Source organism: Benincasa hispida, chromosome 12 (assembly GCF_027475165.1).
Source record: "Benincasa hispida cultivar pf3 chromosome 12, pf3_genome.v1.1, whole genome shotgun sequence".
NCBI classification, from domain to species: Eukaryota; Viridiplantae; Streptophyta; class Magnoliopsida; order Cucurbitales; family Cucurbitaceae; genus Benincasa; species Benincasa hispida.
The window spans coordinates 61,503,739-61,575,827 of NC_143489.1; the positions used below are offsets into that span (position 1 = coordinate 61,503,739).

At 32.7% G+C, this 72,089-nt stretch overlaps 4 protein-coding genes and 1 non-coding gene across 5 annotated transcripts; 2 read left to right on the forward strand and 3 right to left on the reverse strand.

Moving 5' to 3' along the window:
• Positions 1 to 14,585: 14,585 nt before the first annotated feature.
• Positions 14,586 to 14,659, forward strand: TRNAV-AAC (transfer RNA valine (anticodon AAC)). Its single transcript has one exon. It is a non-coding gene; the product is annotated as a tRNA-Val (tRNA).
• Positions 14,660 to 17,221: 2,562 nt separating this feature from the next.
• On the forward strand, positions 17,222 to 18,688 carry LOC120068347 (uncharacterized). The gene has a single exon (XM_039020085.2). The coding sequence runs from the start codon at positions 17,654 to 17,656 to the stop codon at positions 18,431 to 18,433; it is 780 nt and encodes a 259-aa protein (XP_038876013.1). The 5' UTR covers positions 17,222 to 17,653; the 3' UTR covers positions 18,434 to 18,688.
• An 853-nt stretch (positions 18,689 to 19,541) lies between these two features.
• On the reverse strand, positions 19,542 to 23,750 carry LOC120068346 (Leucine-rich repeat (LRR) family protein). The gene is made up of 9 exons (XM_039020084.2): positions 23,519 to 23,750; positions 22,899 to 23,442; positions 22,226 to 22,692; positions 21,577 to 21,712; positions 21,419 to 21,490; positions 21,271 to 21,339; positions 20,807 to 20,878; positions 19,922 to 19,993; positions 19,542 to 19,841 (listed from the first exon to the last, which is right to left on the reverse strand). The coding sequence occupies exons 1-9, from the start codon at positions 23,586 to 23,588 to the stop codon at positions 19,796 to 19,798; spliced, it is 1,548 nt and encodes a 515-aa protein (XP_038876012.1). The 5' UTR covers positions 23,589 to 23,750; the 3' UTR covers positions 19,542 to 19,795.
• A 5,568-nt stretch (positions 23,751 to 29,318) lies between these two features.
• Positions 29,319 to 36,550, reverse strand: ATCHR12 (SNF2/Brahma-type chromatin-remodeling protein CHR12). Its single transcript, XM_039018734.2, has 12 exons — positions 36,132 to 36,550; positions 35,656 to 35,812; positions 35,305 to 35,369; positions 34,874 to 35,062; positions 34,166 to 34,315; positions 33,607 to 34,002; positions 32,831 to 33,090; positions 32,422 to 32,637; positions 31,888 to 32,095; positions 31,653 to 31,800; positions 30,810 to 31,415; positions 29,319 to 30,373 (listed from the first exon to the last, which is right to left on the reverse strand). The coding sequence occupies exons 1-12, from the start codon at positions 36,312 to 36,314 to the stop codon at positions 29,667 to 29,669; spliced, it is 3,285 nt and encodes a 1,094-aa protein (XP_038874662.1). The 5' UTR covers positions 36,315 to 36,550; the 3' UTR covers positions 29,319 to 29,666.
• A 2,338-nt stretch (positions 36,551 to 38,888) lies between these two features.
• Positions 38,889 to 45,191, reverse strand: KAPP (kinase associated protein phosphatase). The gene is made up of 13 exons (XM_039020334.2): positions 44,934 to 45,191; positions 43,506 to 43,692; positions 43,232 to 43,405; positions 42,955 to 43,130; positions 42,635 to 42,793; positions 42,135 to 42,278; positions 41,977 to 42,038; positions 41,229 to 41,364; positions 40,713 to 40,807; positions 40,200 to 40,315; positions 39,985 to 40,114; positions 39,217 to 39,271; positions 38,889 to 39,122 (listed from the first exon to the last, which is right to left on the reverse strand). The coding sequence occupies exons 1-13, from the start codon at positions 45,171 to 45,173 to the stop codon at positions 38,961 to 38,963; spliced, it is 1,836 nt and encodes a 611-aa protein (XP_038876262.2). The 5' UTR covers positions 45,174 to 45,191; the 3' UTR covers positions 38,889 to 38,960.
• Positions 45,192 to 72,089: the final 26,898 nt, after the last annotated feature.

The following is a 72,089-nucleotide window of genomic DNA, read 5'->3' on the forward strand; positions in this document are numbered from 1 at the left end:
AATTTAGGTAGATTTGAGTGGAATGCAAGGTGTTTTTAAAGTGGAAAAATTCCACTTTTAGTGGGTTTCACTAAAATCCATTTTCCTATTTTATTTTTGAAAGTCATTTCAAAATTAAAACCAATTTCAGTTTTAATCCGTTTTAATTAAACTGAAATTCTATTAATTTTACAAAATCAATTCAATAATTAATTTTCTAATAAAATTAATAATTAATTAATCAATTTTATTAATTTTATTAATTTAATATCAAATATTAAATTAATTAAACACCAATTCCACTACCATGAATCCCTATTCATGTAATTTGATATTTAAATCGAATTTAAATATCAACCAATTCTCCAATTTCGTTTAGTTCGATAATTAAATAAGTAATTATATCGCATATAATTATTAATTCCCTTAATTCAAATTTGAACGTTTCAAATTCACTCATCACGTTATTCTAAGGTTTATTTCGTTTGTAAGCTAGTAGGGGACCTGATGGACCTACAGATCATAGGCTCAAACGATCCGAAATCAACCGGTTAAACTCTTTAACCTAATTAACCACCATTCATTAACTATCGGGCCACTCCACTAAATCCTAGTAATTGTACTCCCCTCATTGTAGATCTATTGTGTTCGCTCGATATAACCATCATTAGTAAGTTAACCATTCACAGGTTGTTCGTAATAACGGTTGGGTCAATCATTATTTTACTCTTAAAATTACCTCTTGTTCCTTAAGTCCCATGGATCCTCTAATGAACAATTGGTTTGAGATCCAATCATCAAACCGAGTCTCTCTCAGACCAATGAGATGGTGGGGCCCCTTATTCAAGACCCGGAGTCAGCACTTAAAGGAACAATCTCTCTATTATCCCTAAAAGCAGGTAGGAGTGCATTCCATCTTGCACCTTATGTCTCCAGCTATCGCTCTTACCCCTGAAATGGGAGGCTGGTTGAGTTGGCGCAGTTAAGCCAACTCTTACCTATGCAAATATAAGGATAATCTCGAATAAACAGGAGTTCATATTTAGCTTAGGATTAAGGTTAAGTTGCCTAGGTCATCTCTTTGAAATCATCAGTCTTAAACAATAAACAACGTTATAAAATAAGAGTAACCTATCTTCTTGATCCAATCTTATGCAAACTCTTTATATAGGATGCACCCACTCCTCATGTCTCCACATGAACGAATCAAAATCCCTTCGTTTGTAGCACTTTACAACATTTGTAACTCTACAAAGTGGGCCACATTCGATAGTGTCCCTAGAATAGGTATTTAATCTTATCTGTATACTATAGACCATTTTGGCTACCTACTCGAACTTGATCCACTCTTATGTCTCCACATAAAATTCAAGTATTCATGTGTTAGTCATGGATCTTTAGTTTATTGAATTCATCTTTAAAACAAAATGACCAATTCATATATTCAATAACTACTTTATTGAATCAAACTTCAATAACATCTTTATTGAATAACAGAATAAGTTTATTGTTTACAGATCACGAGTTTTAGGATATAAAACGCAACATTAAGTTCCACTGATCCTCTAATGAACAATTTGTTTATGGTTCTATCATAAACAAATCTCTCTCAAACTAATGAAAGGAATGGGTCCCATTGTTCAAAACCCAGAGTTAACACTTAAGGGAGTAATTCATCTACTTACCCTAAAGACGAGAATGAGTGAATTCCATCTTGTATAGCTATGTTGCTAGCTCCCTAGTCGGATAAATCCCCAAAGTGGTAGGTTTATTGAGTCGGCGACTCGAGCCACTCTCATCCATACAAATCAAAGGAATATCTTATAGACAGGAGTTCATAACTCGATCAGGATTAAGGTCGAGTTATCTATGGTCATCCTACAAAATGTTAATTTCTTCAGACAATGATGTTATAAAGAGAAATTAATCATTTGCGTCCTGTTTTATACGAACTTTTTGTATAGGATACCTCAGCTCGCATGTCTCCACATGAATGATTTGGATCAAATCATTTGTAACATTTACAACTCTTGTAATACGTAGTGTCACTAGGATAAGGCACCCAACCTTATTCATATAATACAGAACGTTTAGGTTGTTATTTGTACATAATCCACTTGTACGTCTACTACATACTGTTCAAGTTACATAAAATAATATTGGATCTTAGTTTATTGGATTGAGTTATACAAGTCTATGGTCAAATACAATAACTCTTTATTTCATTAAATAAACGAATTTTGTTTATACATTACAAACCATGAGATTTAGGGCATAATCCCCAACATCACTAGTTCTTATGGTTGGACCATAAACAAATTGTTCATTAAGAGAATTAGTGGTAGTTAAAGATATAAAGTTAATTACATGGGTAAAACAGATATTTGACCTTGCTATAATTATGAACAACTCGTGAAGAATCGATTTATGTGTAATGGTTATATCCATAAACGCAACATTTTCTACAGTGCATAAGAGTATAACTACAGGTTTATAGTGGTTTGTCTCATAGTTAATGAATGCTAATTAAAGAGTTTAATTAAATAATCTCGAATCATTGGAGCTTAAATCTGTAGGTTCATCAGGTCCTTCCACTAACTCACAACGGATAAACAAGGGCCATAGTTTCTAAAAAAATAATTTGAAATGTCCAAATTAATTTAAAGAATATATGTTAATTGTATATGATACAATTAATATAATGTATATAGATAACCAAGTAAGAAATTTAGAGGTAGAATGAATATATAGACTCAATTTTTAAAAACTATAAACAGAAAATCAAATGATTATCAAATAAGGTTTAAAAATATGTTCAAAAACTTGTTTTTGATTTGACAAAATAGCTAATAACTAAAATCTTTATATATAGGAAATATGAAAATCATAGTTCTCGTAGTTTTCTAAAACTCAGAGACACATTAGCAAAGGAAAAATGACATCCAAACTACACCAAATTTAAAAAACTTAAGAAATTAAATTCTGAAGTGTTAGAAGTGAATCAATTTAGACAATTTATTTATATTACACATTTGAAAATTATTAATGCATTCAATTATTACATATGTGTGTAGACCTTTCTTTGGATTATGGATTTATAAAATAGACAATTAGAATTGATGAATGGAAAATTTTCAAATAAATTCTAAACTAAAAGTCTAAATTTATTTATTTATGAAAGTTCAGGTGTTTAATTGATAAAATTACAGGTATCATATGATGCTTATCCAAACAGAATGTAATCGGGAGTGTAAATTGATATACTTACGAAATTTTAGAAACCAACTGATATAATTAATAGTCAATTATTTTATTGGTACATACAATCAAATTTAGAGGTGTAAATTTATATATATATATTTTTTTTTTTTTTTTGTTAGATTGAGTTTAACGATTAATAATAATTGATGTACACTTTCTGTTTTGGAGTTGGAATTTTAATATTCTATCTCAGAATTTGCTGTTCTGAAATAACAAAATGTCATAATAAAAAAACAACCGCTTCTATTATACAGAAAAAAAAAATATTGTTTTAGTAACCAAGTTGACTTGGTAAGAGAAGAAAAATATCACTTTGTACGAGGGAAGAGGGTTATTATTATTATTATTATTTATTGGAGCCATGGATGTAAAAATTTGAGCTTTATTATAAGTATTATAGAAAATAGATGCTCATACTTAGTATCCATTGACTATGTATCTGATAAATATTCATTCTTATTGTCTATGTAATTCACCTCCTACTTATCAAATTGTCTATAAATAGTGACATTTTGTGGGTTTCGAAAGATACACATCGAGCAAATTCCAAAAAGTTTGGAGAAAGTGGAGAAATCCATAATATGTTATTTTATTTACTTTTGTTATTTATTTTATTTTATATATTATATATATTAGGTTTAATTTATATATTTATTTATTCCATATATTTATATATAGAAAAGATTGGCTTCAATGGAAAGAAGTAATCGAGACAAAATTAAACTCACTATCAAAATCTTAAGTTTTTGGACCAGTAGTCTAAACACCTGTCAAACCTATGGGATATAATGGAAATTTATGAGAAAAAGAAATGAAAATATTGTGGTCACAAGATATAAAGTACGACTAGTTGCACAAGGTTTTTCACAAAGACCTGGTATTGATTATGATGAGACATATTCTCCGGTGGTGGATGTTTACATTAATATATTTAATTGGTCTGACTGTGTGTGAAAAACTGGACATGCATATGGATTTAATCACAATATATTTATGTGAATCCCTTGATGATGATATTTATATGAGAATCTCAAAAAGATCTAAGGTACCTAAAACATATAAATCAAATTCCCGGAAATTGTATTCAACAAAGTTATAGAGATCATTATATGGATCGAAATAATTAGGACGAATGTGGTACAATCGTCTGGGTGGATATTTGTTGAAAGATGGACATCAAAATAATCCTATGTCCATGTGTTTTTATAAAGAAATCGCAGTCATAATTTACTATTATAATTGTATATGTTGATTACCTAAATAATTGGAATTCATGAAGAGCTTTCAAATGCAATAAAATATCTTAAGAAATAATTTGAGATAAAAGATCTCGGAAAAACAAATTTTTGCCTTGGTTCACAAATTGAATATTTAGCAAATGGAATATTTGTTCATCAGTCAACTTATACAGGAAAAGTTTTGAAAATGTTCTATATGGACAAAGCACATCCATTGAACATTCAATGGAAGTTCGTTCATTAGATGTGAAGAAAGATGTATTTCGACCTCGACATGATAATGAAGAACTTCTTGGTCCTGAAGTACCATATTTTAATACATTTGGTGCACTTATGTATCTTGCTAATAATACAAGACCAAATATTGCATTTTTAGTAAATTTATTAGTAAGATATAGTTCTTCTCCAACTAAAAGACATTGGGACAGAATTAAGCATATACTTCTTTATCTCCGAGAAACGATTAATATGAGTTTGTTTTATTCAAATAAGTCAAATTTTGATCTGGTTGGTTATGCAGATTATGGATATTTATCTTATACACGTAAAGCTATATCTCAAATGGTTATCTATTCACATGTGGAGGAACTGCTATGTCATGGTGATCGATGAAACAGACCATAACAACCACTTCCTCAAATAATGTTGAAATTCTTGCAATTCACAAGGTTAATCGAAAATGTGTATGGTTAAGATCAATGACTCAGCACATTCGTGAAACATGTGGGTTATCTTCTAGTAAAAATATTCCAACAATATCATATGAATACAACACAGCATACATATCCCAAATCAAATGATGATATATTAAAGGAGATAAAACAAAGCATATTTCACCAAAGTTTTTCTACACTCATGATCTTGAAGAAAATGGTGACATCGCTATACAATAGATTTGTTCAAAAGATAACCTGGCGGACTTATTTACAAAGTCATTGCCTACAACAACCTTTGAAAAATTGGTGCACAACATTGGAATGCGACGACTGAAATCTCAAGTGATGTTTCCATGAGGAGGAGTAAATATATTGTATTCTTTTCTAGAGTATTAGATTATATGAAATATGTACTCTTTTTCTTTCACTAGGATGTTTTCCTAATAGTTTTTTCCTAGTAAGGTTTTAATGAAACATATTTCATATATATATAAAACGGGCATCTAAGGGGAAGTATTATAAATACGAGATTTCTACATAAAAGGCCTAAATAATAGGCTCATATTACGTTAATGTCTTGAACATTTTATATTCTACAAAGAAAATACCTATTGGCTTCTCTATTTTCACTAATATCAATGGCTATTTACAATTTAGCCATCACCTACGTTATATATATATATATTTCTCTCTCCTCCATGCATACTCTCTCTCCCCTATGCATATATTCTCTCCCCAATAATATATTTCATATATTCTCTCCCTCATAATTCACATTCATTTCTTCCTCTTCCATCTATTTTCTCTTTCCGGCGATGTGCAAGTGGTAGACGACGGCGTGGGATGAATTAATGGTTCGGCACAAGATGACACAAACGACTTGGGACGAATCGATGGCGTGGGGCGAATCAACGATGACGGGTTGTGAAGATTTGATTGACGGCACGGCGAGGCGAGCAAATCAGTTCGACAACAACAGAGAGAGATCTGTGATGACCATGGCTGAAAAAGAAGAGATGAAGATGGAGGGTTATGCAATATAAACCCTCATATGAAGATGGACTTTAATTTTTCCTATTTTTTATATATATTGTGATATATATGTACTTTTTTTTAGCTTTTGTACGAAATTTGATATATACTATAATATATGTATTCGTTTATTTGATATAGATGAGTGTTTTTTTTTATTTAAACTTATTGTATTATGATATATATACTTTGATGTAAATCAAATTTATGAAGATTTATATACTGCGGTATATTTCATATATTGGTTTATACTGTGATTTATGTCAAGCATTGAGTCAATCTCTAATTTATAAATTGTAGTATATTTCATATATTTGTTAGAATATTTTCAAATACCTAACAAAATATTCTACGGTATATTTAAAATAATCATGAATCCATCAAAATTTTCCAAGGTATATTTAAAATAACCATTAATACGTAAAAAAAACTAATAAATTGATATGTGAAAACCAACGTAAATAGAAAATAAAATTTCATTAAATATATATTTTTCCAAATAGAAAAATAGAAAAATAAATTAAAATAAATGCATTTCTCTTTCCAATTGACAAATAAGAAAAACTATATTAAATGCATTTTCTCTCTTTACCATTAAAGTAGCTTCGAAAATATGAAATATATATAACAAATATTAAAAAATATAAAATTGTCTAAAAATAACACTAAAAGACCTTTTTGAAAAAAAAATCAAATTTAAAAACATTTATGAAAATATATGGCCAAAGATAGGTTCTTATGTAAAAATCCTTATAAATATTATAGAAAATGGATCTCATTAGATGCTCATGCTTTGTGTCCATTAACCACGTGTCATACCCCCATTTTCAAAGTGTTGTCCATGTGTCTTGTAAATACTCATTCTTAGTGTTCATATAATCCAACTCATTGCCAAATTGTCTATAAATAGTGACATTTTCTGGGTTTTGAAAGCCACACATTGGACAAATTCAAAAAAATTTGGAGAAAGTGGAGAAATCCATAATTTGTTATTTTATTTACTTTTGTTATTTATTTTATTTTATATGTTTATAGATATTATGTTTAATTTATTTTTAATATATATTTATTTATTTCATATATTTATATTATATTAAATTTATTTTAATATTATATTTTATTGGCATTCGTATTTCTGTTGTGCTCCTCAAATTTACAACAAGCCTCTAATTTTTAAGAGTGAAATAATATTGAATTTTTAGGAAAATAGGTGGAACCTACTTATTTATTTCGTTTGAACTGTAATTAATAAATATCTTTTGTACAAACATTAAGCTATACTTCAACTGCCAATAATCATCTATATATCTACATATTGTCTAAAAGGAACCTAGGCTAAAGAGTGTTAATATGTGTAAATTGAATGATGAGCGGCTTCATAATATCCCATTGTACATTGTAAAACAAGCTGTTCAGATTTAGCCCCAGTAGCTTTTTAATAATATAAGCAACTTTTATTATTTTAAAAAAATGAACTTGGACAGAGAAATCTTTTATTTTCCTTTTTGGTCTTTTAGTTGGTCATCAATAGGATATTACGTCAGGGTATGATTAATTAATAATAATAATAAGAAAGAGAAGATTTTCACAAAATAAAAAACAATATCTTAGTTTAAATTAAAGCTTAATGGTAAGAGAATCATAAAATCATCAAATTCAAAATAAATAAAAAGAGATTAAAAGAAACTAAGGAATGGTTATCGCATATGTTTCCAAAATATTTTGATTTAATTAAAAGTAAAGGGTATCATCCAATAATTTTTTTTTTAAGAAAAAATAGAATTATCATGGTTTTTTTTAATGTATGTTTAAATAAAAGTTTGAAGTTAAAAAGATTATGAAATCATCCAAATCAATTTAAAAAAATAATAACTAAGAGACAATTATTACAAATTTTTATTTTTAAAAATGGATTATCACAATTTTTTAAATATTTTTTGGTTTAGATAAAAGTTTGAAATTGAGAGACAATCGAATCATCTAATTAAAATTAAGAATAAAAAAAATAAAAATAACTATTTTTTAGCTCATACAGGATTTAACACAATATTTTATAATTTTAAATTAGAGATAGTAAGTCATATTCATTAGATTTAAGTAATTTGTAATATCATTCTCAATTCTCTCGTAATTGAATTTCTTCCGGTGGCACATCTAGAACTTCAGGTTAGGGAGCACAATTTCATACAAAATTAGAATTTTAGCCAATAAAACTCTAAATATGTATAGACATTTTTATTTTGTATTTGATAGATTCATATAGTTTCAAGTTTATATCTATTAGAGGTCTCTCACATATATATATGTTTGTGTGTTAATAATTGTTAGATCATATGAAAATATTAACGATGTCTAATAGCCAAATAGTATTACTGGACATTTTTTGAGGAAAAAATAAATACACTATTTACTATTAAATAAATTAAATTTTCAATGTTCAATTAGATACAAAATTAATTTTTTTCCAATAAAATAATTCTCTTTTTTTAAAAAAATAGAGTATATGTGAAATCTATTGAATACAAAATTGAAAGTTTAGATATGTGTAAGACATTTGTAGAAGACTTTTAGACACAAAATTAAAAATTTAGAAATTTGTTAGACACCCATTTAAAAATTTAGACACAAAATTAACATTCATATAAATATAAAATACATTGATAGGGACCCTCTTTAAATATAAAAATATTTAAAAATACTTACATTTTATAGCAAAAACAAATTTCAAAAAGTAGAAAAATGAAATAAAATTCATACAGTTGGGGGCACACTTACTATCGATTGAGCAAGGATCCGCCCTTGATTTATTTCATAGTTTTGAATAATCTTAAAATTTAATCCATTAATTCATCTCCCTGATTCAATCAATTAGCTTGAGTTTTTATAAACATCACTTGAAACAATAGCCTATAGTTTATTATCAAAAACAAAAATTTTAAATTAAATGCTGAATAAGTACAGAAGACTTTTTTATAGGGTTACAAATAAAAATTACCCCAGGTTTCAATATCAATGAATTTTGACTTTTTACTTATGTTATCTTCAGGTAAAATTATCACTTTGAATGTATCCTTCTATTTTCTTCATTTTGCAGCAATTTTTTAACTTTTCCATTTTTTATGCATTTTCTTCTCTTTTTTTTTTTGGTCTTTTTCATTGTTGCGTTTCTTCATTTGTTTCTTTTCTTTTCTTCCCTCTTTTTTGTCAACATTGTGTAGCGAGCATATAGTATAGAACATAGAGTATCTGAATTTTTAAATCAAGTATAGAATGTAGAGCATAAAGCATCAGATAGCAAGAATCAAGCATCGAGTATCGAGGATCGATTAGCAAGTGCATAGCATAGAGCATAGAATGTAGAGTACTGAACATCAAATATTGAGGATCGAGAAAACTTCTAATCATAACGTACTAGTACTAGTGATTCTCAGGGTCAAATAGATAAATTAATTAACAAGATGTTGATGCAAACAAAAAACCATTTTCATTCTATTTCAACCAGGTGATTATTTTTCACGTGAATCTTAAAAAGGGGCCATTTATACCAAAAAATAAAAATAAAAATAAACCCTTAAACACCGTGGTCGTAGAAATTAGAAGGAAGATGCAGGAAGGAGAAAACGGTGTCGTTTGACATACAAATAATCGGGTTCGGATCCGGGCAGACGGATAAGGTACGGCAATACGGCGGAGAAGACGGTGGAGTTGACGGAAGAAATGATAACCACACATCTGAAAACTGTCGGAATCCGGAAACAAAAATGGAAAAAAGAAAAAGAAAGTTGAAAAGACGGATCGAAGAGAAAAACAGATAATGTTTGTGAGAAAAATAAAAAAATAAAAAAATAAAAAAAGGAAAGTAATTTGGACGGGACAATTATTCATTGTGTATTTATTTGAGAAGAAAGCAATTCTTTCTGCATTTTATTTTTGGCTACACTCCTTTTTCTTTAAATATTATTATCACCTTAATATTATCATCATTAAGTTACGAGTTACGACAGCATCCTTTAAAAAGCAAGCAGAGTCCGCGACCAAATTTTTAGTATTTTGATAAAAAAAAAATTCATATTATCTCAATTCATTTTTTTCCATAACAAAAAAAAATTATTTACGTATTATTTGATGAATATTTGATTTTTTATTTTTAATTTGTAAAAATTCAGTCTATAAACATTCATCCTTTATCTAAATATCTTACGTTGTTATCTATTTTCTACCAAAATTTTTAAAAATAAGTCAAATTTTTTTTTTAAAAAAAAAATCTACCTCTTTTACTTAATAAAAAAGAGGTAAATTATTGCAATAAATAGACTTAACTTTAAAAAAATTAAAAAATAAAAAATAAATAGTCACCAAATGATTTTTTTTTTAAAATCACCAAACCATGTCTTAATAATTATGTGACTCTTATAATAATATAATAATATATCATCTAATAACATGTTGAAGGAGTATGCGCTACTGTAATACCAAAAAAATTCAGACCCTCTATAGTCAAGAGAAGGTTTATGAAAGCAAAATTTTGTGTCAACAATAATGAAGTATCATACTCCCATTGTAATAGAAAAAATTGCTATCATTTTATAATTCACTTCAATTGCACTATTATGAGAGAAACAAATGTCAAATAAAAAATAAGAATAATAAGAAATCGACACTTATATTTATGTGGTTAACTAATAGTGTGTTAGCCGTTTATAAATAGACTTATAAAAAAGTTATTCACATTAGTACTAAATAATCAAATGGTTACCAAACATGTTGTTGAAATGCCTTGAATTTGTTTGTTGGCACTTCAAACAACCAAAGAGACACTGTTTAATATAATTTTTTGAAAATATTCTCCCTAATAATATTGTCCTCCCTCTGTCCGTGGATGTAGCTAACACAATCACGTATATCTGTGTGTCGATCTTGTCTATCTTTACATTACTTTTTGTATTCTTTAATTTTCGATTTCGTAATACATGTATTACGGTATTATAGATTAAAGAAAGAAAAGATGAACTAGGTTCCGGTTTTCATGGGAACATTTTGGAGTTTATCAAAATTCGTCTTTGTTCTTTGCTCTTCCATCAATGTCGTCAGTCTGGCTGCCTCTCATAATCATGATCATAAAAGCCCTAAAACATGGTACAACTTTTTTGTACCAATTCCTCTTCATAATTTAGTCTATTATTTTAGAGTTTTTGTTTTCAAATCATGTCTTGAAGGAAAAAAAATGGTGGATGCATGTGAATGATTGTACAAGTCTACGTTGGCTTCTTATTGAGGTGTGGTTGAACATATCATGAGTAGACTTACAAAGAAGTTACTCACATCGGTATGGTACTATAATAAATTCTAATACTCAAGTTGGTCAGCTGAGTTAGAGCAATATTGCCTATGTCACAGGTGAAATGACCTCTTATATTTATACATTTTCTCTTTCTCTTATCGTTTGGATCGTTCTTAAAAATGCCGATAAATTTTAAAGAGAGGGGCAACACATAGGTTGCTTCCTTATTGGCTTAGTTCACACCCTCCTCGGCTTTATCGTTGATAAGAGCCTTGTCAAGGTTAGTTGCATGAGTAATCTGCATGGTGTGTAATAAGGGTTTAGGTCTTTTAAGATTATAGATCCTTTTCTTATAAACATAAATCTCTTGGTTGTTAATACGTCTATAACCCAGTTGAACTATGTTTATTTTGGCCAAGGTTTTAGATCATATTCACAACCAAAATTGATATTTTTTTATTAAGCATTCTTTGGCAACACTTATTTCCATAGATTTGTTTAACTTGTCACTTTTAATAAATTAGGGGTTTTTAAGGTAATTGAAAATGTTTTGTTTGTGTAGCAAATGTGTGTATAAAATAACAAGTTATAGAAACTTGGGTTTGTGTATAGCTTGTGTTAGGGTTCATGTGCATTTATATGATTTGACAAAAACATTACGGTAAAAAAAATTTGTTTCATTGGTTTGTATTTATTTGAACTAGGGGTTGATCATATTGTTTGGATTAGAAAACTTAACAAAATTGACACACTAACAAAATTTACATATTAGATCGATATAGACTTAAAAGACTACTCTATTTATCATTAAACCACATAAATTTACCTAACTGAATAGTTTATGAACCAAATATTGTATAAAGATTAAGAGGTTTGAAATTCATATTAAAATATAACTTAAAAACTTTTTTTCAAAAGGTCATATATCATAATCACTCATAGTTGGCAGATATTTGAACCACACATATACTATTAGTAAAAGACATTGACAGGAATAGGTAGAACAAGCAAAAGCATTAAAAACAACTAACAACAAGAAAAGTCCTTAATTTTATTAATTAACGACATGTGCCGGAGAGTGGATTTGTTATTTTATTAATGACATTAATTTGTTCCTTAATACTTATATTTTGGCTCTATCATTTTTCTCATTTTCCTCTTTGGGGTTTGATGCAATTTTGTATCTCTTTGGGAGTTGTTTAAGAGATTGTAATGTAATCAGGATTATTAAGATTCAGAGAGCGTTGAAATATATGAGGAATCGAAGGTGGAACAAAAATGAAATTGTGAAAACGATGAAAAAGATGATTGAGTTAAAAACTATCAGAATGAAATGAGTTAAATATTACAAACTGGACCTAAAACACTCAATCCAAACTCATTCTATTACAGTGTCCCAAACAGCCTCTTGTTTCTAGGAGACTATTTGGGGGCCCAACATGAGATGGTATATCCTCACATCCTATATCATCTCAGTGTTTGGAGGCTAATTATTCTATCTCACCGATTTTAATTGTTTGTGGACCCATTTTTTAAACGTGTTTTGTATCTCACCATTATTTTCTTTCCGTGTATCGTATATCATCTCAATGCTTGAACATGCTAGATCATACTCGATTGTTCATACTCGATCAGAACTCTCCAGACATCAGAACTTTCCACATCTTATATCATTTTAGTGTCTCAAACAGTCCTAAACATCAAATTGGTGGGACTTTGAAAGTTATATCAATTAAGGGAAAGAAAAAAGAGGGATAAAGTGAGAGGCCAATATGGCAATAGGAAATTTGAAGTGATGGGTGATTACATTTTTGGGGTATGTGTCCCTCCAATTTTGTAATTAAATAGGAAACTCTCACATGCCTACATGTTCCTCCCTCCCCATTCTTCTCAAATAGGGTGAAGAGAGTTTCTCTATTCAACCCAATCAAAATTTTGACAAAATAATTACCTTGTTTGTATATGCTTTCTCAAACATATTTTAATATTAAGATTTTGTGTGTTTAGCTATTTACTATCTTTCTTATGATATTATTTTCTCTTGGACACTATAGCCTTTTGTTGCAATTGGACAAAAAAAAAAATGTTTATGGTACAAACTATTACTTTATTTATTCTATTCATTGAGCCATTTTTGAAACTTACATTATGGTATTAAATTTTTATCTACAGAACAACATTTTCATGAAATTGACATCGACATAAAGAGCGATTCGACATTTTTATTATATTGTACAAAATTAATGAAATATAAAAACATAGCAATAAAATATTAATAATATAAATACAACCTAAATAATAAACATTTTAACTTTTCTAAACCGTCCATTAAAAAAAACTTATTTGAATATAAAAAATATCCATTGATATTGATATTGACATTCTATCAATATTTTTTATTGATATGTTTATAAAATTTAGACTTCCATATTTTTGTCAACATCAACATTTTAGATATGGCCCTAAAACATTTAAATATATTTGCCTGAAAATAGCTTGCTATGTATTCTTAAAAAATAAAATCATTATGTCACATGAGTGTTAAAATGCATGATAGCTAATCGCATAGCGTACGTATAAAATTGAAAACATTAAATATACATAAAATAAAGCCATATTTAATGCTCCATAATCAAAATTGCTGCAATTGTAATATATTTTTGGGATTTTCAAAAATAAAAAAATAAAGAAAACTATATACAAAATAGCAAAATGTTAATCTTTTTTTTATAGAGGTTGATAGAAGTCTAAGTGATAAAAACTTATAGAAGTATGTTGATCAGTGTTTTTTGTTATTTATATAAATACATTTTTTCTATCTATGAAAATTTTCATATATTTTTTTATTATTCATAATTCATATAATATTTTTAACTAATTTTTTGGAAAAATATTTAAATGGACCTCATTTTTAATATTACAATGGATTGGTTTCATTTATTGGAAAGGAAACGTGACCCAAATGAATATAACCTAACATTTGGAAGTATAAAATTAAATAATAAATTTGTAAAAATTGTAAGTTGCACTTAACCTGAAAAACTTCTCTTAATTTTCAATGTACGACCGCGAGTCAAATGATTAAAAACATACTAAAATGCAAATATCAAAATTAAATTATCATAAAGGAGATCGTCTGGTGTCGTGGTGTAGTTGGTTATCACGTCAGTCTAACACACTGAAGGTCTCCGGTTCGAATCCGTGCGACGCCATAGTTTCTATATTTTGTATTTTTGCCATTTTATTTTATTTCATTTTTTCTAAATTTCGTTTTGGGCCATTTGCTTAAGGTCATGGCCCACTAAGAAACAAACAAAGTCCACTAAGGCCCACAAAATCAAGTTTCTGTTCCGTTGATATTACAAATCTTCAAACATTACCCGAAAGAGTTGACTTTGACCAACCGTCATTAATATAGTACTCCAAATTCGAAAAGGCTATTTAGAAATTAAATACATCTCTAATATTAGTATGGCTCCATTTTCGAAGCCAATAAATTACTCAATAAATTTATATATTCACTCCATTTTTTTTATAAAAAAAGATTAATTTCTAAAAACCGTTGTAAACTTTCTAAAACTTCATTGATTTTAGAAAGATATTGTACCCATTGTTTGACATAAATTTGTGCAGTTAAGAAGAAAATCTCAATTATCAAATAAATCATTCAAATAATTGAATGAACATTTTCTAGAGGAAAATAATTGAATAAATTTTCAACGCGACTAAATATTTGAGAACCTTTTATAAACTCTTCTCTTAGTAGGTAGAGAGATTTAAATCACAAACCTTCCATAAACTCATTTACTACATCTACATGCTAATTAATTATATAAAAGTATAGTTCATTTTTTTAAAAATAATTGTTTATAACTTGATCAAATGAATTATAACATAATAATTTTAAAAGTAGTTTCGGATCATTTTAAACAAATTAATTATGATAATAGAGATTAAACCTTCGATTAATAGAAAATTTGTTATATCTTAATCATTCAACTATGTTGAAATTATTCGAATAGCGACAAATTTTAAGAAGTGGTATTTAAAAAAAAAATAAATAAGAAAAATACACCAGGTTCAAATTTCTTTATTCTTTTGAATCACTGACCACTGCATTATAATGATGATCACACTTTAATCCAATATAATTATGGACATTAAATTAATGAATTGAATTAATTAAATTCTGACAAAGAAAAGCTGTAATATTAGTGTCTCCTCTCAATAATGGAGCAAGAAGAGAAGGAAGAGGAAAAGCACATAAAAGAGAGCTTGGAACATTGTGCTGTGCTCATAGAGATAATCAAAACAAAACTCTATTTTTAAATTTTTAATATTAGTTTAATAATAGAATAACCCAAAATTAAGCCCTATATTTATTAGCTGTCTGGATTTTAATCAAAGCTTCCAAATCTTAACCGAAGCTTTTAATATTAATTCATCTCACCCCCACTTTTTATTTGTAAGATTTAATGCATAATGACAAGAAAGCCCATGGTTGGGTTGGAAAATGACATGAAAAGCATGAGAAAAGAGGGGATTAAGAAGGGTAATTTGAGTAAATTGGATAATGTAGAACTCATAATCACATGGCTTGAAAATTAAAATTACACTCATGTGATGTGACCACATGGATGCTTCAGACTCCTTCCATTTACATGTTGAATGTTGAGTCAAACCAAGCAAATTTTTTTTAAAAAAATCTCTCTTTAAACATATTTATTTTATTATTAGTGGTTTCAGCCAATCATAGTACTTAATTTAATTATAGCTTTCAACCTTTTCTTCCTCTTTTTCCTCCATGTTTTATAGCTTTTAGCAAAATATATAAAGCTTTTGGAGCGTTCCAAAAACAAAAAGGGCAATACATTTGATTATTATAGTAAAGTTTATAAAAATTTTCTCTTCTTTTTTCCCCATAAAGAAGATTTTAATCTTATATGTTAATTTTGTTCGGATATTATTTTGTTTCTTTAAACAAAAAAATCTACCTATGACTAAGTTGTAAACAATGAGATTCTTAAAATTAATTTGAAAAAAAATATCAATTTAAACTCGGTTGTATTAATTCAAACCCTGACTTTGGTGAGTGTATCAATTCACACCCTCATTTAGTTTCGTTTGAAAAAATCATATGTGAAACTTATAATAGTATCAATTAGCTCATAAATGAATTTTAGACTTTTAGTCAAAATTTCCTTTGAAAATTGTCCATTTGGTAAAACCAACATTTAAAAAAATCTACACTGAGAATCAATGCATAAATGATTTTTGAAGGTAATCATAATGAAAGATCCAAATTGATTGACTTGGAAAATTTTATAAGTTTCATTGACTCAAATCAAAAGTTTCACTTAATATCCATGAACATAATCTAGAAGATGGTGTAAATCGAAACACTTACCAAAGCTCACAAGATTTAAATTGATAAAATTATTAGTTTGTAGTTTTAATTGATACAACTCCAAAGCATGATATTTTTTGCAATGGTAAACCATTTTTCATCTCTAAAAAAGAAAGTTTATGAAGGCAACTTAATAAAAGGTTAAATGGTGGATCATCATTGCCTGCATTACCAACAAAGAAATAGTTAGAAGGTAAAGAATATAAACGTTTAATAAACTCAACCTATATCATAATCGGTGAAAGAAAAAGATTGAAATCCTTAAAGCAGAGAATGGATTCTCATTCTCAGTAGTTATAGTTAGGGGAAGGGACAAGGGGATAATATGTAATAATGTTAGAACGTGGGATTGAATGTTTAATTGTAATAAAAGAGAATCAAGTGGAAGATAACAGAGAGTTTATAGAAGTTTGCCATGCAAAATAATAGTAATTTATACATATTTTTGCTAAAGAGGACCTTTTTGTCAGGTAGCTATCCCTAGAGCCCTAGGTGTCCATGTGCTGTTTTTTTGCTTTCATATCATATAACTTCACTCTCTTTAACCTATACACACCCTTGCTTGTTTCGGCTTCACCAGACCACTTATGCTTTTTTTTTTTTTTAATTAAATTTCAAGCTCCCTTTCAAACATCTACCTTTTTTTTCCCTTCACAAATTTCCTTCAAACATCTATAAATCCCTCATTTCCAAACTCAAGCTCATTTACCCAACTTTCCCCACCTCTGACACAATCATTTTTCTTTCCCCATTTCCCGGAATCCAAACACCCACCCTAGAGAGAAAGAGAAAAAGGAAAATGGTTTCAATAGGCAGTGGTGGTAGTGTTCAAGCATCACCGCCATCATCACCATCACCTACAGAACCAAATTCCAGTCCTAGGATATCTTTCTCCTCTGAATTTCTTGATGAAAGCAACTTCATTTCCATTACCCCAAATTCCCAGATAGAGAGAGATCAAGAGATTTGTGACAGACAGAAGAAGGATAAGGATAGATCAGAGAAGCTGGCATGGAGTGCTGATTTTGAGTTTCTTTCTAATAAAGTTAGTAGTCACTCCATGATTACAGCTGATGAGCTTTTCTTTGAAGGGAAGCTTCTTCCCTTTTGGCAAATGCAGCAAGCTGAGCGGCTTAACAAAATCAGTCTCAAGTCTCCTAAAGATGTAGATGAAGAAGATATGGTGGAGATTGAGGTAAACAAGGAGGCAGACAACAAAGTGAATTGGTTTCTCGACGACGACCCGTCTCCGAGGCCACCAAAATGCACCGTTCTCTGGAAAGAACTGTTGAGGTTGAAGAAGCAACGCGCTTCATCTGCACTATCACCATCTTCTTCTTCGTCGTCGTCGTCTTCCTCTTCCAGGTCCATGGCTGATGCAGCCACAACAGAGGAAGGGAAGGAAGGGACAACAGGAAACAAAGAGAAGAACGTAAAGAGGATAAAGAAGGGTTTGGAAAGGACAAGATCGGCCAGTATAAGAATAAGGCCTATGATTAATGTGCCAATCTGCACACAGGTGAAGAGCAGTGTTTTGCCACCCTTGTTCCCACTTAAGAAAGGAAGATTTGATAGATGAGAAGATGAAATTAGACGCTAAAGTCAGCAGCTCAAGATCTCATCAACTCTAGTCCAAGCTGTTAATCTCCCTCTTCCCCTTCTCCCCCCTCTCTATTGTCATTTCTTGACAAATTTTTTCAACTTTCTGTTTGTGTATGGATTAATGTTGATTATGGCGGTGGATCTAATAATCTCCGATTGTAAATGCTGACCTCTAGTTTTTGCTTGTTGGTATTCCTTGATTAATCAAATTATGCTTTTTTGGTTCCACATACCTTTTTGGTGTACACTTTATCTTTGTCCTCCTGAATAGCAAAATTTGGTGGTGAATAGTTCTACGTCACATGCCGGATGCAGCAGCCTCGGATCAGTGGGTCACCCACATTTCAGTACAATACAATAGCAATTTTCAGAATGGAACCTGGGTCCAAAATTATCTTCAATGGTTAAAACAGTTCGTTATTCTTAAAAAAAGAAAAGGCATCAGATCTCATATTAATAGCTAAATTAAATGATCCAAATAAATGGGATTATATGTATTATACAGATCCAGCCTGAACCTGAATGGCTTTTTGTAAGAAATTAAATGGTCCTAAAGGCTCCATGTATTGATCATAGAGACTCCATAACTATGATGGCTCAATGATACCCCCACCATTTATGAATTCCTAAGCAGTGGTGCAGAAGCTGTATCTGCACATCTGACATTAATTCAAAAGAGAGTGCATGTTTTAAAATCGAATTAATTTCGTGTATAGGAGATGTGGCTAGAGTAATCTAGCAGACGAGACAGCCAGATGGGCAGGACAAATGATTTAATAAAGATGAATACAGAAGAAACAAGTGAAAGCGACAAATGAAGAGGAAGCATACTGATACAGCTAAGCCCGGTTTGACTGCAATAGCAAACAGAGTGGATCAGCTACAACACCCATTAAATTAAACGACCAAGGGGAGAGTATTCACTGGGAGGAACAGAACCACTTCATAATACAGGAAATATAGCAAAGCTGAGAAGTCTATATCGAGCCCAAAATCATATTACTAACAACAATTATACATGAGCAATAATTTGCACACAATTAAGGAATGGGAGAACAGTGATCTCGGTCTGTGAGTACCCGGGCTGATTGAATGTGGACAATAAATCAAAGAATAAAGTCACTTGGACCATCCGAGTTTGGAAACTCGTACAGTTTACAACAAAGAAGGCTATCGCACAAATTTCTATTCCACAATGGGTAGGCCAGTTTCCTTGAAGAACTTACAGGGAAAAATGTTTCAACTGTTCTTTCCCAAAAACTATACACGAGCAAACAATTAGCTTTACAATTATCTTTCAGGAGAAGGGAAAAAAAACAAAACCGAAAAAAAAAAAATGCTAAGAAGAAGGTGGCGGCCCCAGTAGATGGTTTCCTGGAAAAATCCTGATAAACCAAATTACAAAAGTTAGGAAAAAATGCCTGGTAAAATTTGATGTAAAAGTTTTTGGGCAGTGAACGAATACCTAAGATCCAGTCTTTCATTATTTGTAAGGCTTTGAGGAACTTCACCAGTCAGATTATTATTGTATAAGAACCTAGAACAAGAGGAAATCAAGCCAAATAAACATGAACCTAATTAATTGCTGTTAAACTTACCATTCAATAAAAAAAATATAAATGTTCAAACAAGTCATGAAGTCACCAAAAGAAACACTAAAATATTCAAATACTCAGAAAACTTATTTAAGAATAAGTAGGATAAAGACATAAGATGATCAGAAGAACAGAGAAAATGTGAAAATCCTACAAAACTTGCAGATATGAGAGTGTTGATCAAATTGCAGGATATATATTTCCAAGGATCCAGGCAAGGCGAGAACGACAATTAAACCAGAGGATAGGTGGTCCTCTAAAAGAACAAGATAGATAAATGAAGACTTTGAAAAGTAAAATGTACAACACTATGGTTATGGTTGGTAATTTTTGCAACCATCTCTACTTTTACAAGCATTCGTTTATCATTTTGCCTCTCTTGTTCATCAAACAATGCTAGTAGCTGTAATAACCAAACAAAGCACAATTAACTACGTTCCAAATAATCTATCACATGAGAACAAATTATCCCTACTCTACGGATATATATTTCCTGTTCAACCCAAAAGGAGGGGGCTACTACTTAAGTCATAATATGACCTAACTTATGAATCAAACAACTGTGCAATGGCAATGCAGTCTGAAGCATGACAATTATACATTAACAAGTTTGCAGCAGAACAGCAAACTCCCGCAGAGAAATCATTTTAGGATACCCATTTTGTCAGATGCACGCAACTTCTATACTAAAGATTTTTCTAAGCCAAGGGACGGCATGGAATCTTTCAGCAATAAAATCATATAAGTAAACTTACAGTTCCTGCAAGCGAGGCAGATTTCCAAGTGATGATGGAATCTCTCCACTGAAATTATTATCTTCCAAGTGCCTTCAAAGGAAGAAAACACAAATTCGATAATGTTGACATAAGTTGAAATGGAAAAGTTAAAAGAAGGCTAACAAGATGAATCCACAAGCACAATTTATAAATGTCAAACACTATGTTCAGGGAACCAACTCTATCAAGATCTCCAGGCCAGGTAATGTCCATTATATACTAAGAACTGCTAAGTGATAAAACAGAATATTATAGCCCCCTTGTCAAATCACAGACAAAAAAAAAGGAGGAAAGAAAACTTTTTTACAGACGTGCAACCATGTCAACACTTCAATGGAATGGAATGAAATGGAATGAAAAGGATAGATTTTCATATGCAATTTTTCAATCCTTTTCAGGCGTCCAATAAGAAATGGAATGAAAAGGATAAGTCCAGAACATACACTATTTCCAACAACTTCAGGGTACTGAGATCAGGAATAGGTCCAGACAAACTGTTGTTTCCAAGCCAGCTGCAAAAGGAAAGAACTGGAAATTAGAAAACTTCATTATTCAAATCCATTAATTTAAAAGTTATAGTGTGATACTAACAGTCCAGACAATGCAGTAAGGTTGGCAATGCTAGGTGATAAGGATCCTGAAATGTCCATACTCGTAAGGTTTCTGAAATCATGAAAAGGGAATCAGTTTGTTAACATGAAGTGAATATGAAATGTAAAATTCAAAAACGACAAAGAGTCCAAACTCACAAGGTAATTACACGAATTCGAGAACCTTCAGAACATGTAATTCCTGTCCAGCGATATTGTTGGGGGAAGCATGGATCACCAATCCAATCAGTTGGGGGATTTTTCAGACTCTTTTTTACTCTCTCCAGATTGATAACTGTGATCAGAAAACTAGTCAATATAATGATGGTTACAATTAACCAAAATAAACTTCAAGAGAACATCAAATTATATAGACCATACTAATTAGCAATGGAAAACAATTGCACCCTATTGCTGAAAACACTTAAAATCACACATGATAAATCATGAACGAAATGAAGGACCACCAACAGATAATGTCTAGTAAACTAAAATGTCAACCTCATCTTCTTCCCTTATTCTCCCATTTTAATAATTCTAGATCTACTTCCTTTGGTATTGACAAACCTCATGAGCAATCACAAGGCATCTAAAATGACTTCATTCTAATTACATGAGGGAACCGAAAAAATGACCAAAAGCAGCACATAATATTAAGTTTAAGTTGATTTCCCCTTTTACGAACATCATGAAAAAGCTATGAAATGTAATTAGATATATACTCATATGCTTCCATTAAAGATGGTTGGCATAGATCATATGTATATATATAATTAAGAAACAAATATTAAACAAAAGAGTTACGTACCATCTCTTACAAGAGTTCTTCCTTCAAGGGGCACAACGTGAAAAAGTTCTCCACCATTGATCAATGGGCCAAGTTTTGACTGAGGAGAGGGAGTCAAGGTTATCTTTGTTGGACCATGAAGAGGCCACCGACTTGCAAAAACAACATGACCTGCCGAAGTTGCATTTAGATCACGGTAATATGTTATACCATTCAGACTTATGCTAAACACCCTTGAGTTATCTGATGACGAAGGATGATCATTAGCAAAGTATAGAGCAATGTAATATGTGAAATTTGTTTCTGGAAGAGAAATAAGAGGCCAATTCAACTCCAATGGTTCCAGCTTATCAGTCCTCAGCTCTGTTTCAAATATCTTAGATGGAGGGAGGTTCCATATACCAGAGGCAGACACAGTTCTATTAGTTACATTCCAATTGTTATTCCCAAATGGTTGCCAAAACCGATCAAATTGGTCATCAGGATACCTATTAATTCCAATTGCAGAAAAGAATAAGAGAAAATGAAATTGGCAGAAATCATAGACATTCTAGATAGAAACTATCATTCTAAAATTATGACACAACAAATTCGATTCAATCCCAATAGCACGAAAACGTCAAATAAGCTCATTAGATCAAATTCATGGTGTTAAAACCTACATGGAAAGTCAACCCATTTTTCTAAAACATACCGTAAGTTGGTACCAGTGTATTCAAAGCTGTGCCTAGCAACCAAACGCAAGCCATGGTTAACGAAATCAGTAGTATTATAAAGAGATTCCCCCAACAAGACAACCTCCAAAGCAGAAATGAAAGGGTCAGAATCCGTATACGTATTAGAACCAATGCACACACTAATAGACTTCCCCTTGGCTTCAAAAACCCCTTCGTAATACGACGTCAAACCCCTATCATAATCCTCGGTAGTATTCACCACGCTCCAAACAGTCCCATCAACAATCTGATCGAAAACCGGAGGGGAATCAAGGCCATTGACTCCACCGTAGTAGTAGGTGGTTCTAACCATATACCTCCGGGTACGAAAGACAGGTCCGACGACATAGCAAAATTTGCGATTAAGAGCCCTAGGAAAGGAGCGGACAGTGGAAAGGGTAGGGTCAAGAACGGGGTCGGAGATGTTTTTGTTGATTCCACTGAAGACGAAGGCGTCGTCGGGTTTCCAGGTGCGACCGTCGAGTGTGGTGGGGGAAGTGGAGCCGCAATCGATGAAATAGCCTGAAAACAGAGGAGGAAAGTGAGAAGAAAGAGAAGAAGAGATCAGTAGAGATATGAGAGATGAAAATGGGGTTACCTCTGAGGGAATGAGAAGAGGGGAAGAAGGAGAGGAAGAGGAAGAGGAAGAGGAATGGAGAAATCGCCATGGATGAGAGAAATTGAAGGATGCAAGAAAGGAATAGAGACGGCGGTGGAGTATGTGAAATGGTGGAGTTGGGGAAGAGGAAGGAATTAGTTGAGTATCCATTTCATCAACGCGGGAAATCTTGGGCCAGGTCAGATATGGCGGTTATTATTTTATTCTTCCTACTTCTTTTCTTTTTCTTAATATTCTTTATCTATATAGAAAATTTTTACTCTTAAACTTGTTTCTTGCAAATTAGACTCTCAATTGTTTGAAATGAGTTAATTTAGATTATAAAAATTATCCAACTATTCAATTCTTCTTTTTGAAATATCATATTATAAAATGAATTATTATTATTGATGTGTAAACAATTTTCAAAGGAAACTTAATCGAGAGTTTAAATTACTGCTTATGAAAGTTTCAGAGTTTAATTGATAAAATTATATGTCTCACACAATGTTAATCAAACAAATCAATCAAGAAAATCGATCATGTTTAATTTTAAAATACTTTTAAGGAATTTGTCCTCATGAACTTCTAAGAAATTAATAATCTAAACCGTAACAATTTAGTCATTTGACTTAATAAGTTATAATTTATTCTTTATATTTTAAAATAATTAAATGTAATATTACCCCGATTAAATTTAAAATAAGAATTGTAACAGGAGTCTATTTTTAAAATATTATTATGATGGATTAATGTCAGATGAATTAGTATGAAAATGATAAAGGTAGGTTAAATCCGGTACAACTTTTCCAATAAAAGAAATATATTTGTCAATTAATGAGTTTAATTGATCTCTTCAAAAACTAAAAAGAATTATCTTTTTTAAAAAAGACAAAATGGTTACCTGTAGGTCCGGTAGGTGGTGGAGTTGTTAATGTCTGACTGGCTCCCACGAACACCCATGAATGGCACATCATAAAAAGTGGGTCCCACATTACCTGATCAGCCGTTGATCTTCGTTGACAAGACATTCAATGAGGGCCCCACTTTCACGACCATATGCGCATGTTAGTACTCTTTGACTTGTTTCAGCGTACGTTAGAATCTTCGTTTGAATGGATAGTCAGCGTTTGCCTTACACGGCGACTCTGTACGAAAATGATATGCATTAAATTAAAAGATGAGAAAATAATTATTTTATTTTTAGTTACTTTAATTAATATGATTTATGTTCTTTTTTCTTTTCTTTTATATATATTTAGTTCAGCCATTAAAGTACTAATCTTGATTTATTTGGAGATTTTGCTTACTATATTTTGACTTCAAACACCTATTTTAATGCATACCGAATAAAAATACATCCCTAAATAAATTCTCTGACTTTAATAAGAATAAAAGAGTTAAAAATGAACTAGAAAATAGAGTTCTTACACTTTTCCCTTTTTTCTTAAACACAGTCTTAAATTTTTTTTTTCCAAATTCCAAAACAAAAACATGTTTTCAAAAAATAGTTTGTTTTTTTTAGTTTTAAAATTTTGGCTTCAATTTTAAAAAATATCCTAAAAAGTATATATAAACACAAAAAAATTAGGTGGAGGAAGTATTTATACTTAATTTTTAAAAACTAAAATTAAGGTCACGTTTGATAATCATTTTATTTTTTATTCTTATTTTTTAAAATTAAGCCTATAGACACTATTTTCATATCCAAATTTCTTTCTTTGTTATCTACTCTTTTACCAATGCTTTAAAAAATCAAGTTAAATTTTGAAAACTAAAAATAAGTTTTTCATAAGTTGTTTTTGTTTTTAAAATTTGGCTAAGAATTCAACTATTATACTTAAGAAATATGTAAATCATTGTAACAGATGGAGGAGGAAATAGGTTTAATTTTAAAAAATGGTTACCAAACAGAGCATAAATGATTATTAAATGAAATCTTAGCCATTGCTATTATCATAACCTAATATTTAGCGCACAATGCTTCAAATGACTTATGTGGCTATGTTCAATATGAAAAAATTTCATACTACCTACATTTATTGTTTGCCACAAAAATAGTATTTAGAAATTACGTGGAAACTATGAAATAAATTAATAAATTATTTAATGACGTGTCATGAACGAAGTGAAGGAACCGTGAGGTTCATTGCGGAAGCGCGGATTGTTCCCAATTTCCAATTTTCACAAAATACAAAATTCAGAGAAAAATTATGCAATTCAAATAGAGATTTACAACATGCTTTTAGAATAAACAGAGAGATTAGGGAAGAAATTAACTTACCCTTTAAGTCAAATAAGTCTTCACGTATTTCCTCTCCAAATGGTTAGCAAGCCCAACTTGGACACTACCAAGAGGTAATCCTCTGTACTCTTTGTAGCGATTGAGAATTATAGGATGTGTGGGCTCTGTATATTTTGGGAAGAGAAAGAGAAGAAGAGAGATCTAAATCATACACAGATCGTCTGTGTAAATCTTCTGTGAAGAAGATGAAGAACGTCAAAAAACTGATCTCCCATGATTGATTAGTATTTGAATCATATTCAAATATTTAATTCTTCTCAAAATAAACTTTATATTATAATGTATCAGATACATTATATTAATTATATCATATATAATTAATTTTTTCAATTAATTTGAACAATTCAAATTAATCCAAAATTAATTCTCAATAATCCCTGTTGAGCTATAGATGAGACCTTATAAACTTGTAGATTGTAGATCCAATGATACTTGAATAATTAATTGAACTCATTTAATTAAATTACTCAACATCCATTAATTGTCGGTCACTTCACTAAAGACTGACAGTTACATTCTTCGCACTATAAATATATTTTTGTGTCTATTGGATATAACCAGTCAGCAGTGCAATGACCCTTCATAAATTGCTCGTAAGTACAACTAAGCCAAAATTATCGTTTTACCCCTGTAGTTACGTCTAACTCTTTAAGTACCATTAATCTCTAATGAACAAGAAGTCATAGTCCAACTATGACCAAACCCCTCTAAAGCCAAGTGAGGGTGTGGCGCCATATTATTCAAATCTCAGAGTCAGCCCTTAAGGGAACAATTTATCTACTCACCTCGACATTAGGGAATGAGCAAATTCCACTTTGTGTAGCTGTGTTCCTAACTTCCCAATCAGACGAATCCTTAAAATGGTAGGCTTATTGAGTCGGCGATTTGACTACTTTCACCCATACAAATCAAAGTACCGCCTTCATAGGCAGTTCACAACTCACTCAGGATTCAGATCATGTCACCTATGATCATCCTGGTGAAATGTAAATCTCTATTATTAACAATGTTATATAATAAGACTATTCATTTCATGGTCTGGTCTAATACAAACCCATTTGTATAGAACATCCCTACTCACATGTGTCTACATGAATGATCAGGATAAGATCCTTTGTAGCACTTTACAACAATAGTAACATCTACAAAACAGGTCGTATTCATAATGTCACAAGGATAAGATACCCAATTTTATCCATCTATTATAGACCATTTAAGTTATCACTTAGGGGGTGTTTAGCTCACCAACATGAGTTGACTTAAGTTTAATATACAACTCATTGTTTGACCCACCAACTTTAAATACTAATGGAGTTGAGTTAGTATATTTTACCAACTTACCCCAACTCTCCCTTCTTCCCATATTTTCAATGGTTTCACCCATCAGCTATTGTCACACTCCGAGAACTAACTTCAGGCTTCGACAACCACCTCTGATGACAACTCTGGCAACCAACTTTAGGCTTTGACAACCACCTCCGATGATAATTCCAGTGACAAAATTCGGACTCCGACAACCAACTTCGAGCTCTAACAACCTTCGTGCGACCAACTCTGACAACTAATTCTGGCCTCTAACAACCACCTCCGATGACCCAACTTCGATAGCCATCTTCGCACTACCAACTCCCACGACTAATTGGCTTTGACAACAAACTTCGATGATCAACTCTAACAACCACCTTCTTAGGCTCTGACAACCACCTTCAACTACAAACTTCAATGAAAATCACCTTCGATGATCACCTTTAAGCAAGCAACTCTGAAGACCAACTCGAGACTTCGACGACAAACTCTGATAATCGACTCTAATTTCTTCATGTGACTAATTTCGGCTCCGACAGTCACCTATGACTACAATCTCTAGTGAAAATCATCTTCGGTGATCAACTTCGACAACCACTTTCGCCCGACCAACTTCGAGATTCGAAAACCACCTCCAATGACAAACTTCGATAACCAACTCCAATACATCTTCATGTAACCAACTTCAGGCTCCGACAACCACTTCTAACTACAAACTCTAGCAAAAATTATCTTTGATAATCAACTTCGACAACCACTTCCAACTTCTATAAGACCGATGACTGTTAAAGTATGTTGTAAGGTTGTTGATTATATAAAAAAATATTGTTTTTTTTTTACATTAAATGCAATATTTATATGTAATGAATTCACATATCAAATGAGTGTTAAGAATATTTAGATGAAAAGTATGTATGTAATTGAAAAGTATGTAATATATAATAAAAAAACTATAAAATAAAATAAAAAAATTTCTAGAATATTTTTCAGCAAGAATTAGTGAAAAATAGAAATTTATTTTCTGATGATCCTCCAAATTAGAGGAAATGAAAGTGAAACTGTTGAAGAAATATGGTGACATTTCATTGTTTGTTACAATGATGGGGGAGATTTAATTTAAAAAAAAATTATAACATAGTAAAAATATAGAGCAACAATAGGAAGAAGAAGAAAAAGAAGAATATGATAATGAAATTCATGAAGAAAAGTAGCTAGAATTAAAAGTTTGAATTCACTTCAGTCTCATTTATTTAACCTTATTTCTACAAGAAATATAATGAGATAATTGTTGTTCATTGCCCAAAAAAGAAAGAAAGAAAAGTTTTAAAAATTAAAAGGAAAAAAAACTGCCATCCATAATTCATTAAAAGAAAAAAAAAGATTAAAATATTGAATAAAAAAATAAAGCAAAAATTGTAATCATAAAAGCACATTATTTAGAGTTCAAAACACTGCATCAAATACTCAGACATATGAACTCACTCAAACCCTCCATAGATATATAAACTCCACAGACATGTAGATATATAAACTCCACAGACATGAACTCCAGACATCCTATCTCAACTCAACGCCCCAAACAACCCCTTAAACATAATCCGCTTGTATATCTCTACATATATGTTTAAGATATAGAAGATAACCTCGGATGTTAGTTTATTGATTTGGTAGTTTAATACTACTAAATGTCGAATAAAATACTTCGGATTTTATTAAATAAATAAATCATTTGAGTTACAAATTTCAGGACCCATGAGATTCAGGACATCAACTTCAATCAAAGTGGGTACTAGATTATTTTCCTGTGTTCAATATATACTCATGTGAGCGAGCGCATTAATATATATAAAAATAACCAAAATTGAGCTCAAAGATTAAAAAATAACCAAATAAAATTAGAAATTCAAGATACGAAATATCAAAATGATATTTATCCTTAAAATAAAAATATTAATTAAGGAGCCATCACTCATTATGGATAATGATTGGCAGATGGACCCAAAAGGTAAAAGGCCAAGGTGTAGCTTTTAATGTTGATGGCTTTGACTTGGAGCTCTTGCAGGTCTCTGACCATGAAATTTCAGAGAAGGTTTAAGGCAGCAACACCATAATTGCAATTGAATTTTTAACAAAGTAACATATTAAAATAAAAGGTAATTGGTGTGAAAAATGGGAAATGTTTTCTAAGGATTTTCAGGTCAAAGCCTGCATTTAATTGAAGAGGCTTTATATTAAATTAGAGAGCAGTGGACAGGGAGAAGTATGTATATAAATGTCTACACCTACATTGCTATATCATAGCAAACATGAGAAATTTTACAAACATTGAATGGATGAGGAAGAGCTCTTGAGAACTTGCCATTGCACTTTAAAATGAGAACATTCTCATTCATTTCTCGTCCTTCAATCAGCTGATAAATGTGTGAAGCTGAAGTTCATCTATGGAGTATCAGTTGCTGAACAGAACTCGGAAGCGAAGCTGAAGTTAATGGCATTATTTTGCCATTTACGGGATTGCTCAATGTTTTGAATCTCTAATCAAGCCCATCCGTTTCCTCTTCCATTGGAGTTATGTCTAGAATCTGAAGAACCTTGGACATAGCTCGACCGCTTCTTCTTGTGTGTTTTCCATGTTATTACACATCGACTCCATTCACTTCCCGACTCGGCCAGGAATTCATGTTTTCTAATACTTGCTCCTTCACACTTTTGTCTATTTGGGGTTGCTTCTAAACCAGAATTGTCTTCACTTGTTCCCTCACTCATTACAGGAACGTTATCATCAAATTCTATCAGCTTATCCTCTGCCCTTGTGCCGGTAATATTGCTGGTTGATGCACTGCCTTCACGTGAGGGAGTCTCTCTTCTATTCCCTTTCATTGAAAGGCTTGGAATTTCTCCATTTTCCACAGCCTTCATCCACTGCAAATCACTCAGTGTGTCAGCATAAATCACCTCCTTTCTTTTTCGTTTTCCAGCGACGCCGAAAATATCTGAACCCTTGTTCTTCTCTTCATTACCTTCGGGTACTGAGTATACCCACTCAGGTACCTCGTGTTCTTCCATCAAGCGAGATCTATATTTCTCCTTCTGTCTTCTTTCTTCATCCATTTTCTCAAACAGCCAAAATTCTTCATCTGATCGAGCTGCAAGGCGATTGATTTCTCTCTCACTTGGCACGTCGGTGCCCAGTGCACTAGTTCCTCTGCGCATAATCTCCTCTAACATCTCTCTCCGGTCTTGAGCTGGAAGAAACAAATGGAGGCAGAACCAAGTGAACGGAAAGGCAAAAAATAAAAAAGCCGAAGGCAGTGTAAATAAGCCATCAAGAAATTCCAGGAAATTTGAGAGAGGGAGAGAGATATAGCGAAAATGCCGTATATTTAATTTTCTGCTTGACATATAAAAATTGGGAACCTCTCAAGTACCAAACAAAAGAAAACAAAAAAATGGATTCAATCACTAGTTTTGAATCAAGGTCATGTTCCCTGTTCCATCGTAATAGATTTTTTTTTTTTATTTATTCATAATTCACAGAATATTTATTAACTAATTTTCTCGCACGTATTTAAATGGACTCTAATTTTCATATTACGATTGTTTGATTGATTACGTTTACTAGGAAGTAAACGTGGCCCAAATGGCATCACAGTAGGTAATTAGATTTAAAAAAGAACAAACCTGTTGAAGTTGTGTTGAAAAGTCCAGCCTGGATAACCTTGGCATCAATCCCCATCTTCTGTTTTGCACGCTCCAGGATAACCTCTTCAACAGATCCAACACTAACCAGGACAAACACCCTTACTTCCTTCTTTTGTCCAATACGGTGAGCTCGATCCTCTGCCTGCTGGTCCATTTGAGGATTCCAATCACTGTCAAAGATAATAACAGTGTCCGCAGTTTGCAAGTTCAAACCCAAACCACCAGCCCGAGTACTCAAGAGAAACATGAAGAATGGGGAGTCTGGAGCATTAAATTGCTTCACTAAAGCCCCTCTTTCTTCAGTTTTCGTTGAACCATCGAGTCGCAGATATCTAAACTCATGGAGCTGAAGATAAATTTCAAGAATGTCCATAAGACGAGTCATTTGTGAGAAAAGCAAGACTCTATGTCCAGCTCTATGTAGCTTTGGGAGTAAACGATCCAGTAGTTCAAATTTCCCAGAAGCTCTGACGATCTCCTCCTTGCGCCAAATATTATAATCTCCCAAAATAAAAAGATATGGATGATTACAACACTTCCTCAGCTGCATCGTTAAATTTTGTAGGGACTTTGATTTGCCAGAACCTGCAAAGCGAATAGTTATTAATTAAACCTGTAAAAAAACTTAAAATACACTGTAACCAAAGAAGGTAAATAAGCTCTGAAGGACACAAAGTTATTCAAACCAAAATATGTAGCGTCATAAGAGGGAATATAGGAATTTAGATAGCATTTTAAAAGCTGACGACATTGTTTGCAATGCAACACAGTGCCTAAGGGTTGAATAGAATGAAATTCCCAAGCTATGCATATACAGGATACCAGTGTCAACTCTGCCAATAGAAGTGACTTGTTGATAGTATACTTTCTGCCATGCTGACATATCACATTTTAGTATGACTTGTGACTTTTCAGGTAGATACTTTTCCACCTCATCCTTTTTCCTCCTCAATATGAATGGCCTAATAACCTAAAGAGAAATATATTAGAAAGGCACGCAAAACCAAAAATGAAAATTTCACTCAAACGTGGAGAAAAGCTAATAGACAATGCTCACATGATGCAGACGGCGAATGATCAATAGCTCTTCTTCATCTGTCAGAGTAACATCACTCCGATCTGCAAATGGTGCATTAAACCACTCCTGGAAGTTCTGGACAGAATTAAATATATGCGGCAGGAGAAAATTAAGTAGGGACCATAGTTCCTGCAAACTGTTCTGGATGGGTGTACCAGTCAAGAGAAGTCTACGTTTGATCTGGTAGCTGCAAACAAGGAAATGCTTCAAATCTATAAAACTCCGATTTCTATATTTTAATCCATAAAGGGTAAATTTTGAAGGAAAAGAACTGGAGGACACAATTGTACAACCTATAGAACAGATTCTGTTCAAGTAAGGTCGTAAATTAAGGCTTGATGTTGAAAAAAGTATCTTCTACAGTTAAAAAAGAACTACCTAAACAAGCTCTTCCGGGAAAAGTGTAATTCTTTAAAAGAGAGAGACATATGTTACTAAAATATTTCAAGCCTAGATAGGAAATAGTATTTGATATTATGAGGAGAAAAGGCATCTCTAGTTCTAGTTCCATACCCTGCAAGTGTCTGTGCAAGAGCACAATCACGATTCTTCAGCCGATGGCCTTCATCAACAATCATATAATACCAGTGTATTTTCTTCAAAAATGATTTATCTCTCATAATGAGATCATAATGTGTAATCAAGACACAAAATTTTCCTTCACTCAATAGCTCCTCCTTTATAGCTTTTCTCTCCTCCTGACGTCCATCATAAAGAACAGCAGCGATACTGGATAAGAAACAAAAAACAAGAATGATTCCAAAGTCAATTTATTCATGCATATATACACATCTTTAGGATTCAAATTCGTCATTCCAATCTGAATACTGTATATTTAACAAGCTACAAAGACGGATACGTACAGCCAAGAGAATGAAAAGAATGTGCAAGGGAAGTGAGTGTAAAAGATGTTCTTCCGTACCTTGGGGCCCATGTTGTGAATTCATGAATCCAGTTTGGCAGTACAGCCTTGGGAGCAACTATTAAATGAGGTCCAGTCACATCCTTGTATTCCATGAGGTAAGCAATCAATGAGATTGTTTGTATTGTTTTCCCCAGCCCCATTTCATCAGCCAATATTCCATTTAAATTGTTATTGAATAATGAAAGCATCCACTGAAGTCCTTCTATTTGGTAGGGCCTCAATTCCCCTCCTTGTAGCATGGAAGGCTGCTCAGTGACCTGTAGAATTGAAATATTAGTCAGATTTCCTCAATTCATACAAAGTTTTAACAGTTCAGTGACATGCAGAATTATAATTATTTGATTCCAAGTTCTTTTAAAACTCTTTGGAAATGTGTTTAAAAAAGAATGCTGAGATCAACTTAAAATAGCATACCAACAAACAAATAGATGAAGATGTAAAAGAGAGACAAGAAAATATAAAACAGAGGATGGGGAATCCCCAGGGGCAATGTCTGAGGAAGTTAGCAATATCTTATACATTATCAGAATGTGCGTAGTATAATATGACCAGTCCTACTGACGTATACTTTTCCTGAATTGAATTTTACTAAATGATCAGAATATTTTCTACTGACGTACACTTTACATTCAGAAAATGAAATTCTTAATAGGATTTCAAGTGTTAACTAAATCCTGACTTCAACATAGTTTAACACGTGGATTATAGAATAGAGAAATGGATTTACCACATAAGTTAAAACCCAATGCAATACATATGAATTTCTTGGGTACCTTTTCTTGAATTGAATGAATGGCAGAGTTATATTGTCGCTGTCCTTCAAGCAAATCACCAGTTTCATCATTTCGGTCAGAATCAATGGCATCTAGATCTTCGTCCATGAGTAGATCTTGAGGAGTTGCATTCTTTGAAGAATCCAACTCGGTTAAATCAACATCAGATTCATCCAAGGTCTCAATGCCATCAGAGAGTTTAGAATCTTTCTGTCTTTGAACGGCAGCACCCAAGTTAACAAGTAGTTTGTTTGTTTCTTCAAGAAGTGTTGTTAATCGTTCGTTCTTGCTCTCCTTAACCAATCTCATGTAAGCTTCTTGATCATCTGCCTTTAGTGCTTGGAACCTCAGTTTTTCTGCCCTTGTAGCACGTTGTCTTTGTCTTCCATGCCATGCCTGTCCAAATATCATGTGATAGAAACTATAACTAACCCTCCCTCCCAACATAAGTAAAACACATTGCAGCCTATTTGTATCAGAATTTAAAGACGGGTCGAAATAGAAGTATCTACTCTGCAAAATCAAAATTAAGATACAGAAAAAATTAAAGAGGCAATACCTGAACTCCGTCATTTCTCTGTTTCCGACGTTTTATAGAAGCTTGAATTTGTAAATGGAATTCACGTACAGCATTCAGTATCTCAGCAAAAAATTTTCTTTTCCTAGTCTCAATTTGGTTCTTCTCCTCCTCTTCTAACCTTGATGTCCTCTGCAAAAATAGGTTTCTTCTATTTCAATAGTATACAACAAGCAATTTCATTGGAGATTATATTTTTTTTCCTTTTGCTTACACAAAATCATATATTTTTCATAATATAATGATTTCTTGAGCTAACACTTTCTCGTAGTCCTCAAAGTTTAGAGCACTTGTTGGATATGCATTTTTTCCCTTTTTTTGTGTGTGTGTGTGTGGATAGGAAGTGATATTTCCTAAGAACAAATACGTAAAGGTGATAGAAAAAGGCACCAACCCAAGGACATGGAATCAGAAAAATTTCTCAGGTTGCATTAAAACAAGCCCTGTACTGAGTAAAGTCCTAAATTTTATGTCCCTTCTTTAAAACTTAATGAGTGGGAGTCTATGATCCCTTTCCAGCCAAAATTTGGATATGCTCTTTTAATCAGCTTTTAATAGCCAAAAACCAGTAAAGTAATTGTTCAAGTAGTAATCTACTAATATAATATATATCTCACACAGTGCATTGGGCCAACTATTCAGAGGAAAGTGAAAGGAAAACAGAATTGATGACCATCAGAGAAAAATAACCTCAGCATCCCGTTTCTTCCGCAATTGATCATCAGCTTCCACGGCAAAAGCATCGCCTACACCATATGGTGGACGGTGCAAACGCATCATGCCCCAATCAAATAATTGTTTGTCTGGATATGCACAAGTTGCTTGAAGCCAGTACTCTGAACTCACATCAGATCGTACCTTTTTTTGCAAATCTAGTAACTGCCATGAAATGACTGTAATCAATCAGTATCAAATGAAACTGTGCACACTGATTTATCAACATCAATACTCGAGCTATGCAACAAATACAACCAATATGGTAACTTTCTATTTTAATGTTTAAGCAAAATTTTGATAATTGTCTACAAAAAAAATGAATAAATAAATACTAAGCGAAGATGAATCAACCTATTATTAACAATCAAATCAAATGTGAAGAATATATTCTACAGCAAGATTACCTTTAATCCGCACAGTTCAAGCAAGCACTTTGTCTGTAAGTCTTCCCCTCTACTTGAAGGTAATTCTGGTTCAATATTATTAAATGAATAAGTACAAATAATGAACCATTTAACGCGCCCTTAACCAACTGCAAATGTATAAAGACATCTCCCAGTCTGGTAGTAATATAGAGCAGTATAATTCATAACCGCTAATGCAGCACAACACATAATGTAGTACTTCTATTCACAGGTTTTTCATCTCAAGTCATAAATAACATTATACTATTTTCCAATTTTGGCATTAAGAGCAATGGCCAGCAAAACACAGCGAGAAGGAAAGTTTAAAACATATCAAATTAATTGAATCACCTTCTAAATCATTCAACCGATGTCGCACGCGACCTCGATACCGCTCTTCTCTCAACTGTTCCAACCCCGAACCAGATACAAAATTCGAACGTTGCTTCACCAAAGCATCTCCAAGGTCAGTCAATAAATCTTCTTGAACAGAATCTCCAACCTCCTCCTAAACAAGATTCAAAACATTGCAGCACACAACTCAGAAACCACACCCAGTGCAACAGTGCAACAATAACAATCAGAAAAACAACGCGGAATAAACCTTTTTCTCTAGATTAGTACCAGTAGAACCTAAATTTCCTATAAATTCATAACATAAGCTCAACCAAGATCTATCTACACGCATTAATAAAAACAATCCAAAGGCTCCACAATCAGCATCCTGCATCAATTAAGCCAAAACACAAAACATGTAGAAAAACAAATGAAGAGAACTCAAAGAAAGCAGAGGAAACCCTAGAGGGAGAGGGATCGAGAATGAGTACCGAATCATTGAGAGGAGTAAGATCCTGGTGTTGAGGAGCGGAATAAATGGAAGAAACAGCTTCAAAGAGGTCGGGAGGAAGAGGAAGATTCCGGGAGAGTAAATTGAGAGCGGAGATGAGGGACCTGGTAGAGTGAAGGTGGTCGAGGGAAGGGAGGTCGGTGTCGAGATGAGCCATATTCATGGCGGGAGAGGAAGAAGAAGAATAAGAGGAAGAAGAAGAAGGGGTTATTTTTATTTATATTTGACGGCTAATTTTGAAGAATTAAAATTGAAAACGAATTAAAATTTTTTTAAAAAAAAAAATCTGGTGTCGCGCGTAAATTGCAAAATTTCTTTTTGGCCTTCGTTTCTTTCTTCCTTCTTCTGTATTTTCTTGTGCGTGCGACTTTGCCAGGAGCCTCAGCTACTATTGCTTCCTCCTATTCTTTGTTTGCTTTGGTTTTATCTTCCGTAACCAAACAGCCCTCTTCCCTCTATTTGAAATGTCCATACTGCCCTTCAAATATCCAATTTTTGTTTCCTTTTTTAAATTAACAAATCACTTTCTATTTGATTTAGAAATTAGTATCTATATTTCCAAATTTATAACAAGGGCATGTTTGGTAATCAATCTAAAAACATACATTTTAAAATAAGAAATTCAATTTTAAAAAAATTGTATTTTATATTTTCAAATATGTGTTTAATGATAGATTCACAAATTGGATTCTAATTTATAAATTTTATTAAATTGTATTCAGTAAAAAGTTTGTATTTATAATCTACCCACTAAATATTAGTTGATTATTAATTTATTTATAAACATATTTTATGTGAAAATTTTGAATAATTATTATTTTGTTATATTATATAATTTATAATACAATACATAATGCATATTTTATTTAAAAAAATAATTGAGTTTACATGCTTTATTTCTAAATGTTTTTCTATTTATTTAATATAATTCTGCATTTTAAAATTTAAAATTCAAAATCTGGATACAATGATAATATAAAAATATTGTTTTCAGATTTTACACAGTTTTGATCACATAATTAAAAAAAAACATATCATTTTTAGAAATGGAATCCAAATTGTCTCCCAAACAAATATTTGCTAAACTTAGTCAATCTGAAAACATAGAATATAATCTATCGTGAAAAGTATCATCAAACTTAATTGTTAATTTGGATTATGTAATGACTTAGTCTTTATAATTATATATATATATATAATAGCCCTTATTTAGGTTATCAATTTACATGTGTGAAAAAATTCATTAAATCTTAATAGTATTTTTTTTTTCACGATATGGAACATGTAAGGATTGTATCAATATTTATTAAAAGTTCGTAAATTAAATTGTTATATATGTTGAAATATGTGTATTGACTTGTTACAAAGTGAATTTCAAAGACTAAATTGTTATTTCCATGAAAGTTCAACGACCAAAAGTGAATTTTAACTTTCATTTTTAAGCTCTTTTTCAATTTGCATTGCAGTTCTTTTTTCTTTAAAAAAAATGTTAAAATATCATTTTGATCCCTTTTTTTTCTTTGGGTACAATATAGTGGGGAATTTGAATAACAAATCTCTTAATTGCTAACACGTGTCATATGTAAGTCAATTTGCACTCACTTGGACCCATTTTGCTCTTGTTTATTTGGTTTCCATTTTATTTTGAGTTTGTATACTTCCAATCCAATTCATCTTAAAAACCATATATGATGTTAGTCTATTATTACTTTATATTTTTGAAAGATTGCCTCTATCAACATTTCTTTTATAAAATTTGAAAATACATTCTCATAGTATTTTTTTTTTTTTCATGAAAATTATGAAAAAATATTTTAAATGATAAAACTGTTGATAATAGAATAACATCACAGTCTATTTGCGACCGATCGTAATAGACTGTGATAGACTAATATCATTGTGATTTACGATATAGATAAATACAAATAGTAGTTTATCACGATCTATTGTGATTTATCGTAGATAGATAGAGAAATTTTACTATATTTGAAAATATTTTAGTTCATTTTCCTATATTTGAAAACACCTGAAAATTAGTGGTATTTTTTCATTTATTTCAATAAAAAAAAAAATGGTCTTTGGAGGACTAAATTTAAAATTTATTAAAAATATGAAGATTAACTTTGAACAATTAAATGTATAGAGACCAAAATAGTAATTAACTTTAAAAATACTTTAGTTTATATACTTTCAATCTTTTTTTTTAATCTTTTATTTTAGACTATGGTCTTTCCATATTTATTTATTTAGTCTATACCTTCGAAACTTTTTGTATTGTAAATATTTTTAAAATTTTTCTATTTATAAAATTTTCTTAAATTTTCAACGATTTTTCTTTATTTTATTTTATTTTATTTTATAATTTAGTCTGAAGAAAAAGGATGCCAACTAAATTTACAATACCAATACTGCAGCAACTAATTTACCTAACTATTGTACCTTCTCAGTACTTCCACACAATTAGTCAAAAAGGTTCCAATATCATATAAAAAAACATCTTTAATTATCCTCACTTCGAGGAACGCAATAATTATTTTATCATATGTATATGCTAAATTTAATTTTTCAAAAAAATTAATTGATTTGACGAGAAATTACAAAGCTGCAAGTGGGAAGTCGCAGGTTCGTATGAGAAGTTTCTAAGATCAAAAAATGAAAATATAAGATGTGAATGATTCTGGGGAGGCTTAAATCCCATTTGGGTTTTGTTTTAATATAAAGAAGGAACTTTGGAAGATTAGGCAAAATGTAATAACCATTACTAAGTAAGATGCTGCTATAACATTTGTTGTTGTAATACATAATTTATTTATGGTTCAACTTTACAAGTGATTCTATGAGAAGAAACCTCAAAATCTAAGAAAATTATGGTTGTATTATCTTTTGTACGCAGTGTTCTAGCCTCCCCCAACAAAAAATTCGCAACCTTTTCCGCTGAATTTTCTGCACTTATGGAGTATCTCTCCCTAGCCTGCAGCACAACAATCCACACAATCCACAATCATTTGCTCAGTTGAAACTCCAAAACAAGTGAAAAGAGAAAAAGGGAGGGAAAAAAATGGTACCTGAAGGACCAGCTGAATTGCCTTCTTCACACCAATCACATCCCAAAAGCCATCACTGTGATTATCGCAGAATCATAAGTTGAGTTTCCAACTTTAACAGAACAAAGATTATGGAATTGAACTGTTCTTGTGGTTATTTCCCTCCTTTTCCTATTGCTATTTCTCATTTCCCTTGATGAAAAGTTTCAAACGTGTATGAAAGGGTTTTGAGCACGTTAAATTACATGCTTAGTTCCTCAACTTTTAGGTTTGTGTCTATTTAGTCCATAAACTTGCAAAAGTGTTAGTAGGTTCATGAACATTTACGTTTATATCTATTTGGTCAATAAGCTTTAAAAAGTGTCCAATCGATTCTTAAACTTTCAATTTTGTGTCCAAGTCCCACCAAATTAGCAATTGTATCTAATAGTCATCAACCTATTCAACATTTATGAATAACATTTTTTAAAATTCATAGAACTACTAGATACAAAATTGAAAGTTTAGATTCTTATTAGACACATAAATCTTAGTTTTATATCTAGTACAACAATTGGTTTTCAAAATTTGTTAATATGTCAGTTGTCAGATTAGACATTTCTCAAGTTCAATGATCTATTAGAGTCAAAATTAAAAGTTTTAAGGACTAAATTTGCCATTTAACATTTTGAATAAAAACCAGCATGGATTCATTCAGCTCCCCAACCCCCCATTTTTTTTCTTTTTCATGGCATTTAGTGTTTACTATAACAGAAGAAGGAGGTCATATTAATCGCAAGTTAAAATCACCTTGCCATCACTGCAAAAGCTTTGCTTCCTTGATCTACGTGGACAACTTCACTTATATAAGGTTCTGAACTGAAACGATGGTCTTGTTGTTTAAGAAACTTGTCACCAAGCATCCTTGCAAGGTTCAAGCCTGAGGCAAGGAGGTAAGGTGTGAACAACGTCTAACATTAAAACATATAACTATTTGCTAGTGTTAAGGACAATTTTTTCGTTACCGCACAAACGTGTCTCTCCATCTTTCAATGGTTCTCCTGCTCGTTCTATTCGGAGTCTTTCTGAATCACTAGTAATTCTGTGATCTTCTGTCATCTTCATCTGCTTCCCATGAACACTGGAAGAAAAAGAAAGAGAGAAGAAGAAGACGACATCAACATAAGTTAAAAGATAAAATAAAATAAAAAGCCTTATCCAGGAACGGTGAAAAACCAACTTTTTTCCTTACTTTAAGAGTGATTTAAAATGAAAAAGGATGGAGAAGCGGAAATGAAGTCATTTCTGCTCACAAAAACGGTAATAATGCGGGGGCCATAATTTTCTACCTCACAACAGAAACAACTTGAAATCCTTCCAAGTAACTATAACATGTCCTCTTTTCTTTTTCTCTTTCAACCTTGTTTTAATTATTATTTTTAATTTCCCCTATGGCATACAAATGGCTGCCTCCGATTCAATAATACTCAGCATTCTGGCCGACCAATACATAAACAAGTAAAAGTATAAACACATACTTCAGAACACAAGCAGAGTCCCCAACATTCGCACATTGCACAAAGTAATTTTCATCACCATCAGCCCAAACTAAAAGCACCGTGGCTGTACAACCCTGGAAAGAGATTGGTTGGAGCCATTAATACTAAAACAACTGTTGCCAACAACGATACTAACAAGGTTAATAATAATAATAATAAATAAATAAATAACCCTTTGCGCATACAGAGTAAGAGATTCTATTTCTAACAAAAAAAAACATATATATCATTCATAAATTTATATTTCTCACATAAATGCAAACCCATTATATTACACAAATTTGTTTTTATATAGCATAGTTTGAACGATGTATTTCTGTCATGTACAGGTAGAAAATTCCTTGAAAAAGGACATGCTGCAGTGTCTATGCACCTTGTGTCATGCTTCTATTGATAAACAATATTTGGGACAAGAATAAAGAAATTAAAACAAAATACATATCAATGCTCCACAGCAATACTAAAAATAAATTCATTAAGGGAAAGTGAAGAAACCTCATAATAGTGATGCATGCAAGCTTCAGTCTGAGAAAATGCTTCCCTAAGAACATCTGAAGCATCACGAAGAGCTACTACCCTCTCCCTTTTCAGTGGATCAGATAGAATTGTGGCAACCTTCTCCGGTAGCATCCTAGAAATAGAAATATTAACAATTAGTACAGTAGCATGTAAAAGCCCACCACTCAAGTGACGAAAAAAGGAAACTACAAGTCTTCAAATATATATATATATATAAACTTATTTGTAAGAAACCAAACTTTCATTGAGAAAGAATAAAAGGAATACAAGGGAAAACAAAGGACAAGAGGGAGCCCAAAAGGAAGTACAAAAGGGGGCTCCAAGATCAAACCAATATCACAATCAAACCAACAAGCCTTCAAATATTTGAATGCACATATTCTCATGTCAAGGTCAAACAGGACAGAAAGTATGACGCCATACTATCTACATACAAACTGAAGTTCCAGAAAACTGTACACATACTTCTGTGACTAGTCAATTTGACATTTCCATACAAGGCACCCTTGGCAGAAGCCGCAAAACCATTCAGAGAACAATTTTTAATAAGTTCACTAAGTTTTCTATCTAAGGGTACATACATCATGAACGCCTAACTGAAGTTTCTGGAAAGTCTCCTCTGATTTGTGGTATTCAAATCTTAAATATCTTCAGGTTTCTTTCAGATTCACTATGAAAGGAATAATTATTAGCAACAACGCCGAAGTTTAAAACAGATACTAACTCGCTAGCAGATTTGGCAGCCGCTACTCCACTATGTCCATCGCAGATACCAAAAACTCCAAACTGCCAGATAAATGTCCATGCAAGATAAGCCATTTTGGTATGCATGTGAACAAATAATAATAATAATAATAATACATAAATTGCCAACACCAAAACCTGATCAACCCCAGGAAGAGGCCATTGATAATAGCAAACATCTTCCATGGCAAGCTTCTTTCCACCTCGACGTAAAGCCATTGGATCTGATGCCAAACCAACTCCAAAGGGAATATGGTTCTCAATCTGAGATGTAATATGAACCTGCCAAAGATGTAAAATAATAATATTAAAAAAAATAATAATCTATTCAGCGTTGTGATAGAAACAGATAGCTCCACGCACTACAATAATAGCATTTGCCTTCTATAACCTGGATTGTGTTCCCCTCCTATGTGCGTCTCAACAAATGTCACATAACAACTACCTGACTGTCCAACATTTGGTATTGAGAAACCTAAGATTTTAAATATCCGATACAGGAAGCTTCGCGGTTACAACCCATGACCACTAAAAACAAATGGCCTTACAGTTTTCTAACCCACTATTAAGCCAACACAAGATAGTTACTACTATAATGACTATATGAAGTAACAAATACAGGGCACAAGTAAACTTACATACACTTTGGAGGTTGTACCAAGAGTTATAACATCTCCACTTGCAAGCTCAACTGGGTCACCCCAATGTCTACTTCCAGAGTCAGGATTGTTGATTGGTCTAGAATTTAATAAGGTCCCATTTAAGCTACCCAGGTCCACAAGCTCCCATTTCATATTCTGCATACAAATTAATAGTTTAGTAATAAGCAGAACAGCACATAAGTAAGACAAAGATAAATGTAGATTATAATACGACGACGAACCACTATAGCAATATTTACAAGACAAAGATAAATGTAGATTATAATTCGATGATGAACCACTATAGCAATATTTACATTTGGATTCCATTTTATCAAGGCATGCTTCCCTGAGACTTCTGAATCTTTCAGCTGTAAATCACTAGGAGATACTCTTCCAAGAGTCAATGGGAGCCCAGACGTGCTTGCAGAATGTATTGAATAATGCAGTCCACGAGAAGGACCGGAGGTGACCTCCAAAGTGAGGTAACTTCCTGCACTTCTAACAGAAAGATATGAAGGTATGTTTTACATACTCGCATACACTACATTTGATAATAGCCTCACTGAATAAACAATTGAGATGAGAAATTACTTCCATGTGAGATATCTTGACTTGCAATTTCGTGGAGTTGATCACTTCCTGGGCTCAGTTTTGCATGTTTTTGAACTTCTGGAATCTGGTTTGCAAAGTAAGTACGTTTAAGGGTTTGACCAACTGAAATAACTTCTAAAGGATCAGGAGCTACATCTGGAACCAATCTATCACCTGAGAGAAATGAATAGATCACCCAAAAAAATGAAAAATTAATAAACCATACACAGTCAGGAAGATGCTTGACGGAAATTGACACAGCAGAGTCAAATACCCTGACTTAAATGGGGAGATAAAGGTGGCAGTCTTTGTTTATGACTCAGACCATGTAGTCTTGGGGACCGAAAATGTCCATCAGTTTGAAGTGCGCCCTCTAGATCATAATCTCTGGGAAGCTCACTGGATTGGTTTTGAGTGTCATCCGCAGCATCAGAGACGAGAGGTCTCTCGAGGTCAGGAACCTGAAAGAAAACATTGGAGGTAGCGACACGTAAAGAAAATCAAGAAGATGGCAGCATCATATATCAAATAACCAAGAATACACGATCTTAGCAACCATGGTCGCATCCCATGATATTCTTATCATTTTTAAAAAATAAATGAGATAAAAAAATCACTGGGTATTCTACTTTTCAGAAATTGGAAAATAGTAGTAATAATACTAATAACAATAATCAATAATAAAATATTTTAGAAACTAACATCTTTACAAATTTTTGAAACCTTGAATATCTTTAAAACAAACATATAAAATAATTATCGGTTTCTCTTCATTTTAAAAATTAATTAAATAACAAATAATGTAAAACATGTACAATAAATTAATATTTTTAGTTCTGGTAGAGGTTGAAGCTAGATTCAAACCTCCTAAATATGAAAGAAGTTTTTCATTTCATGCCCATTCTAAATCAAATCTTCAAACTCTAAGAAATATCTGATGTGATCTTGCAATCTTTAAAACATATATTTTGAAAAGTAATTCCATATTGAAAAATAAAGTGGGTTTTTTTTATCTCTTGAGAAATTGAAAACCAAAATCTCGCCTGATAAATGCCAAGCAACAAGGACGAATCAAGTCATTCAAGACTCAAAACATGTTGTCATCAATTATCATTGCGGGTGAGGGTGGGTGACGAAAGTTTAAAAAATCATATTTGAGCTAACAGAATCTCGTAAGAGCCGAATACAGCTATAAGGAAGCTAAGGAAGGAGCTCGCTAAGGGAAGCCACATACACAAAACCATTAGCTATAAACACAACAGAAGAACCATAAATTATTTTCACATAATAGATTCCAATAAATCACTGCTAACATTTCCAGATGAAAATCAACCCCGCACAAACAAAATCCAGAAAATATACAATTACAAAACCAATGCCCACGAATAAAAAAAACTTCGAACCAAACAATCAACACCCATCAATTTAAAATTCACCCCCATCATAGGAAATGAACCCATCAATCCAAAAACAAAAGTACAAGAAGCTTGATCGCATCATAGCCCAACTCAAAAAAACCTCAAAAAATTCCATACATTGGACAAACCAAACGCAGCAAGAATTCATATCATTCCAATTCAAATTCTACAACGTATCGGCAATCAATCGGCACCATTACAGAAATAATGCTATAGGGGGGAAGGAACAACAGAAACGAATAAAAACAAACAGATAATAAAGTGATTGATGAGGGGAAAAAGACCTTGATAGTGCGAGAACGGGAATAAGAAAAGAAACGCCATGGTTTGCAGGCAATGAGGAGGAGGAGGATGATGAGAAGCAACATAAGGAGAAGAACAACGACAATGTTCCCTGGTATCGCCATCGTCATCGCTCTCTCTCCCCTGTGAGGAAACAGATTTGCCTGGCCCTGGGGCTTTCGCGAGAAGGTCGCTTTGAAATGGTCGCAACTCCCACATCGCTCTAAATCAAAATTTTCCATTTTCTTGCTTTAGTAAATAATTAAAAATGGTTGGGTTTTAAATTTTTAATTTCATTTTAGTCCCTTTTGACTTGTAAATTTATCTTATTCTAGTCCCTAACTTTTCAAAATATCCTTTTCTTATCCTAAGTATCGCTTTGTTACCGCATCATCAAAGCAAGAACCTAAACCAATTGTGAAAATTATAATTAGATATCGAATAACTAAGTCCATTGTTTCGAAAATCCAATACATTTCAAGTCAGTTGTGATTTGGGTCAAGGAAGATATTAGGATTAAGCACATATAAGACCCAAAGAAACTCTATAAATAGAGGTTTTACCCATTCATATTTGAGAGGTTAGAAGAACTAAAGGTTAAAGAAGCTTTGAAGATTCAAAACTTGAAGCTCATAAGCTCTCAGACTTAAAAACTAGAAGATTGAAGCTTCAAAGGACGATCCAAGATGATCAACGAGCTAGAAGCCCATCAAAGTTGATTCAAACTAAAAGGTTGCCAAAAAGGTCATCAAACCTAAAAGTCGATAATCCAAGAAGATCAACACGTTTAAGTATTAAAGTTTACTTTTCAAGGGAAATCATCAAATGATTAAATATTAGAGATTGTACTTAGGCTCACCATACTGAAATCAATACAAATATCAAGTTCAAATTCAATGAATCAAATTTCTTCGAAAATCTTGTCGAACACACATTTATTCTATTTTAATCCTTGAATTTTTAAGACTTCATCTGTTAACAATTTTATTTTTAGTTTTCTTTTTTTAAACTATGCTTGTTTTGTTCTAAATTTCACAATATAATTATATTTTTTATTGAAAAAATACTTGAATTTTTAGTCAAATTCTAAAATTAAAAAGAACATACACTCTTGAAAATTATTTTTTATAGCTTTGAAATTTTAGCTTGTTTTTTAGAAACATTATTGCAAAATGAATAACGAAACGATTAAATTTATAGGGAAAAGCAATGTTTACTAACTTAATTTTCAAAAATCAAAATTAAAAAACAATCCATTTGTTATTTTCTATGTTACTCTTTTATCTTAAATTTACCTTGTCTATCTTTGTCTTATCAGGCTTGCTTGTATTAGCATATTAGTATACATCTCAAAATTGCAATCATTAACTTTTTTCTAAGAGAATAAAAGTTTTTTTTTTTTTTTTGAGAAATTAAAAACGAAAACATATATTTTAAAAATTTGAAAATAAATCAGAACAAACTTGAAAGTAAAACGATTAAGATAAACATACTGAAGATTTATTTGATATTATGAGAATTTTAAGGATCGATACAACACAAAAAATATGATTTGAACCAAGTTTATAATAATTTACCATGTTAAATTAAATTAACTTGCTTTTCTCGTAAACAAACTCATCCTGCTCTCATTAATTTTTTGTTCATTATATTTTTTCCGAATTATTACATTACAACTAGGTGAGATTCAAATCACCGGCCCCTTAAGAAAGCTAAGGACTCACACGTTTGCGAAGAGTAAAGCAATTAGAAAAGATAAAACTTAAAAGAAAACAAATCGTTGATGTGACTTTTTTAGGTCAAACTATTGTTTTTAATTCACGTACTTCAAAATTATTTAATTTTAGTTATGTAGTTTTAAAAAAAAAAAAATCATAAATTCAGTATCTCAAAATTAATTTTTATCTAAATTAATTAAATGATTACAATAGTTTTTTACTATGTGAATATATATCTAAAATTTTGTGGTGAAAATATTAGTAAATAATAAAAAAAACAACAAACTAGCAGCAAAAACTAAATTTAAGATTTATCCAATATAATATGACTAAAATTAGACATTTGAAAATATATGTCTAAAATTTAATCATTTTCAATATATATGTACCAAAATGGTATTTTAAACTATTTATTTTTTTTCGATCCTACTTTTAATGTTAACCTTATTACTTTATTGTCTTGGAATTTTATGAATACCAATCTGGTTAAATTATTTCAAGAAAAACATATATAAAAGTTCCTAACTTTAATTTTTGCATTTATTAGATCTTTACAATATCTAAAAATAATAATAAAATATAATCGTTTATATACTAATTTAAGCACAAAATTTAAAGTTGTTGTTTTAAACAAAAATTCATTAAAACGCCGAAATGAACCACCAAAACGACTACATAAATCCAATTCAACAATAAGAGGGAAAACATAAGCTCGAAAGACCCTTTTTTTTAAAAAAAATAATATAATAATAATAATTTTATTATTATTATTAGGAGAACCATAAGAAGATGCCAAAGATGTTAACTTGTAGGCAACAATGTTGTCTTCCATAAGAATTTTACAAAATTTTAAAGATGAGATCCAACACCGACATTTAGTCAAAATATTAACTTTTTCAAATTTAGTTTTAGGCTTTTTTTTTTTTCGTGAAATCTCTGTAATTTTAACACGAGATTGTACTAACTTACCATATATCATATAATCTTTCCAAATTTTATATATTTTTAAATTTTCTCTTCGATTATTTTTACCAAATCTTATATCAAACTTTTACATAATTTTTCAAAGGGAAAATACCTCTGTGATCTTTAATTTTGGGAGATAGGAGTCCCTCATATTTAAAATTAATCAATTTAGCCCCTAAGTTTTCAAAAGGGGAATAAAATAGATGAAGGAAATATTAAAAAAATATATTTTTTTCCAACTCATCTTGCCACCTCATCTAGTCAATTTTTTTTAATCCAAAGTTAATGACTTTTTTTTTTAAGGACTTTTTAAACGTATTTTTGAAAATTTAGAAATTAAATTGGCTCATTTCAAACATTATGGACTAGACACATCTATTTCTCAAAGCTCATGGATATTTATCCATTTTTCAAATATTTACCTTAATTTTTGTTTCTGTGGTTATATGAATTTCTAAATTTACAAATGAATTTACCAATTATGATTTTTTAGATGGATCTCAATGGCACTATGGTTTCTAAATTTTGTAAAAGATCAAATTTTGCAAATAAAAAAAACTGAGAAAATATAAAGAATATAGATTAATTTGCATAAGATTTGACCGATAAAGTCCAAATGTATAGAATCTCAAAAACCTAAAATAATCGACACAAAAAGTTAAATTTGCATGTAAATTTTAGTAGTCCATCTCAAGTAAGATGGACAAAAAAAAATTTATTGTAATGAATTTATTTAAAAAAAATGACCTATTTTAGAAGATGAAAACTCGAGGAAGCTATTACGGTCCATTTTTCTATATATTTGCTTCATCTCATTTCTTAAAAAGAAATATTGTTCCATAGTTCAACCATTCTAGAACTTCTATTTTTAACTTTAAGGACAGATTTTCAATTCTCAAATACTCTTAAAAAAAAAATAATAAAACCATTAATAAATTATGTTAATAAATTATTATATATAATCAAATCGAATACAATCGTGGCAGGTCGAGACAGGTGGGCCCCACAAATCATAACATGCCGATCGTGATTCACGGAAGTCAGAAGCGGGCCGATACCTGATGCTCGTGATACGGTTCTGGGCGGAAATAACCAATTGGACCTTTCTTTAAAACCTAATGGGCATTTTAAATTTGGCCTTTTTATGATGAAACTTTATGATAAGAAATTATCTTCGATTTTTAAATAATTAAGACCCCAATAATCAGTTTATATTTTTTTTAATATTTAAAAATTAAATCCATTTTTCACACTCATTTACAATAGTTTGAATATTTAAGTATAAGAGTTGAATTCTTAGCCAATTTTAAAAAACAAAAACAATTTTTTAAAAATTATAGTCTCGTTTGGAAATTATTTCTTTTTTTGTTTTTGGTTATTGAAAATTAAGCCTATTTTATCCTTATTTCTTATAATATTTTGCATCTTTTTTAAATGTAATGGTTAGTTTTTTTTCCCTTCAAAGTTTGGGTTGTTTTTTAAACAATTGGTAAAAAGTCGTTAACAAAGAAAGAAACTTGGAGGTGGAAGTAATGCTTATAGGTTTAATTTTTAAAAACAAAAATAAAAAAATCTAATGGTTACCAAACAGCTGTACTTTTTTTTCTTTCAAAAGTTGGCTAAGTTTTTTAAAAATAGGTAAAAGTAGATAAAAATAATAATAATTTTAGAGGTGAAAGTGGTATTTGTAGGCTTAATTTTTTAAAAAATAAAAATAAAAAACCACACACACGTGAAGGAGAAACTATAAATGAAATTTTAGTTCAACAATATGTGAGATAAAAAAATCTAAATTCCTAACATCTTGGTCGATGATATTTATGTGAATTTCAACTCTCGACTTTAATATAAGAAGTACATGTCAATTACTTATGAGTTACGCTTACGTTGATGTACAAATTTCAAATAGCTATATTATCGTGACCTAATTCAACAATTGGTCATTTAGTATACTTCAAAAGAAAAAAAAAAAAAAAAAACTCATAAAGAAGGTCTTTGGCGGAATAGTTTTATTTTCAAAATTTGCATGGTGTTGCTTTTATATGTCACTATTGTTTTTCCTCTTTCAAAATGCTAAAAACTATTGAAAGTCATCTAATACTTTCTTCAAGTTCATCCGTTTGTTAATTTTAAGGTTTAAAATATAAATTATCGATCGAGATTAGTATTTCTCACTTCATGTATTGAGGTTTAAATTTATTGTTAGGTTAAAAAAAATGTATTCGATATAATTATATGAGTGAATCTTCTAAGATAAAATGAGCTAACTCAATTCATATATTATTAAAAAAAAATATATTGTTGAAGTTCATTTCCCCTTTTCATAATATTTTACATTTTAATACATAAAACACAACTCATATAATACAAAAATTTAAATTTTTGCGTTATTCTAAAAAAAAAGTAAAACAAAAGAGAAAAAAGAAACATAATCGCAAATAATAAAAATAATGGTCAAAATGAGCATAGGGATTCTCCCATCCAAATAATAATAATAATAATAAAAAAAAAAAATTCGATTCGTATTTCGCACTTACTTTCAAAAAAAGAATATTAAACCATCATCCTCTAATATGCAACCTAACGAATTTCGTCTCGTAAAAAAAGAAAAATCATAATTAAGTACCAAATTTCCATAACAAACTTGAAAATATTATTCCACCTAAGCTATCAATAACAAAATAGAAACTATATACTAATTGAATCAATTAATAGTCGGTCAACACAATAGATTCAACCTTAAACAAATATTTTGAATAATAATAAAAAACACTTTTTTAATTAAAGGAAAAAAGGTTTATAGAATTGTCAATCATACCTTATTGGTGGTAGGATGTGAATGGAGATCTTCAACTTGAACCATTCTTTAATATTTTTTTTAGAAATGCTATAAAAAATTATATATGTTAAGAGAAGAACCAAATTTATAAAGCTATATATTTTTTTAAATAATAATAATTATTATTAGGCTATTTGTTACAAACATAAAATACATACTAAGAATGGAAGTGGAAAGAATTTGGATACTAATTTTGATTACTTATTATTTATAAATGGAAGTGATAAAAAATTTGAGTATGCAAAAAAAAAACTTTGGCAGTTATTAGTTTAATGTTAAATTAAAGTTTGACTTCATTGTATCTGAACATTTTTTTCCTAATATTTTAAATTGTTTTCTATTTCCTTCTTAAATTCTGGTATTTTGTTTTTCTTTTAGGATGTTCATACAAGGTTCGATCTCGAATTCTTTCTTGGCAAATTTATAGGACTCCCTAGGCTTGGGTCTGGCCTTGATTGGATCATGGGTCTGACCTTGATTGACCCATGGGCTTGGCCTTTAGGCCTAATTAATTGGACTTGAGTTTGGTCTTTAGACCCAATTAACTGGCCTTAGGCCTATTTTGGTGTTTTAAGCCCACCTTAAGCCCATATTTGGGCGTAACTGGGCCAACACTCAAATTATAGGTCGAAATTAAATTTACTCAATCGACATCTGCGACAAAAATACAGAATTTTTCATCGATTTCAATTTGAGACATATGTCAACTCTTAATTAGTCAAAATTTGACGATTTTGGAATTCCGTCATTAATTTAGCAAATGATGTGGTGATCCGTGGTTGGTCCGAAATTTCTCCTCCAACAAGGGGATTTGGAGAGATTCTGGAAATTTTTCTAATAACTTTTGAATCCACTTACTTGAAAAGTTTAGTCTAAATTATATTAGTCTAAATTATATATATAAAAATTGTCATTTAGCGGGTCTTTACGTAAAAATGCACTTATAAAAAATATATCTTTAAATTTTCAAACAGAGTTTAAAAATACATTTACCGTTAGTTTTGGATGCAAACCATTAAAGTTTTATTTTAAAAATACTAATTTTCAAAAGTTTTAAAATACCTTCAAACTTACAAAATAAATTAAAAAAAATATCCTTGTTAATATATGAACAAAAGCCATTAATATCTCGTTGTAAAAATACTTTTAAACTTTCAAAAAGTTGTATTAATACCATTATCTTAAAAAAAGAAAATACCATTTATCGACACCCCACCACCTCCCTCTTTCATTTCTATCTAGTTCCCCTAGTTCAATCTATGACCTACCACTTCTCTATTTTATCTATTTTTTCTCCTATCTTACTATCCTTCTTGTTAACGTTTTGACCTTTGTCTATCTCATTAAAAAAAATTGCCCCCTTCAATTCATATATATAGATTATAAAAAAAAAAAAAAGAAAAAAAAAAGAAAGAAAAGAAAAGAAAAAAAAGAAAAAGAATAATGGGAGCAATAAGAGGCCCTTAGATTTTGTGTGTTTTTGTTGATTTTTATGCCCAAAAACTTGTAGATAGTAAATGTAATTAATTGACTGTCATCAATAAAGATTTATTGATGTTATCTAAATAAATGTTATTGATTGTGTTGTATTCTATTTTGTCTTAATAACCTTTAATCCAACAAACTAACATCCAATGCTGTCTTATGAGTCTTGAACAGTATGTGGAGACATACAAGAATCAATGTTCAAGATACAGTCTAAATGGTCTATAGTATAGTGATAAGGTTGGGTACCTTATGTTGGTGACACTATGGATATGACCCACTTTGTATTTGATACAAACATAGTGATCCAGTGCATTCGTGTAGGTGACATACGAGTGAGGGTATCCTATGGAGTTTGCATAAGACCAGACTATGAAATAGTAACTACTAGATGTAATAGTGTTGACTAGTTAGGTTTCTATTTCAAAAGGATGACCTAGGCAACTTAGCTTTAATCCTTAATGTATTATGAACTCCCGTTGACGAGAAATCATCATTTGATTTGCATGGGTGAGAGTGACTAGTTCGCCGACTTAATAAGCCTACCATTTTGGGGACAAGACCAAGTGGGAAACTGGAAACATAATGATACAAGATGGAATTCACTCCTTCTCGACGAGTACATGGATAAGTGTTCCCTTAAGTGGTGTCTCGGGAACTAGAACAAAAGGGTCCTACCCCCTCACTGGCCTAGGAGGGATTGGTACTTAAGGATACAGAGGTAACCTAAGGGTAAAATGACAATTTGACCCGATTGGTGTTACGAACACTCGTGAATGACTAACTTACTGTTATTGCTCTATATCCGTGGACACAAAAATATATCTATAATGAAAAGAGTGCAATTGAGGGTTTTTAGTAGAATGTACCCATAGTTAACGAATATTGATTAATTTGGTTAATGAGTTTAGCCAATTAATCTCATATCGTTGGAGCTTCTAATCTGTAAGTCCACCAAATCCTCTTGTTAGCTCACTAAAGGATATTAATGAGAAATGATTTGAATTGTTCAAATCAATTGAGGAAATTTTATATTAATGTGATTAATATATAATTAATTATAGATATGATCTATAATTCAAATTATGTAAGAAATATGTATTTGAATGAGATTCAAATATTGGATTTATATGAATTGGATTCTTAAAGAGATGTATATATATAAATATGTGATATTTATAGGTTAAATAATTCTATATTAAATTTGATTTAGTTGGTTACTTAATTGATTAAAACATGATAGAGAGGTGGAAGAATATAAATATGTGATGTTTATATATATTATTTAATTAACTATACATATTAAATTAGATTTAATATGTGGTTATTTAATTAATGTGCCAATTAATTAAATAAAAGATTATTTAATTAATTAACATTAAAGGTAAAAAGGGAATTACCTGGATAAAGGGTAAACCCTTCTCCATATATAATCATCTTATTAGCCCATTTAGGAAAAAAATTATTTTTTGGTGAAAAACATACCGTAACCTCCATGAATTATTCTCTCTATAATTCCTCTCTATAATCTATCTACATCTTCCTCTTCCAAGGGTTGGAGACACTCATCCAACTCTTGAAATCCTTAAGAATAAAAACGTTATTCTTGTGGTAGTGTTGGTGATTGTTGAGAACACGTTCGTGCGACAAGAGGAATTTTGAGGAGCTTAGGAGTCGACAAAGGTAAGAATTGTTCATCCCTTTGTTTCTCCTTCCTAAAGCATGCTATAAGATTTAATGTATTTTGTTTATCATTTTATTCTATGTTTTAGCTTGCTGTTTTTTTTTTTTCCATTTAAAATTAAAAAACCGAATGCAAGACGATCCTAATGCTTCCGCTTGGGATTCAATCTTGTTGTACATAGTCAGGTGTGTATTAATAGCCAAATACATTTTTTTGTATATAGTTATTTATCGTTTTGGTAAGTTTAAGGGATATTTTAAGTTCAGAATATTGTGAGATTTTGTGTTTAACTTGATATTTTGGTTTATATTTTGTTGTTAGGAAGTTTGGTGTAAAATTGGACGAATAGAAGAAAACTGAGAGTATCTATACAAAGAAAAAAAAAAAAAAAAGAATATATCTACATAATTTCTATTAAAATTGATTCTCTTTGAACTCACAAAAACTTCAACTAAATTGATCACTCTACTAACGGTAGGGGCATTTTTTAATATATTTTTTTTTTTTTTGTAAGGCTATGAGTATTAATGCAACTTTTGAAAGTCTAAGGATATTTTTAAAGTGGGTTTGCATTACATTTTCAAGTGTAAACATGTTTGCATTATATTTCAATCATCAAAATTAGTTTTGAAGGATTAAACATGTTTCAAGGTTATTTTGAAAGTAACAGAAGTGATTGACCATTTTAAAACCACTTCCAAACATAAAAGTCCATTTAAATTGAGCAATCCAAAACAAAATAAATTAAAAATGATAAAAACATAAAAAATTGAAAAAAAACCCGAAACGTAATTAAATCTTTATTCTTCCCTTCTCTCTCATTATTTGAATCATGATTCACATCCCCTTCATCCTCAACTTCATTTTTCAATCTTCATCTTCTACTTCTTTCCTACGGTCTACTTTAGTCGCTCAACAATCACTCGACGTTGCTGGATTTTTTTTCAAGTTTTCACTCTCTTCTTAAATCAACTTTAATCTAACTTAAAATAAGTATTATAGCAATTAATTAGATATATATATATATATATGACACATCTTCAACGTATCCATATCTTAGCTTTTTTTTAGAAATTAACGTATCGTCGTATCATATCATATCCGTATCATGTATCCGTATTTGTGTCTGTGCTTCTTAGCCTCAGGTTGCTCCATATAAATGGTCTCTTCAAGATTGTTATTCAGAAAGACAATCTTGACGTCCATTTGTCAAATCTCATAGTCATAATATGAGGCAATAGATAAGAGGATCCACATAGACTTCAACATGGCAACAGGTGAGAAAGTCTCCTCATAATCGACTCCCTCAACATGGGTATAACCCTTTCTCACAAGTCTAGCCTTGAAGGTTTGCACATTTCCATCAGCATCTCGTTTTCTCTTGTAGATCCACTTGCAACCTATAGGTTTAGCACCATCAGGTTAATCTACAAGATCCCAAACAGAATTGAAGTACATAGATGTAACACAGATTTTGATAGGTATGATTGATGATGTTCTATGCTCGAAATGATGCGATACTACCGCTAGATATGCGTTAATGATGGGTGTTCATGTAGTATGCCGTGTGCTGTCATAAGTTTCCTTACGATAGAACCAAGTGTAATTCCACCGCAAGTTTCTCGGTGTGATTCGAGGTCGAACACGGGGACTGATTTAGGTTATTGTGGTATGTTCATGATATATGCAACCAGGTTTTCAATCTTTAAAAATGTATTTGTACAGGTATATAAATTGAGATAAAATAAAGTAAAACAGTAAAGATGCGATAATAAAATGAAATACAATAAACCTAAGCTAGATTATACAAGATACAGGCTTCATGTACAAGATGCTGGGGTCAAGGCTGGCTGTGAAAGTTGTACAAAGACGTGGAATGCAGTGGCAAGTCTTATGAATAGAATAGAAAGAGAAAGACAAATAATATAAATAACGCAAGTTCTCAATTGCGTTGAAGCTACAAATGCTATTCCACTCTTCTCTTGGCGTACACCTTTCAGTGATCGGCCGCGCTCCCACATGTCTATGGTGAAATAGAGACTAACATAATGAACGCAAGGTTGCTTCCATGTCTGAAAGTACTACTTGCTTTAGTTAACGCATTCTTCTGACCTTCTCTCGATAGATCAGAATGACATTTTCACTTCTGCTCTCACAGGTGAAGATGTCATCTAGCCTGCCTTAGCTAAATGCATTTTATATCTTTAACACAGATTAAGTACTTGGTTAATTCATATTGCTTATCAGGGAATTAAGAAGACATCATGAAGAAAGTGATTGACGGGTGAACGGAAATAGACAGAAAATGATAAATGAAAGCTATCGAAACATTTAATATCTCTATTAAGTATTTGATACATGGTGTGTGAATGAAGAGATAAAGGAAACATGAAATACAACGATGAAAGAGATAGAACAAATACAAACAAGTGCCAATGTCTTGGCACTGATTCGATGGAGATCTACTTGCCGGATAGGATGGATTTGATGGTAGGAAGAGCTTCCCTCTCAGGCTTGCTCCCCCGATAGCAGGGATCTTTGCATAGAGCTTTTAATCGGGTGTTTGGCAGGTCAGATCTGATATTCATCTCTTGGCCTTATCTCGTCTTCTTCCCGGATTTCTTCACTTAAGCACTAAACTAGCCTTTTCTCTCAACAGTTTTGCAGCATTTACCCCGTATCCCATCACATTAATTTTCTCTGAAATCAATGGGGTATTTATAGGTGCAGATCTTTGACTCTGGCCTTGTGGTCCCCACTTGATTGTCATGGTAATTCCGAAGATGGAGGGATATTATTCCTTCTGTTATGCAATCAGACCGTCAATTCTGCACAACCATTAAAAATAGTTGTACACGTGTCTTAATCCTCCGCTTTTGCATTACTCAGCTGCATCTTTCGATCATGGATTCACATGCGGTGTTGTTTTTATTACTGCATGCAATTACACACAGCTCTGGATCGACTGTCGCATTGCACCGTCATTGCGGTAATCGTCTCTTCATTGTTGATTGACGAGTGCAATGTGACAGAGATGCATTGATTAGTGAGCCTTGAGCGCAAGCGGTGACTTGGTCTCCTGCAAAATAGAGTAAAATTCGGCTTGTCTTCCATCTTTATGGTGTTAGTGGGTGTAATTACAAACATTTATTATTATTGTAATACTAGGCTAATTTTTATATAATCGGCGCATATTCACTAACTTTTGGCCGCAATATCTAGATAAGGTGGCATAAATAACTTGTATTTCTACAAGTTATCACACCCCCAAATTTAGATATATGCTTGTCCTCAAGCATATCTTCTACTAAGGCAATCATGCTCAATTCCTATCCTCTATTTTTACGACGATTGGTTCCTCCGAATGCTGCACTTAGGCACATTACTTGACATCGCAATTTCCTTCTATCCTTGCTAATTCTCAGCAAGCCCTACTTTATTTTTCTATATGACAAAATTCTGCTCAAAGATGCTTTTTTAGTTTTCAAAATAGAATGTTTATCTCTTCTTTGTCAAAACAACTTGATGTGTCTACATGTGGTGAGCAAAACTTTGCGTCATTTATTCACTTAGAGACTGTTGATCATGGTTACACTCTTCGTTTTGGCTTGTCCCCACGGGTATCATGCGGACATCCAACTACGGTTGTGTGCCAATTTCAACTTCAACTCATGAGGATCAGAGGAGTTATCTCTTGCATTTAATTATTTTAATTACTTCGTTGTCAATTTTTTTTTTGATAAATGAAAATGAAAACATTTTCTTAACTACAGAATAATCTTGATCTCATCTGCTCAGACCTTCCCCACCCCCAAATTTAAAGATGAGCAAGGTCCTCATTACTTTGTTTGGAGAGACTAAACAAACACTTAGAAGAAAATTTCAAAAAGAAGGTTTGAGCAGAACTTTGAAAGATAAAAGGTAAAGTACTGCTAAACTAAGAATTAACTAAGTGTTAGTCAGAATTTACTAAGTACGGGAAATGTTTCTAAATATAAACATGTAATACATCATAGCAACACAATGAAGATCGTAAAAATAAGAGATTTAGAACATTACAAAAATTGACAAAGGAAGATAAAGAAAGAGGTACAGGCAAAAAGTGGAGTGAATATATACTCTGATTGTATTGACTGTTAACAAAGTATACAAATAAATTACAAATGAACCCATTACAAAATTTTCTATTGCCTGTACAAGAGTCAAAGGATTTGATTACTTTTCAAATTTGATTCAGAAGGGTGCATGATTCAGAATTCACACCATACTTCCAATAAACGCAGTTACATTTTTGCTGAGGATGGGCAACACGCATACATCCCCGCAACACACCCCTTAACCAACACATTTCTGGAGGATACCTCAACATAGTGAATTTGGCTAAGGACGAACAAAGGACATATGCGAGTGCAACACACCTCTCACCGCAATGCATTTGGGTGTACTGGATGCACAGTGTTGCTTACTTACTACACACATCCTCTCATAATTTACTTTCCTATCCTCTTAATTCATCAAACACGCCAGTCAAAAAGACCTTGCGGTAATTTATCCAATCATTCACAACAATTATATGACCGGTGCTACTAAATTTAAGATATGGAGGTACATGCAAAATTAAATTGGAAGGAAATACAAAAATATTAAAGACTAATTCTACTAGACAGTAATTGACGGAATTTAGAAAATGGTAAAAGAAATCTATAAAGAAAGCGAGTAAACATAGATAGGAAGGTTGATTGAAAGAAGTTCTTAGAGTTACCACAATCGCTTTCCTTGCAAGCGGTTTAATCCTGCTTGCCCAAGTCAATAGTGTCCATACGTCGATCAAAGTGGCCTCCATAGCAGGGCTCAATCTGTTGACCATTGACTTTGAATGCACTGTTCTCATCTAAAGTTGTTCGTTCCACTACGTCGTGAGGAAATATTGTCTTGATTCGGAATGGCCCAGACCAGCGAGACTTCAACTTTCCTGGAAACAATCACAAACGCGCGTTGAATAATAATACTTGCTGACCTTCGTTGAATGTTCGGTCGTGTATGTGGTCATCATGCCATTTCTTTGTCTTCTCCTTGTATATCTTAGCATTTTCATAGGCATCGCTTCCCCATTCGACCAACTGATTCAATTGCAGCTTCCGGACTTTCCCCGCACTGGCTAAATCAAACTTCAGCTTCTTGCATGCCCACATCGCCTTATGTTTCAACTCAAGCGGCAGATGACAAGTTTTTCCGAAGAGCAGGGCGTACGGAGACATGCTAATTAGTGTTTTGTAGGCAGTCCTGTAAGCCCATAGTGCTTCATCAAGCTTGGGTGACCAATTCTTCCTGGCAGTATTAACTACTTTTTCCAAGATAGTTTTGATCTCTCTATTAGAAATCTCTGCCTGCCCATTAATCTGCGAGTGATAAGCAGTTGCAACTCGATGGCTGACGTTGAATTTAGTCAACAGGTTGGCAATTATGCGGTTGATAAAGTGAAAGCCCTCATCGCTGATTAAGGCCCGAGGCGTCCCATATCGAGCAAAAATGTTCTTCTTTAGAAACTTTGCCACAGTGGCCGCGTCATTCTTCGCACATGCGATGGCCTCAACCCATTTCGATACATAATCTACTACAACCAAAATATATTGATGACCTTTTGATGGTGGAAATGGGCCCATGAAGTCAATTCCTCAAACATCAAATAATTCAACTTCTAAGATTGATGTCAATGGTATTTCATTTCTTTTAGACATATTCCTCGTCCTTTGATACCTGTCGCATTGTACAACATGGGCATGGGCATCCTTAAACAGTGTTGGCCAAAAATAGTCGCACTGTAAGACTTTTGCTGCGGTCATTTACCCCCCAAAATGTCCTCCATATGGGGACTTATGATAGAGCTTTAAAATGTGCTTGGCTTCATGCTCAGGAACACATCGACGTATTATATGATCAGGTCCTTGTCGATATAGGAAGGGATCGCCCCAAAAATAAAATTTGGCATCATGTCTTAGCTTCTTCTTCTGCTGGTATATATAATCATCTGGTAGTTGATTGCACACTATGAAGTTTACTATGTCCGCATACCAGGGAACATTAATGTCTACTGCCATCACCAGCTCATCGGGGAATCTTTCCTCAATATCTTTTTCTGTCCCTTGAACCTCGCAGTTTTCCAATCTTGACAAATGATCTGGACTTAGTTCTCGGTGCCCTTCCGATCTTTGATTTCTAGGTCGAATGCTTGCAGGAGCAACACCCACCGTATCAGCCTCGATTTTGCATCATTCTTCGTCATTAAATACTTATCGTAGAGTGATCCGTATACACCACCACGTTCGTTCTGATTAAGTACTATCGGAACTTCTCTAGTGCAAATACCACTGCAAACGTTTCCTTTTCTGTGGTCGTATAGTTCTCCTGCGTGTCGTTCAGTGTTTTGCTCACATAATAAATAGGATGCAACACCTTATCCTTGCACTGCCTCAAAACTGCGCTCACAGCATATCCGCTGGCATCGCACATCAGGGCGAATGGTTGTGTCCAATCGGGCGCAATCAAAATGGGTGCAGAGATGAGTACATCTTTTAATGTGTTAAATGCTTTGGTGCAGGTGTCATCAAAATTATACTCTTGGTCAGCTTCAAGAAGTGCACTTAGGGGTCTTGCGATCTAGGAAAAGTTGCGAATAAATCTTCTATAAAACCCCACGTGTCCCAGAAAGCTCCTAAGTGTTTTTACGTTCATAGGTGGGGGTAATTTGAAAATTGCGTCGATTTTTGCCTGGTCAACTTCCGATCCTGCCTTGGAGATTTTGTGACCTAGAACTATTCCTTCTTCCACCATAAAGTAGCATTTTTCCCAGTTCAAAACAAGATTTGTTGCCATGCATCTCTTCAAAACTTTTTCAAGGTTAGACAAACAGGAGTCATAATTACTGCCGAAGACTGAGAAATCATCCATGAATACCTCGACTGACTCCTCCAAGTAATCTAAGAATATTGCCATCATGCATCGTTGAAAAGTGCCTGGTGCATTATAGAGTCCAAATGGCATGCATCAGAATGCAAACGTACCAAATGGGCACGTGAAGGTTGTCTTGTCTTGGTCCTCCGACGCAATTGCTATTTGGTTATACCCTGAATAGCCATCAAGAAAGCAGAAAAATTCATTCCTCGCAAGTCTGTCTAACATCTGATCAATGAATGGGAGTGGAAAGTGGTACTTTTTAGTGGCCAAATTCAGCTTGCGATAATCCATGCAGATTCTCCACTCCGTAGTTGTCCTTGTAGAAACCAATTCATTATTGTCATTAGTGATGACTGTCATCCCCCCTTTCTTCGGAACATATTGCACTGGGCTCACCTAACTACTATCAGATATCAGGTAGATGACACATGCGTCCAGCCACTTTATTATTTTCTTCTTTACAACCTCCTTCATGGCAGGGTTTAAGCAGCGTTGCCTTTCTACTGATCCATTTTTTCCTTCTTTCAGGCGGATCTTGTGCATACAATACGAGGGACTGATTCCTCGAATATCTGCCAAGGTCCATCTTAATGCTTTTGCGTTATCTCTTAGGATCCGTATGAGAGCATCTTCTTTCTCTTTACTTAGTGATGCAGAAATGATAACCGATAACGAGTCGTTACTTCCTAAGTAAGCATACTTTAGGTGTATTGGCAACGACTTTAACTCTAACACAGGTGGCTTTTCTAAAGATGGCTTAATGCGCTGTGATGTCCGTTCAGATAACTTGAGCGGTTCAAAATTAGATTCAGTATGAATTGCGGCGCAGTCCTCTTCCAATATTGCGTCGACTTCAAAATCCTCCTTCTCTATTTCCTTTAGGGGTTCGTGCCAATGTTCTCCCCGCAGCTCCTCGATATATTGGCAGTTTTCTATGTCTCCTGGGTACTTCAACGCGTTGAGTACGTTGAATTTTACTTCTTGATCATCGACCCGGATGGTTAATTCTCTTTTCTGCACATCGATTATTGCTCGCCCTATGGTGAGAAATGGGCATCCCAGGATGATAGGAATCTCTCTATCGGCCTCATAATCCAATATGACAAAGTCTGCTGAGAAGATAAACTTGCCCACTTGCACGAGAACATCTTTTATCTTGCCCTCAGGAAGCTTTATCGATCTATCGGCTAGGTTTAATGTGATCGTGGTCGGCCTTGCTTCGCCGATGTCCAGCTTTTTAAAAATTGACAAGGGCATTAAATTTATGCTTGCTCCTAAATCACACAGTGCATTTCTGATCGTCTTCCCTCCTATGGTGCAGGGCATTGTAAAAGTCCCAGGGTCCTTCATTTTAGTAGGGAGCGTACGCTACACTCACATGTTAGTGAAACTGTTTCATTTTCCCCAATCTTTCACTTATTGGCGAGAATATCCTCGAGAAATTTCACATAACTCGACATCTGCTCTAATGCTTCTATCAGGGGAATATTAATGTGTAGCTGTCGAAGAACATCCAGAAACCTCTGAAATTGCTTGCTGTCATCTTTCTTTTTTAGCCTGGACGGGAAAGGTGTAGGATCCCGCCATGTTTCTTGTTCACTTTATTGTTAGGTGAGGTCCTATACTTGCTGTGTGTCATTGGCTGGAGGTTGCGTTGATTGAAAATTCATGTCTTGAGGAGCTTCATCTTTTATAGATGGTCTTACTTCTGAACTGGTGTTGCTTTCGTTATTAAGTAACTGGTCATCATCAATAGGCAAATTTGCTGGTACTTTTGTTACCGCATCTGGTACTTTTGGAATAATAGGGGCTGTCGTTCTGCCACTCCTCAATGTTATTGCATGACATTGTTCTTTTCCTCTTGGTCTCGACACTCTTGAGTTTCCATGCTGCGTACCAGGCGCTTTCTTCTTTAATTCCCTTGCAAGCTGATCTATCTGATCTTCTAATTCTTTAAGAGAATCAGCTTGCGATTGTCTCATTTCCTCACTCTTTTCAATGATGTTTTAATGATGTCTCCAGAGACGAGGTATTGAAAGAGGTATCATATGCGAATAGTTGGTCATAGGGTGGCGTATCTTGCGAATCACTTGGGCTGCAATCCTGATTAGTGAAGACCGGAGTGTTGCCTCAATCCTCTTGATAGCTAAATTGATAGAAGCTATGGCCCTCTTGATTGAAATTCTTATCTAGACTAAAAAGTGGGTGACCCCACCAACCAGGGTTGTGGTTGTTGCCCAATGATTCATCATAAATAGCATATACGGGTTGTTCCATGGGCAGACGTCTACTGGATGTACCTCTCTCCATTGAGTGCAATCCATTGAGGACTCATGAGTCACCGCCTTAACCTGCGCTGTTATTTGAGAGAGAGTTCTCTACTGATTAGCCACCATCTGGAGGTGCGAGGTAATTGTGGTCATTTGTTCGACCAATGCGCTCATTGTGTTCGTTGACATATCGGCCCTTTCTACTCTTTCTTGCTCCTGACCTTTTATCTCAAGCCCGATATCAATCCATTCGTCAGAATGTTGCGAGATGCGATCCAATATGTTCTTCGCTTCCATATATGACTTATTTATTAATCTTCCTTCTGCGGAGGCATTAGCAACTACTTGCATTGATTGGTCGAGGCCATTGTAAAAGGTTTCCATCAAAATACTGTCAGGAATCCCGATATGCAAACAATTCTTCACTAACTACTAGAATCGCACCCAGGGGGTGCTCAAGGTTTCATAACCCTTTTGTTCGAAATTCAAAACCTCCCTCCGCCTCCTTGCGTTGACAGACGGAGGGAAGTATTTGTTTATGAACCTATCAACCAACTACTCCCATCCATTAATTTCGTCTGGCTCTAATGCTTGGGCCCACTTCTTTGCTTCATCCCGCAATGTGTATGAGAATAGTTATAGTTTAAGACTTTCTTGAGTTGCAGCAGACACGAAGAATGCACTACATATGTCTACAAAATTTGTCAAATGAGCGTGTGGATCTTCTCCCTGTAATCCTCCAAATTGCCCCACATTCTGAATCATTTGTAGCATAATAGGTTTTATTTCAAAGCTTGCATTCCCCTCGACTACTGGTCTTGATATTCCTGGTGAAAAATTATAGAAATCTGGCGCCGCATATTCCCTAATAGGGATGTTCTGGTCAGTAGCAAGAAAAACGGGATTTTGCACTGGCAAATCTCCCATCTGGTTTCCAGCAGGTGCCACATTCTCATCAGCCATACTTCTTCACCAATTAATTTAGCCCTGATGAACTCTACGCGAAGAATACACTTGATATCTGGGTTTGCTTAGAATTATCAGATCACTCTAACACTCATAAGCCGTTAGACTGCTCTCCGCGTTGAATAGTCAGTACAAAGAGATATGTCCTGCACATAACATAAAAATATTCAACATTACCCGTTAACCAAGTCCCCGGCAACGACGCCATAAACTTGTAACACAGGTTTTGATAGGTAAGATTGATGATGTTCTATGCTCGAAATGATGCGATACTACTTATAAATATGCGTTAATTATGGATGTTCATGTAGTATGCCATGCGTTGTCACAAGTTTCCTTACGATGGAACCAAGTGTAATTCCACCGCAAGTTTCTCGATGTGATCCAAGGTCGAACACGGGGACTGATTTAGGTTATTGTGGTATTTCATGATATATGCGACCAGGTTTTCAATCTTTAAAAATGTGTTTGTACAGGTATATAAATTGCGATAAAATAAAGTAAAGCAGTAAAGATGCGATAATAAAATGAAATACAATAAACCTAAGCTAGATAATACAAGATACAGGCTTCATGTACAAGATGCTGGGGTCAAGACTGGCTGTGAAAGTTGTGCAAAGACGTGGAATGCGGCGACAAGTCTTATGAATAGAATAGAAAGAGAAAGACAAATAATATAAACAATGCAAGTTCTCAATTGCATTGAAGCTACAAATGTTGTTTCGCTCTTCTCTTGGCGTACATTTTTTAGTGATCGGCCGCGCTCACACATGTCTGTGGTGAAATAGAGACTAACGTAATGAACGCAAGATTGCTTCCATGTCTGGAAGTACTACTTGCTTTAGTTAACGCATTCTTCTGACTTTCTTTGGATAGATCAGAATGACATCTTCACTTCTACTCTCACAGATGAAGATGACATCTAACATGCCTTAGCTAAACGCATTTTATATCTTTAACACAGATTAAGTACTTAGTTAATTCATAGTGCTTATTAGGGAATTAAGAAGACATCATGAAGAAAGTGATTGACGGGTGAACGAAAAATAGACAGAAAATGGTAAATGAAAGCTATCGAAACATTTAATATCTCTATTAAGCGTTTGATACATGGTGTGAATGTAGAGGTAAAGAAACAATGAAAGAGATAGAACAGATACAAACAAGGGCCAATGTCTTGGCACTGATTCGATGGAGATCTGCTTGCCGGATAGGATGGATTTGATGGTAGAAAGAGCTTCCCTCTCAGGCTTGCTCCACTGGTAGCAGGGATCTTTACACAGAGCTTTCAATCGGGTGTTTGGTAGATTAGATTTGAGATTCACCTCTCAGCCTCATCTCGTCTTCTTCCCGGATTTCTTCACTTAAACACTCAGCCCAGCCTTTTCTCTTAACAGTTTTGCAGCATTTACCTCGTATCCCGTAGCTTAATTTTCTCTGAAATCAATGGAGTATTTATAGGTGCAGATTTTTTACTCCGACCTTGTGGTCCCTACTTGATTGTCATGGTAATTCCGAAGATGAAGGGATATTATTCCTTCTGTTATGCAATCAGACCGTCAATTCTGCAAAACCATTAGTTGTATGCGTGTCTCAATCCTTCGCTTTTGCGTTGCTCAGCTGCATATTTCGATATGGATTCGCATGCGGTGTTGTTTTTATTACTGTATGCAGTTGCACACAGCTCTGGATCGACTGTCGCATTGTGCCGTCATTGCGATAATCGTCTCTTCATTGTTAATTGACGAGTGTAATGCGACAGAGATGCGTTGATCAGTTTTTCGTGAGCCTTGAGCGCAAGTGGTGACTTGGTCTCCTGCAGAATAAAGTAAAATTTGGCTTGTATTCCATCTTTATGGTGTTAGTGGGTGTAATTGCAAACATTTATAATTATTGTAATACCAGGCTAATTTTCATACAATCGGCGCATATTCACTAACTTTTGGCCGTAATATCTAGATAAGGTGGCATAAATAACTTGTATTTCTACAAGTTATCAATAGACTTCATTTTGGGATCTATAACTTTGATCCATTCATCTTTGTCAATATACTCCATTGCGTTATTGCAAGACAATAGATCTTTAACATCTTCGTCAACTACCATAGCTAGGATTTCTGGTAAACCTATATAACAGACAGGTGGGTTCACAACCCTCTCAGTACATCGAGGTTCCCTTAACACTTGAGGTGGATTTGAATTGCTAAATGAACCAACTTCAACAACTCTCATTGAGGTGTTGGGATATTCAACAACTCTTGTTGAAGATTCAATAGTTTCCTTGAAAAGTTCATTCAACACAATTTTACTGTGGGGTTTATGCTCCCTTATGTGGTCCTTTTCTAAAAATGTAGTGTTTGTCGACACCAACAATTTATTTTCTTTAGGATCGTAGAAGTAACCACCTCTCGTTCCTTTAGGGTAGCCTACAAATAGACACAATTTTGAACGAGGTTTCAATTTCTTAGGATTTGCCTCAAGCACATGTGCTGGGCAACCCAGATCCTAAAATAGTATAAACTTCTTTTATGGCCATTCTATAATTCCAAAGGTGTTCTCGCAACACTCTTGGATAGAAAACAGTTCAAAATATAAATTGTAGTTTGTAGTGCATATCCCTAAAATGAGTCAGTTAAGGAAGCATAACTCATCATAGACCGAACCATGTCCAACAGGGTTCGATTTCTCCTTTTTGATACACTATTTTGTTGAGGTGTACTAGATGTTGAGAGTTGAGATACAATTTCAAGTTCTATCAATTAGTTCTAGAATGTAAGATCCAAAAACTCTCCACCTCTATCAGATCGAAATGTCTTAATTGTTTTATTTAATGCATTTTCAACCTCAGCCTTAAACTCTTTGAACTTTTTAAAGGATTCGGACTTTTGTTGCATTAAATAAACATACTCATATCTTGAACAACCATCAGTAAAAGTGATGAAATATTCAAACCTTCCTCTTTCTTTAATATTCATCGGCCCACATAGGTCAGAATGTATAAGCTCTAAGGGTTCTTTGGCCCTATGACCTTTTCCAGTAAAAGATCTTTTAGTCATTTTGCTTTCAAGGCATGACTCACACACATAATTTTCTTCTAACTTGCTTAGAAGTCCATTCTCAACCAATCTCTCAATCCTATTAAGATTGATGTGTTCTAATCTTAGGTGCCAAAGATGAGCATTTTCTTTAGGAGAAAATTTTAAGTCTTTTATTTTGAGTTACCTCAGTTTTAAACATTTCAGTGTTTAGGAGGGCTTTAGTTGATAACGGTCTTAGCACATATAAACTACTTTCCAGCTTAGTAGAACAAATATCTACACCATTCTTGGAAATAAATGTTTTATTTATAGAGAAAGTAATAGTATAGTTTTGTTCAATCAAACACTTTACAGAAATTAAGTTTCTTTCTAAATCAGGAACAACAAATACACTTTCAAGTAAAATATATTTTTCTGTAAAGTAAGCTAGAGTTCTTCTATTGACACAACTGAGACGACGTGCCCAGTTCCAACACGCATCGTCATCTCCCCAGCTATTAGTTGCCGCTAGGAACTAATTCCTTGAAATGAAGAACAAACATGGTTAGTGGCGCCTAAATCAATTATCCAGGCTGAATCATCATTCTCCATTAAACAAGTCTCCAATACAAGTAAATCACATTTACCTTGCTTGACCTTCTTCTTTTCTACCAAGTACTTGGGACAACTCCTCTTCTAGTGTTCCTCGTGGTTGCAATGGAAATAGATTCCCTTTGCAACCTTGGCCTTCTTGCCCTAATGGGAAAAAGCTGGTTGATTAGCTTTCCCCTTTCCATTGTTTTCTTCTTCCACTTTTTGGTGCCAGAAGAAGAAGATACAGACTTAGTTCTAAAGGACGATCCTCTGTAGAACTTCTTAGAGGAAGAAAAAACATTTTCCTTTCCCTTTTGTTCCTTTCTTTTCATCAAGGACTAGAAAATCTGTAACTCATTGAGCAAAGTGGTTAGGTTGTAGTCAATCCTGTTCATAACTATATTTCTTTGCTACAAAATTGTAGGAAACTTTCAGGCAAAGATTCCAAGATGAAGCTAACCTGACTGGTTTTATCAATGACAGACCTATTCATCTCCGCCACGTTGAAGTGGACCATTATGTTGAGAACGTGTTCTTCAATAGATGTCCCCTCTTGTATACGTGCATTGAAGATATGCAGACAATTGTTCGAACATCCCCCACAGGGATTCAGAAAGGCTTGTCAAGATATATGCTCGGGCCTTTTCATTTCCACTTATCCAGCTCTCGTATGCCTCTCGAATGTTTCGAGTGGCATTTTTAGTAGGAGTAGGAGGACAATCCTCCATAAGGACAAAACAAAGGTCATCGATGATAAGTATTGTATTGATTATGTTTTTCCATGTTGTATAGTTTTCACCGGTAAGTTTGTTGGCCGCGAGTAAATTCAAAGTCGTGGAAGTCATATGTAATTTACTAAAACCATACAATTTATTTATATTAGTACTCTATGCATTAACCCATTTGCAAAAACCAATCAAATTTAGTAAAATAATCTAATACACCCAAAGTGACATCTATTTTGCAATAATATTTCAGTGAGATAGGAAAAAAGCCGCCGTAGGGTGATCAGGTGCCCCTTCACTGAAATAAGACTATCTCAATCAATAGACAAAACAACTCCTTATTACTGTAACCACCAGTCACCATTGTTCGGTCCAGAAATTTTTAAACTCGCTTAATATTTTCTTGTAAATGTAATCCCTCATTTTAGATTCTAGAGTTTTGCCCCAATGAGCCAATCGTAGGGAAAATCTGATTAGGACAAAAACTAAAGTAACCTTATCCATTTCTGGAGTTTGAAATAAAGAATCATGCAAAGGTCATCCGTAGGGGGACAAAAGCAAAGATGTCTTGAGCCTGAGCATGAAAATTTGCTACAAATTAATGAGAGAGACCGTGGGATGTGTTGACACACATCCCGCTCCCATTTACTATAAACACTCTCTTCATTCACCTTAATATTGATCTATACAAACACCATCCATAAGGGGACACAAGCAAAGGTGCCTCGAGACCGAGTATAAATCTCACAGTGTGAACTTTTAGGGAGAAACGTGAAAAAGGTAAAATGAAGTATCATATACCTCATTTTCCTCCCACTAAGTGTTCTACCTAAGGTTATTTGACTTAAGAAAATCTGGCTACCAATTTTAACTAAGTGATTGTTTAAATTTTTCCAAAAGTAACACTTACTTTGGATGGTTAAACAACTTTGATTAATGTTTATTAAACACTTTAATAAACTTCAATCAACCATTTCCTACTTGTAGAAAATTTATATAATTCACCTTTTCAGGTAAGTTCCTAGGTAGGGGTGTTACGTTTCCATCAACTTAAATATCCCAGCCTAGACAGAACTAGCCTTAGACAAAAGGCCCTTTATAGATACATTTTCTACACATTTAATCTTTTAATTAAGAACCAATTTAATCCTATTAAATTGATTAAAAGATTAAACTTAATTTATAATCTTATTAGAAATATGATCTTAGGTCTATGTGAATTATATTTTAAAACTATTTTAAAAAATGATTTTAACCTAAAGTTTGTATGCAATTCTGAATTATTGATTTTAATTTCTAATTTCATTTAATTATAACTTTTATAAAATAAATGAAATAAATTAAAACCATACTATTGCATTCATTGACACACTTAATAAAAATATAACAATTATAAAATTACCTAAAGTAGTGTCATACTTCAAGCAATTCCATTTCATTAGTAAACATACATGACACTTATATATTAAAGTAATGAAATAATTAATAAAATACAACCATTCATCCGTCCATACTATATATTATAACTCTTATAATATAAATAATGCATGGATACACTATTAATGCATGCATGCATATACTATAACATTTATATTTCCAGAAAGCGTAATAGGAACAGAAGGGAATTCGTCTACAAGATAGGGCGCCAGGGATTATAGGGTTATAGGCTAAGCCGGAGAAAAGATATACTGTTTATCCTACAACAAGGCTGTTTACTATCTATCCTCTTTCTACCTTTCAAGCTACTACAACACGGGGAATGACTAGCTCTTGCTGCAAAACTAGCACCTTAAACAACCAATCTCAACCAAAGACGCAGCCCTTGCCTTAACCCGCATCTCTCATGTCATTCGCGAGTATGGCAAAGCAAGGAAAGTGACTAGAAAGACAAAGAGCTAATGATGACTAGCCTTAACAGGCGCGGGAGAGTCCCAAGGTTCGTTCATTAGTAAGTTGTCGAAAGCAGTAAACTCCCTACGGGCGGTTGTTCGTCGTTGTAAAGTAGTCCCCGCGAAACTTATATAGCATAACATAGTCATAGAAGTGCTATCTGTTTACTATGTATTAATTGTTAATTAAGTGGGCAAAAGAAAGATTATTGATCAATTGCTCTTTTATTTGAAGTCAGTTCCTTAGGATGAAATCTCCTTCCTAAAGAGGTTTGAGATCCAGTTGAAGTTGGAAAAGCTTTTCTTTTGATGGTGATCCCCGTTTATCCAGCTAGCTTTTCTCCGTGGTACTCAAATTCTATTTGTGAGAGCTCCTATCCACTCTCTTTTTTATTTCTTTTTCGATTTCGTCTATAGGCGTGAAATGAAATAAGGTTTATTATCGACCTCTCTATATGATACTTGAGTATGCTATAAAAATAAAATCAGACAACTATATATTATAACATTTATAATATAAATGATGCATGAATTGTGCATAACCCACGGTGAGATTTTTACTATATGACATACATTATGACATATAATAATAAAATAAATCGTATATCAAATGCATAATTTTAAATAACAATTATTGGACAGCGATTGGATTCCTAAACAAATAATTAAATTAATATAACATTTATATTAATTTAATTAATTAAAACAACTAACTATTAAAACTCAAAAGCCAAAACGTTTCAAAATAATTGAACTGGGTCTTGAATCGCATGAATCAAACCGCCCAGCACCTGAACCACTCGAACTGCTCAAATCAGACGAGAATTAGTCAAGCCATGAATCGAATCGTGTGCGAACCGGTTCATCCTTTCCATCTTGGAGCGTTGCAACGCTGCGGAAAAGATGATATGTCTGCCTTTCGTAGCGTTGCAACGCTAGGGCACAATGTTGCAATACTGTTATACAGTCGCCTATTGTACAGACACGTTTGTCATCGAATTTTCTTTGATTTAGGCCTCGTTTTCTCCAGAAAATCATCAGAAACAACCATGAGTGACTTAATACATTCAAATACAGACTCTATTGCAAATTATGCCAAAAAAAACAAATGGTCCTTACAAACCAATTTGTAAAATAAACGGTAAATGTATACAGCCTAATTCCACATACATCAAAATTGCAAACTATCATTCAACAAAATATTCATTGCATGAATAAATTTTATAGATTGAACACCCACAAAAACTGTAATTCAATTATGGAAAAAAAAAATGGGACAAAAACCTGGCTCTGATACCACATGAAGAACCCTATGAAGGTTCTGAGTAGAAACGTGGAGATTAGTCCCAATTTCAGTTTTACACAGAATACCAATTACAAAAACAATTATGCAATCCAATTAAAATTTACAGCATGCAATAAAAATTGAGAAAATGATTAGAGAGGGAGGCTTGCCCTTGAAGAACCTTTTCTTCATATATTTCATTTTTTCCAAAATTGCCATGTACTGCAACAAACTCAAAACCCTAATAACACCACCAATTGGAGCCTTCTGTATTCTCTAGGATGAGAATCACAGGAGTTTGTGGATTCTTTGATTTTGGAGAGGGAAAGATATTGAGAGGAGAAGAATTTATTGGGAGGAAAAATTACAGAGAGATCTCTTAGAGAACTTTTCTTTTATGTTTCCTGTAAAACTAAGATGAAGAAGAAAAACCGTATCACTTCTCAACTCCCACCTTGATCGTGAGTCTAAAGAGAGAATTAAAGGAAGGGAAGTTATTTCCCTCACTTTAAAATTTAAATTCAAATTAATAAAATAATAAATTAATTTTAATTTAAAATTATATATATAATAACTAACTTATTATATATATATAACTATATGGTATATCATATGTAACATATAACATATGGCTTAATATTGTATTGTATACAATATAACCTATAGTTTTAATTCTCTCATTAATGGTAGTTAATATAAATCCCATTTATTTTAAATTCAATTATATGAATCCAATTCACATAATTAATATTTGAATCATATACAA

Excerpts from the sequence above, each read along its gene's own strand:
- LOC120068347 (XM_039020085.2), top strand. The coding sequence starts at position 17,654 with ATGGTTTCAATAGGCAGTGGTGGTAGTGTTCAAGCATCACCGCCATCA.
- LOC120068346 (XM_039020084.2), bottom strand. The coding sequence starts at position 23,588 with ATGGCGATTTCTCCATTCCTCTTCCTCTTCCTCTTCCTCTCCTTCTTC. Across the intron at positions 21,340-21,418 it reads CTTACTGCATTGTCTGGACT|CTGGCTTGGAAACAACAGTT; the intron begins GTTAGTATCACA and ends TTCCTTTTGCAG. Across the intron at positions 19,994-20,806 it reads CTGCCTCGCTTGCAGGAACT|GTTCTTATACAATAATAATC; the intron begins GTAAGTTTACTT and ends CTCTTGTTCTAG.
- ATCHR12 (XM_039018734.2), bottom strand. The coding sequence starts at position 36,314 with ATGAATATGGCTCATCTCGACACCGACCTCCCTTCCCTCGACCACCTT. Across the intron at positions 35,813-36,131 it reads TTACTCCTCTCAATGATTCG|GAGGAGGTTGGAGATTCTGT; the intron begins GTACTCATTCTC and ends AATCTTGTTTAG. Across the intron at positions 32,096-32,421 it reads CTTGCACAGACACTTGCAGG|CTACCAGATCAAACGTAGAC; the intron begins GTATGGAACTAG and ends CCTTGTTTGCAG.
- KAPP (XM_039020334.2), bottom strand. The coding sequence starts at position 45,173 with ATGGAAAATTTTGATTTAGAGCGATGTGGGAGTTGCGACCATTTCAAA. Across the intron at positions 42,039-42,134 it reads CTCTTCCTGGGGTTGATCAG|TTTGGAGTTTTTGGTATCTG; the intron begins GTTTTGGTGTTG and ends TTTATCTGGCAG. Across the intron at positions 40,115-40,199 it reads TGGAGAGACACGTTTGTGCG|GCTTGAACCTTGCAAGGATG; the intron begins GTAACGAAAAAA and ends TCCTTGCCTCAG.